Source organism: Podarcis cretensis (genome assembly GCF_951804945.1).
Source record: "Podarcis cretensis genome assembly, chromosome: 2".
In the NCBI taxonomy this organism is placed as follows: Eukaryota; Metazoa; Chordata; class Lepidosauria; order Squamata; family Lacertidae; genus Podarcis; species Podarcis cretensis.
In genome coordinates, this window is record NC_137171.1 from 51,534,003 (window position 1) to 51,606,091 (window position 72,089).

General features: G+C 41.8%; 1 long non-coding RNA gene across 1 annotated transcript; it reads right to left on the reverse strand.

Moving 5' to 3' along the window:
- Positions 1–22,175: 22,175 nt before the first annotated feature.
- On the reverse strand, positions 22,176–23,104 carry LOC307209661. Its single transcript, XR_013835705.1, has 2 exons — positions 23,047–23,104; positions 22,176–22,599 (listed from the first exon to the last, which is right to left on the reverse strand). It is a non-coding gene; the product is annotated as an uncharacterized lncRNA (long non-coding RNA).
- Between the last annotated feature and the right edge of the window lie 48,985 nt (positions 23,105–72,089).

Here is a 72,089-nt window from a genome sequence, read left to right on the forward strand (position 1 = left end):
AGGGGGCATGAAGCCCGCAACCCCACCTCCTCTCTAGTTTGGAAGTGGCTCTCTCAAACTTCTGTCTGGCTTGCTGTCTCCTCTGTTGTTGTGGTGCTTTGGGAGAAGAAGAGGGTGTCTGAGAGCCAGCCAGGAACCTAGGCAGCTGATTTGAGGACCTCGAGTCTTGAAGCAAATATATCTGGATCCATTAGCTCATTAAAGGCAATGGTGACGTGGAGATCTGCTGGAGGGTTCAGTTCTCCTCAATCCTCTTCTCAAGAGGTCTCAGGTTCAAAGTCTGGACAGGGCTGAACCCTGACCACACCGCATACAGCAAACATTAGAATGTCCCTGACTGTCTTTCAGCCTGATATGTAGAGACCAAGCCCTGTTAAATTTGCTTGTCTAATGATGTAAACAGAATCCCCTCAGCAATAAAGATAAAAGGCAAAAAGACTTTCTGGCTCAACCTAAAACACTATGCAGAATAAACAGAGTTATTCTGTATAGATAACTATATACTCTCCAGCTGACTTCTCAGCCATATCATGGTTTTTTTTTATTGTGGCTCTGCTTCACTGAAGTTTCTTTTGGGGATATTTTATGCAGCTGCATTGAGTATCCCAGCTGTCAGAGGTCAGGAGGCTTCTGTTATAAGGGATGGGAGAGAAATTTGTTTCATTCATATATGAACCCACTTAATTTACACAAATAGTGATTGAAACACAGCTATCTTCAGTGTTGTGATACAGTCCTCCAACCAAAATACATTTTTAAAAGGAAGTAAGGGGAAGGTGTACTCAAAAACACTTGTACCAGTGAAATTAATGCCAGAAAATGCATTACCTTACAAAAAACTGTTTGCAAAAATGCATATATCACACAAAATAATATGCAAAAAAAATGTGCATTAGATGAAATTGCACAAAAAGGTGCTTGAATTTGCATGTGGTCATCTTTTAAAAAGTAAAGCAAATTTCAAACAGATGTGGAAATGGGGAAAACTGAAGACTGGAAAAATGAAAAGCTGAAAGAAACTGAAATTGAAAGGTTTGTCCATTCCTAGTCACAAACAGCATCTCTGGTGCCCACTTTTAATGCCTTTAAAATTCATTATGTTTTATATATTGTCCAATATTGTTGGAAACCACTTTCAGAAATCTCTGTCCTCCCAACACATGATAAATAAGTGAAGTGAAAAATAAATAGATAAATAGATAAATGAATGTAGGTATATTGGGTGCCAGGTTAACACGTTTTTATTCTCTCAAGAATTCTACTAAGCTTCTGTTTTCTGCTCTGTTGTTTCAACCTTTTATTGATTTTTAATAGTTTTATTACATAATTTAGTGTTCACTTTGGATTTCATACTGCACTGTAAACTTCCCTGAAATAAATGTTTATGAAAGACAGTATATATTTCTCTCTCTCTCTCTCTCTCTCTCTCTCTCTCTCTCTCTCACACACACACACACACGCACACACACATCTTCAAATAAATAAATGACCCTGCCAAATTTAAGCACTTCACTCTGGATTTTGATGAGAAAAATTAGACTGAGGACTGAAAGCTTAATCAACTGACTGCTTTGTTGAAAGGATCTAGAGACCAGGGACGTACCTAGGGGTTGGTCAGGTTGGCCTCCACCAAGTATGCAGGTCAAGGGGCTGCAAAGATCATGCCTCTCCACTCTAGTTCAGAGTGGCTAGGAGCCCATCCATCTACCAGTGTACTCCCTGAGCAATCCTCTGTTGCCCTGGGCAGCCAATATCTTACTATGGACATGAGGGAGCCTCAGTAAGTGCTGGATACAAGGTGGAGACAAGCAAAGACAACATGTGTTTCACATTTAGGATCAGTACTATCCTGGATGCTGTTCCAGTGAAGGCTATGATTTTGCCACTCATGCATTTTCTTTGCTTCTAGGGGCTGGGAAATAGGGAAAACTTTCCGGCAACCTAGTAAGATTTGGCTTCAGCTGGCCTCAGAATGAGACTCTGAGTGGGTTGGACAAAGCAGCTTTATGGTCTAGAGTATCCCTGCTCCCCAGTTCCTCACTCAAGATTCCCTGGATTGAAGGAATTTCAAATTTTGTCAACATCATGAACCACAGTGGTTACAGAACCTCGAGGAGTCATGAATGCTCTAGCTCCCTTGTTGTGTTCACACAGGCAAGCCAACCATTTCAATCCTGAATTACATGGATAAATCTCCATATTGTTAACTGGGCTGTACATGCAGATACAGCGTTTACCAGGCAGCAGGCATTGACTGTGGTCATGGTACCTGGGAAAAGATTTTGTCCCTCATCATAGAAAGAGCAGTCCAATACTTTAGCCTGTGTGGTCTAGAGTGGTCATGTGTCCTAGGCCATGTTCACAGTGAGCTGTGCATTTAGAGCGCAGTGAAGTTGTGCATGTTTTTGGCACATTTCACAGCTCTTTCCTCCCCCCCCCCCATGTCAACATCAGGAAAACTTCATTAGTGTCAGATTTGTTTGTTTGTGTACACACCAGGAGATGCACTCCTTGGCTAGGGATGAATTAGGAACGATTTAAGGATCCTGATCGATGTGAAGCAGCTTTGAGAAACAGCACACCAAACAGAAGTATTTTATAAGAATACATAATATAAGGATACATATGCATTTTGGATAATGTTGTACGAAAACTCATTAAAAACCCAGTGCTGGAAATGCAGGGAGTGCACAACAAATAGGAGTGTGAACACAACCCTATCTTACACAGGAGAGAGCAGGGGCCATGAAGTAGCCCATCAACAGTCACACCATCCCTGCTATTTGTTGTTGTTGTTGTTTAGTCATTTAGTCGTGTCCGACTCTTCGTGACCCCATGGACCAGAGTACGCCAGGCACTTCTGTCTTCCACTGCCTCCCACAATTTGGTCAAACTCATGCTTGTAGCTTCGAGAAAACTATCCAACCATCTCGTCTTCTGTCGTCCCCTTCTCCTTGTGCCCTCCATCTTTCCCCACATCAGGGTCTTTTCCAGGGAGTCTTCTCTTCTCATGAGGTGGCCAAAGCATAGGAGCCTCAGCTTCAAGATCTGTCCTTCCAGTGAGCACTCACGGCTGATTTCCTTCAGAATGGATACGTTTGATCTTCTTGCAGTCCATGAGACTCTCAAGAGTCTCCTCCAGCACCATAATTCAAAAGCATAAATTCTTTGGTGATCAGCCTTCTTTATGGTCCAGCTCTCACTTCCATACATCACTACTGGGAAAACCATAGCTTTTACTATACGGACCTTTGTTGGCAAGGTGATGTCTCTACTTTTTACCCAATCTCTACACAATCTCTGCTATGGTGAGCAGTATTTTTATGCATAAGCAATTTTTATTCTGATCTGTGTCTTCTTTTGTCTCCCCCCCCCCATGCATATCTTTTTTTTAACTAACGCATAAGGAGCTACCCAAGTACAGTCTTGCCCACATTGAAGTTTCTCTACATTATCTACCCAATGTTGTTGTGGTTGTTGTGGTCGTTTTTTAAAAAAGTATCCTGCTCACATCTGAGAACTAGCATTGTTAGTTTCCCCTCCACTTCTCCAAGTTCTCTATCTATCTATAAAATTCTGGTCATAGAATTGCAGAGTTGGAAGGGACCACGAGGATCACTGAAATTCTTACCAACAGAACCATCCTGTTCCTTGTGATAATTGGCTTAATTGGCTGAGGTAGCCATGTACATTTTCCCAGCTCATTCCCTGTCTACAAGCTTCTATTGATGTCAGCCACAATGTCAAAGTGTTTCCAAGTTCCAGAGATGAAATACAATGGAAATCACACTATCTATGCAGTAAGCCAAACATAAAACAGAGAGTGTATTCATTCCAGGCAGCCCTCACTGGACTGTGAGCTGACAAGTGACTAACACTGTAATGATTCTTGAGCCAGTCTTATCAGCTGCTGGATCACAGTGATGAAGAGGAAATGGCTACGGCTTTCAAAGAGGTTTAATGAGCTGTGGGGCTTCTGTCAACTAAGGTGCATTCCAGGCACTGCAAGGAAACACCAGTTGTTCCTCTTACACACTGCTTCACTTCAGCCAGCAGTTGAGGTTATTGCTCTGACCACCGCAAATACAATGTAGCATGGGGGAGGGGGGGACTCATGTAGCCTCTTTTTCTGAGGGGACAGTAAAATATGTTAGGCTTTATTAACAGTAACCATTCTAAAAGGAGATTGTAAGAAAAACACTGGGGCCTAATTTGAATAATAGAGTGCCTGGTATCTGATGGGCAATCTCCTCCTTTATTTCCACACTGTGGCTGCAGACCAAATCACCTGTCAGGAGAGCTATGAGATTCAGGTGAGGGTCAAATGCCTTGTCAGTCCCAGCAGGTATATAACAGGAAGACCAGCCTGCCCAGCGTTACGGCTTCATTTTCCTAAGAAATAATGCTTATTCTACAAAATGTTTCCAATTTCAGTTATTGCAAAAGTTTTTGAGTGTTAATTTTATGCATTTTTTTAAAATCACAATGTATTTAACATCTTACGTCCTTTAGAGGAGAAATTGTGAACTGCAGATTTTTAAATTCCCGTCATCATCCTTGGCTTCCCTCAGTTTTGTTTATAACACTCTTCCATGTTCTTCTATTCGTGAGGGTGGGGGATAGGGAGGTGCCTCACAAGTGGAATAGCCTAGGGCCTCTCTTCATCTAAATCTGGCCCTGTGTATGAGGTGGCTGAGGCTTTCTTGCCACGCTTTTTGGAGCGGCTCTGGAGCAACATAACCATGTATTGTGTTGCATCACTCTGAAGACCTAGGATGTGTAGGCACCAGTAGAGGGAGTGGGTAGAGCCCAGAGAGGCTCACACCACTGTGAGGGATGTGAGCTCCTTTCTATTTTAAATTGTTGTTTTTTAAAAAAGGAAAGAAAAATGCAGAATGGTTGGGTGTGTGCATGCTGAAAGGCACCTGGTCCACCGTGACCCCCACCCCCCCAAAAAGCCTGGTAGAGCCTCTGGGAATCTTAAACACACTCACCTGGGATCAACTCACCCCACTGAACACAGTGTAACTTACTTCTGAGTAAACATATATAGACTGCATTGCTGAGATTCTCATTTCCAATTAGAGAATGCTTGTAAAGTGCTGGGCTTCACACCACATAGCATAGAAAGTGTAACTGAACACAGAAGAAGTTTTGGGTGGAAAGGAAACACAAATCAAGGGCAGGCTAGATGTTAGACTTTGCTGCTCACTCAACTCAAACAAAATAACTGCTGTGGAACAGCTGAGCAAACCTTATATAGCAAGCCTCATATGGTTCACAGCATTGTTTCTTGTTAATTGACATGGAATGTTGTGTCACGGAGGAGAATGTCCACACAAGTCTAAAACACGACCAAGAGCCGACTGCTACTCATCCGGTATTTTGTGAAGGTGGGTCCAAGTCAAATCATTTCATAAATGAATTTGACAGTTTATCTACCCAGAAGTATAACAGAGAAGAACAGAGCTGCAGAGGCAAAGTACACACACACACACACACACACACACACAGAGAGAGAGAGAGAGAGAGAGAGAGAGAGAGAGAGAGAGAGAGAGAGGCACATGCTGAAATACCATATTTTTCGCTCTACAAGACGCACCAGACCACAAGACGCACCTAGTTTTTGGAGGAGGAAAACAAGAAAAAAATATTCTGAATCTCAGAAGCCAGAACGGCAAGAGGGATCGCTGCGCAGTGAAAGCAGTAATCCCTCTTGCTGTTCTGGCTTCTGGGATAGCTGCGCAGCCTGCATTCGCTCCATAAGACGCACACACATTTCCCCTTACTTTTTAGGAGGAAAAAAGTGAGTCTTATAGAGCAAAAAATACGGTATCTCCCATTAAAACAGATAGCAGCTGTTAAACCATCTTAAGTGCTTCTGTGGGAGATTGATGCCCCAATGTCTTTGTTTTCCAAATAAAAGATACAAACTTTGGGAGATATCCAATTTAGAAGAACAAGTTTGCAAATGGATAAAATTGTGATTGGTGCCCATTTATCACTGAGTAAAACAAGATCTGTAAATAGACAGGTTTTCAATGGAAATTCCGTTACGATCCCGGGCTCAGTATATTACAAAAGCATATCTTTTCCAGCCATTGCAAACTTGGTGCCTTCCAAATGTTTTGAACTACAACTCCTATTAGCCCCAGTCAGCACTGCTGCCCTGGGACTGATAGGAGTTGTGGTCTAAAACACATGGAGGGCACAAGGTTGGCAAAAGCTTGTACATACTGCATAACTTTTCTTACCTGTCGTCTTTCTGTTTCCTTTCCTTTTGAGACAGATTATGATGTCAAAAAAGCCAACTGATTGAAAAGGTCATTTGACTACCCTACCCTACGACAACGACAACAACCTACCCTACCCCACCCCATTTTCTTGCTAATTCACTGTATTCTTTGCATTTCCAAGTGCTTTGACTTTAGCTATCAAGATGGGACAGTTCAGAGATTTCCAACAGTGCAAGAGTTCAAGGACCAGCAAGCACAGCAGTCTGACATTTATGGAGGCCTTTGCACTTTGGCAAACTCTTCTGCAGCCCTCTTCTGCTTTACAATGGAAAACACGGACTTTAGTCATGGGATAAAGCAACGCGCTAAGAGAGGGAGCCTGGTGCACGTGGGAAATCTATGCTATTTGAATGCTGGGCTGATTCTCCATAATTCCCAAGTCAGAGATAGAGCTTTTCTTTAGCTAGAGCGCTCTCTGGTGGGTGCCATTGCAGGCTGGTGCTCCTCTCCCCGCCCCCCCAACAGCTTTTGCTTGTCTTTACATACTTCTGAGAAGCCCAAAATGAATATTTCAAGTCAAAATGGAAGCTGGCCAGCATGTGTGAGTTTACACTGTTTTTTAGACTTAGCTCTTAGCCGCTCCTAGCCACGATTGGTCATGCTACAGGGTGGGGGCAATTTGTATTTCCTTTTCTTCAATCCTTCCTGTGTAGCGGTGGTGGGCTTTAAGCTTTCAAGCCAGGTCTCTACTGTTGCACACACACACGTTTGCACAATGGCACTTCAGAGCTGCCCTAGCCACCTGCCTGAATCTAAGAGAACAAGGGAGGCAGGGGCACATTGATTTGACCTGGATCAGAACCAGGGGCAACCCCCAAACCAGCTAGGGCAGGCATGGCCAAACTTGGCCCTCCAGCTGTTTTTGGACTACAATTCCCATCATCCCTGACTACTGGTCCTGTTAGCTAGGGATGATGGGAGTTGTAGTCCCAAAACAGCTGGAGGGCCAAGTTTGGTCATGCCTGAGCTAGGGAGACAGCTTGCTATAGTTTTTAGTTACAGATAGGTAGCCGTGTTGGTCTGCCATAGTCAAAACAAAATAAAAAATTTTCCTTCCAGTAGCACCTTAAAGACCAACTAAGTTAGTTCTTGGTATGAGCTTTCGTGTGCATGCACACTTCTTCAGATACATGCACACGAAAGTTCATACCAAGAACTAACTTAGTTGATCTTTAAGGTGCTACTGGAAGGAATTTTTTTAATTTTGTTTTGACTATGGCAGACCAACACGGCTACCTATCTGTAACTGGAACTATGGAAGGCACCACATTGAGCCGCATGAAATGGAAGTGCATCAACCGTATCTGAAGAAGTGTGCATGCACACGAAAGCTCATACCAAGAACTAACTTAGTTGGTCTTTAAGATGCTACTGGAAGGAAATTTTTTTATTTTGTTTTGACTATAGTTTTTAGCACCTCTGTGCAGTGGCGTAGCGTGGGGGGTGCAGGGGGGGCCGGCCGCACCGGGCGCAACATCTGGGGGTTAGGTTTAGGGGGCGCAAATCCACGGGTTAGGGGGCGCAAATCCACGGGTTAGGGGGTGCAAATTACTTGCCTTGCCCCGGGTGCTGACAACCCACGCTACGCCACTGCCTCTGTGAGCAGCTGTGAATGTGGCTGTTGTCAAACCAGCATCTGTTCAGCATTGTTGAAGAAAGAAGGTCTTCAGTTGGTGATGAAACCAAACTAGAGGTGGCATGTGGCTGATATGTCATGGGAGAGAGTTCAAAAGGGTAGGTCACATAACACAACATTTGACTGGCTCAAGGCAATTTCTCAGGTTTTGAATACTCAGGTTACTGCTCCTGGGAAATGTCATAATTTTCTCTCTGTGGTTTCCTTCCCTAATTCAAGAGGGTTCACAATGCTGCTGAATGTAAACACCATCAAGACACATAGCTAGCAAACTAGGCTCTTGCCAGATGGTGTCTGAAGACTTTTAAAGTTAACCGTTAACCTTTTAAATATAATTCTACAAAAGAATTTCCGTGTTTTTACCTGACTCATTATTAGAGTTTGTTTCTTCTTTCCTTCTGCCCGCCTTTCTTTTCAGGAACAGCTCTTTTGCCTTTAACAGCTGCCTCACAGATGGAAAACCAACAGGTGAGCCTTCTGCCTGTTCTGTAGCTGACAAGCCCACTCACAGTTCATTATGGGATTGGGGGGACCATGCTTATTTCATTAGTCTCTACTTCTGTTATATAACATGGAAAACCTTCATCCTCTAGATCAGAGCTTTCCAAAGTGTGTGTTGTGATATATTAATATGTTGGCTGCAGTGTGTACGTGTGTTGCGCAAACACTCCCTGCACTCCTCCTGGGGCTGGAAAGGGGTAAGTTTAACCTCTAGTTTGCTAATAAAACTGAATTACTGTGTCACAAAATGACGCATGTCTAAAAAGTGTGTCACCAACATGAAAAGTCTGGAAAGCTCTGCTCTAGATAATATGAGCCAATGAACAAAAATATCAACCAACAACACTAAAGGATAACTTATACAAACAAAAACAGAGTGTCACTGTCACATCACAGTTATTACAGAAGGGTGTAAAGCATTTGCTGGTAATCACATACATAGCTCCAAGGCAGACATAAACACAAACGCCAAATTTACTTAGTGAAACATAACTGCAGATTCATTTAGACATATTCAAATATTTAAGAAAAAGCAAGCTGCTGCTTTTTGCCTTTGACGGTCATGCAGGAGTGTGTCAGACCTGTTTAGTCTGGCAACTAAGTAAAGGTAAGGGGGGGATACATTCCGGACCAGGCCCCTCCTCTACTGTATTTCTTCTGATTAATGTTTGGTAGAGACGTCAGCCATCTTGCTCATCATTTCCATGTTCTCCCTCCAACTCCTTTGCTGTCACCTGCAGGGAGTCAAGATGTGGATGTGACAATGTGTCACATCACACACTTCTTTTATCAAAGCTTGCTTTGCATGAGGTGTACGATGCTGGTTGGCGGCACCTACACATCGCCTTCAATTTGTACTTAGTCCCCTGTTTCCCAATACTGGTTGCTCTGCTTCAGAATAAAAAAATGTAAACATGAAGTTTAACTAGATATGTAAAGCTTAATTAATCCACTTGCATGGAAAGGGTGGACATCAGGATAAACAAAGAGAGTTAGACCCATAAAAGACAAGGGATAGAAGCTGTGATCTATAAAGCTCTGTGAATGCAGTACAAAACAAACAACAGTTTGTTTGCACTTCTAGTTTGCAGTTGCACAAGCAGCTGTGCATTTGCATGCCTTAAAAATTAAATTAAGACCAGATTTAGGTCATGCACACACACCACCGCTCATTTAAAGCACATTTAAACACAAGGCTTCCCCCAAGGAATCCTGGGAACTGTAGTTTATTAAGGGTGCAGGGAATTGTATCTTTGGGTGATTATCTACAGTTTAAATGAAGAGTGTGCACACCTGATCAGAAGGTTCAGAGCACCCTGAGCAAATGAATTCCCTTCTAGTGGATCAGGACTCCTCAACAAGTGACCTGTCACACCAAGCCACAGACAGTCCACCAACCAAGTGCTTGACAACAGGGGCAATGTTATGAGAGTGGTCTATGGGCATGAACTGCAGGCCTTTGGTGCTGGGCCCTGGGATCTCCTGCGACTTGCCCTCTATTTTTAAACTTTTCAAAAAAGAAACCACAACCAGCCACCATCTTAATCTGCTCAGAGACCTAAATATGCATTTGTACATATAAATAAGCATATGCCATTGTACATTTGTATGTCTTTTGGGTACCTAAAAACACCCCTGCTTGGTGATCCACTTGTTTTTGCAGTTCCAGGCAGACAGGAGTACCAGGTACTTTATCAAGTCCTTGGTGAACCACAATACATGCCTCAAGTGGTGTGCTCAACTTGGCCAGTCACAAATTGGGCAGGTCTGCTGTAGATGTGCTAGCTGTAAACTGAGACTTCAATGCAAATATTTCATGAAACAGATTATTAAGTCATTATATCTGATGAAGAAAACAGCAGTGATTAAGAATTCTATATGAAGTTTTAAAGAATGAATGTCACTGAATGAGGCTTCTGTGCTGCCTAAACAAAGGCACAGTGTCTTAAATGATTTATGGTGGAGTAGCAATAAATATTTCTTCATTTCCATTTTATGCACCAAGAATAAACAATGGATCTGTTTATTTATTCCACCTAGTATGCGATCCAGGGACGTGGGTGGTGCTGTGGGTTAAAGCACAGAGCCTAGGACTTGCTGATCAGAAGTCGGTGGTTCGAATCGCCGCAACGGGGTGAGCTCCCGTTGCTCGGTCCCAGCTCCTGCCAACCTAGCAGTTCAAAAGCATGTCAAAGTGCTAGTAGATAAATAGGAACCGCTCCGGCGGGAAGGTAAACGGCGTTTCCGTGCGCTGCTCTGGTTCACCAGAAGCGGCTTAGTCATGCTGGCCACATGACCCGGAAGCTGTCTGTGGACAAACTCCAGCTCCCTCGGCCCATAGAGCGAGATGAGTGCCACAACCCCAGAGTCGGTCACGACTGGACCTAATGGTCAGGGGTACCTTTACCTTTAGTATGCGATCCAGGTTTTCCATGAGAGACAAGCCAGAAGGCTCCATTGTCAATGCTTTTCTCTGTTTCTATTTGGAATAGTAACACCAAACCAGGTTAACGGCTAGAAACTATTGTCGTTCCTTGATGACTGGAATTTGGAGGTACAGGTCCAAAACAGCTTTTTAAAAAGGAAATGCAGATTGCTTCATTAAAAAAGCAAAACTCTTTTTATATTTCCACATTGGGAATATCATGATATAGGAGGTTGACTGTTATGTTGAGTATCAAGCTCCAACCAGCACACTAAAGCAATATGTTTTACCTGTAGAATATTGGCCCTCCTTGTTTGCCATATCAGATAGTGCAGGAAGTTCAGGCCTTAGGCACTGTGCTTTCAGTTAGTTGGCTAGAGGGGTTTTTCTCTGTGAGTCTCTTGTCTTCCTATAGACATAAAAATGTAAGGATGTCATCGCGCAACCCCCACTGAAGCATTCATAGTGCAGCATCACAATCCTGGATTTGCATGAAGTCAGTGGGAGGAAACAAAAAATGTAAAAGTCAGGCTTTTAAATGGTGGCTTAAAGCAATAGCAGAAGTTTGAACAAAACAGAGGTTTGGATAAAAGAATCTGAGAGAGAAAAACTGGGGATTCTAAAAAATGGCAGAATCACGAATAGAATGAAGGCAGAGTTCATCATGCAGTACAAGATACCATTGCTATGACAGTGGCACTGCTTTCACTAACAGCTGGTATTAAAAATAATAACAAAATTATGTACCTTATCAGGTTAGGCAGAAATCAATTCCTAAACAATTCAACTAACAATTCCTAACCTACTCAACAATAAGTCCCATTTGAATCAATGGTGCTTAAAGGTAAAGGTAAAGGTACCCCTGCCCGTACGGGCCAGTCTTGACAGACTCTGGGGTTGTGCGCCCATCTCACTTAAGAGGCCAAGGGCCAGCGCTGTCCGGAGACACTTCCGGGTCACGTGGCCAGCGTGACATCGCTGCTCTGGCCAGAGCCAGAGCCGCACACGGAAACGCCGTTTACCTTCCCGCTGGTAAGCGGTCCCTATTTATCTACTTGCACCCAGAGGTGCTTTCGAATTGCTAGGTTGGCAGGCGCTGGGACCAAACAGCGGGAGCGCACCCCGCCGCAGGGATTCGAGCCGCCGACCTTTCGATCGGCAAGTCCTAGGCGCTGAGGCTTTAACCCACAGCGCCACCTGGTCCCTCAATGGTGCTTACTCTGAAGTAAATCAGGTTAGGATTCCACCCTTGCTGCTTTGTTGCTTTTTTACTTCCACCAAGTAAATATCACAGAAAAATTCAGCCATCTTTACTCTCCGATCCTCCCTGCCATTTTATTGTTGAATTTGGACACCAAATTGAGAAAACTTATTTAAAAATGTATGTGTAATTTAAAAGGGACGGGAGCAGAAATTGCTCTGTTGGTATTGTGCAAAGATGAGAACCAAGACACTGCAAGACAAACTACAAAACCCTAGGCGGTGCATGCAAGTGGGTACTTGGTGTTGGTGGGCCATGACTAATAGTGGCAGAACCAGTAGCAGAAGTCCATTGTGCTGGGCGTTCTTGCAATGCAGCTGGGCAAATCAAAGTCAATGACATCATTTCTCAAAATGCAAGAGCGGGCTGCAGTGACGCATATTTTATGAGCTGTGAATCAAAATGAACCGAGTTTATGCAAGGACACCACAAGGAAAAAAGAACCAACCAGTACATGACTGCAACCCTCCACTCTAGCCATAGGTGCTGGAAACTGGAACCTTCTGCATGCAAAGCAGATGTTCTGCTACTGAGCAATGGCCCTTCAGCACTACTGAGTGGAACCCTGGACTTCTGCCCTATAAGTCCCACCCTGATGGCACCTCAGTGCTTCAGAGGAGGAGTCAGGGGGAAGCAACAAACCAAATGCAAAGGGGATGGGCAGACATGACACTTGGGATTCACAACTGAGGAAGCAGGAGAGAAATTACAAGAATGGGTTTCATTTAACAATTAAAACTTTCTCTCAATTTCCAATTCAAATTTGCTACTCAATTTGAATATCCAACCATTTGAAGCACCTGACTGGTGTAAACTTGCAATCTAATCTCTTTTGCCTTTTGGCTGACTAGGAGTGGGGAAATTGACTCTCTTACCAGATGGGAGATTCTGTTATGACATTTCCCTCTCAAAAGCAGTGTGAGAGCAGATTACTCACAGCAAGGAGATTTATAAGCAAGAAGTGCCTATGGGCACATCATGTTTTGGAAATAAACATGTATTTATTATTACATACAGAACCTCTTAGAAGATGAGATCATCTTGTAAGTCTTTGTGGTGGTGTCAGAAGTACTCGGCTTCCTCCCAGTATCAGCAGAATTGGCCCGACATAAAAGCCAGAGATGGATGACTAGCTAGCACCACTTCAGGCTCTTCTCACCCACTCACAAGAGAGAATATTTCTGCTTATTAAATGATAAAGCAGCACCAGCAGCCAAGGGGAATTAGAATATCAAGCCACGGATCAGGAAAAACAAATACGTATTAGATGGTGCGATAAGAGCTGAATCAAGGACTTTTCTGTGCAAGGGCTGGTGATTATGTCAGCCCATGTTCAAGTGGATATTTAGAATTGCTTTGCATGTTGGGAAGTAAAGGCAAAAGAAAATGTGTGAATGACTCAAGGGAAAGAGGGAATTGTGAGTTATTCACACATCTGAATCTTACATATCTTGGCACGTAGCTGAGATATCTCCATCAGCAGTCTGGAACAAAGGGTGGAAAAGCAAATTCACTCCGGCATCCCACGTTAATGCTAATGTTAGTACTTGTCCAGAGTTTTCCTGAAAATCTTCTCCTTGGCCAGTTTGGCACAGGTTCTGTGACATTTTCTACTTTCTAGATATGTTTTACTAATAACCTGTCCTATGATTTATTCTGTGGTTTATCCTGCTTGATAGAGCTTGAGACTCTTAATCTCAGGGTTGTGGGTTCAAATGCCATGTTGGGCAAAAAGATTCCTGCATCGCAGGAGGTTGGACTAGATGACCCATGTGGTCCCTTCCAGCTCTACAGTTCTATGGTTCTTTTTGTCATCTGGGAAACCTCCAAGATCAGTCAGTTGTGTGCAGGGATGGAGAAGGAATCTGACTCAGTTTGCATTCCAAGGCAAACCTACTGAATTCAAACTTTCCAAATCCACACACAAATGGAAACACAGCCATCCTTTCGCACTTCTCCAAATGTGGCAGTTCAGTTCTCCAGCCAAGTAACGTGTACAAAAATGCATACAGTGGTAGCTCGAGTTAAAGACGCTCTAGGTTACAGACACTCCAGGTTACAGACTCCGCTCACCCAGAAATAGTACCTCGGGTTAAGAACTTTGCTTCAGGATGAGAACAGAAATTGTGCAGCAGTGGGAGGAGGCCCCATTAGCTAAAGTGGTGCTTCAGGTTAAGAACAGTTTCAGGTTAAGAACGGACCTCCAGAATGAATTAAGTTCTTAACCAGAGGTACCACTGTATTCTGGGGTAAAGTGTACATTAGAATGCATACATTAGTGAAAATAACATGCTAAGGTCCATTCTATTGGGGAAAACTGCTCTGCAAAGTGAAAGCATATATTATACAAAATTGCATAGAAGAACTGTGCATATTAGAAGAAATTGACACTAAAACGTTGGTGAATTTTCATGAGGGTTTTGTAAAAATAATAATGGTTGCAAGCTGGTGTGGAAATGTAGCAGACTGAGTTTAAGACTGAAAAACTGAACTGAAGACTGGAGAAAAATGAGAGAAACCGAAACTGACAGATTCACTCATCCCTCGTTGTGTGCAGCAAGGTTTTTCATGGAGATATGCCAGGTCCCGGAGTGTGGACAGCCAAAATCCTCGTTTGCAAAAGTCTACATTTGAGCACATTCATGGAAAGCCTCTGCCATCCTCCCTGATTGGAAGGAAAGAGAATCCCGTTTTTTCTCTCTTGCACGCACTCAGTGTACAAAGCACCAATTGAATATCAAAGTCAAAAAGCCAGGTCAAGATTAGTAGTCTCCCAGACCTTTGTCCCCTATAAGCTTTTCTTTGCTCAACTGGAACAGCCACCCAGATTCCGCCAAAACCAATATTTTGGAGGTCAGTCGAACAATACACACTTTCATTTTGCTCTGCCTTTGCTTGCTGTCTGCTGTGTTACTGTTTCATGCTCGAGCCTCCTTATCTGTCTCAGGGGTCTAAGATTTCTCAACAGTCTGTTTCACAAAGATTTTTCTCCTTCTAGTAATGAAGGAGAAAAAGGAGGAACAGCAGGCTTATAACAAGGATGGAAGGGTACAAGGAAGGACTATGTAGTTAGAAATGTACAACAGACAGCAGATCTACTCTGTCAGCTCAGCTAGAACCAGCTGCCATGTGGTTTCTTCCTTCCAAAAACTGTCTTTCACTCAGACAATTTACCTGGTGATGTGTATAACAATGATTAGGGTTCTCGACAGTCCATTTCATTCTGCCCCCTGGTTTTTACTCCCTCTCCAACATTTAGAAATATTTCCATGCCCACTGAGCCTGTTGAGTGCTCAGTGGTCTGTTTGGGTTTCCCCCTCCACATTTTAGCTTTTCCCCATATATTTTTTTTGGGGGGGGAGGCTGCAAATGGTTAGATGCACCGACTGTGCACAATCCCAGTGACATTAAATAATTGATTTCTTCCTTAATCTCTATGGGCAGCTCTCAATTCCATCCCTGGAGGACATTTAAAAATAACTTCTCAATGTGAATATTTACTCTTGCCATCTCATTTTTGACCACATCCAACTTACCCAGGTTCATGGTTTTTACATTCCAGGTTCCTATGCAATATTTTTCTTTACAGCATTGGACTTTCCTTTCGCTTCCAGGCATATCCGCAACTGAGCATCCTTTCGGCTTTGGCCCAGCCACTTCATCAGCTCTGAATCTACTTGTACTTGTCCTCCGCTCTTCCTCAGTAGCATGTTGGACGCCTTCCGACCTGAGGGGCTCATCTTCCAGCGTCATGACTTTTATATGCCTGTTGTCTTTGTCCATGGAGTTTTCTTGGGCGGGGTACTGGAGTAGCTTGCCGGTTCCTGCTCCAGGTGGATCAAGTTTGGTCAAAACTCTCCACTATGACCTGTTGATCTTGGGTGGCCCTGAACAGCATAGCTCATAGCTTCTTTGAGTTATTCAAGCCCCTTTGCCATGGTAAGGCAGTGATCCATGAAGGGGGATTGACCTATTAACCTTAAATTTTGGGGCAGCCACAGACGGAAATCAAGCTTGGTTCTTGTGCAAAAGCAGTGCTGACACCACCACCAAAACAGCCATCCAGGGGCCCAGCCTCTTCTGCAAGGAGCTGTGGCTCTGGCTACAAAAACCTGAGCACAGGAAGACTCAAATCAATATTGGACGGGGGGGGGGGGTGAAAGCAGCAGCAGCATTTAAGAGCTAGTGCCTACTTTTACTTATGTCCCTCTTCCTTTCTACTTTCCTTTCTCTTTTGTACTATGTATGCTATCCTCTTAAATTATAAGCCATCTAGACTATGTTACTGGCCTTTTCAAATGATGTTGAAGGTATATTGAGTTTTTGCCTTTATATCCCGGCTGAAAGTCTCTGGAGACTCATCCATTCTTCTGCTATGGACTTAAGATGCTTGTAACAGCTGCCATTTATTATGTCTTTCCTGTCCCTTGAAAGATGCCTGCCTGTTTGGGACTTAATCTTCCAATTACATGAGGCTTAGCCGAGATCCATTCTAGGGGATCCGAACATCTCTCCTTTAGATAAAATAAATAATGGAGGGAAATTACATTTCCACCACAGCACTGACATAGCAGTGTTTTTCGTCTGCAAAATTGCAATTCTTTTCTATCTAGCACTTCATTTGGAACTGTAAATGCTGTTTGGAAAAGCATTTACACAATTGGTAGGGAAACCTATTGGAAATCACTCACAGCATCTCTGCCTATGAGTGGTGTAAATCTTTCCCCAACACCTGCATGATTGTGTGGGCCTTTAATGCATGTAAAAATAGATATTGACTTTAAAAGCAGAGGGTCCAAGTTCTGTATCAAATGCATGAGATCATTTATCTAATTATGGTTTTAAATATTGTGAACACAAGCAAAACTACCTTGCTCACACCAGCTCCAGCCATTCCATGGACTTCCCCTTCCTCTTTTTTCACTCTTTGGTTTTTAGAAAGCTGTAAACTCTTTCACTTCCTTACTTCTGACAGCAAAGGAAGTTGACAAAATTATGCAAGGAAGAGTTTCCCACCTGCACCCTCTAAAATCAACATCCTAACATACTATCTCTTGTGTGTTGTCCTTTCTCCAAAGATCAGAAAGACTTGTTGTTTGTCTTTTACAAGCCTCTTGATGTCCACACTTTCTGGACTTAACCTATAAATAGCATTGGAATTGCTTCCTGCAGGCGTGACATTTATCTATCAGAGAAAGTGTATACAATTTCTATGCTGCACTTGGATTCTTAAATTAGCCCAGCCAAGAAAAAAAGTGCAAAGTTATATAACCAAAGAGGCAGTCGCTGTACTCCAGGGGGAGACACAAAAATGGGTGTTGTTGTATGATTTTATCAGTGTTGTACAAGATAAGAAGCATCAACCTGAATCAAGTAATTGTTTTCAGATCACTTCAAACCAGTGTTTCCAATCTCATTTCCTCCAGAGAAGTTAGTTGGTGTCTCCCAGGCATAGTTCACATAGAGAACAAATATAGGGAACAAAACCAAATACCATCCTTCAATTCAACATGCCAGCACTTCTCAAGAAAAAAAAAGGAGAGGGGAGTTGATGGCTGGGGCTGATGAGATTGTAGACCCAAACATCTGGAGGACAAGGCTGGTCACATTGGCCTCAAATGGAAGCTCCCCCACTTAGGAAATAGGGGAGGCAGACACAAAGGGTGGAATTCAACATCACACCATTTCCAACATTCTGTTGGTATCAGCGTTTCGGCTTGCTATATGGAACATTAGTTCTTCCCTCCCATGTCTGCTGCTCCTTGGTTTGCCCACCCCACCCTGAGCCAATTTCCAGTGTGTGCAGCGGGGACACGTGCAAAAGCCCTCTTGCACAATGCAAGCCCTGCCAATTTGCTACATGGGGGCTGGCAGGCAGATGTTGGGGGACAATATGCAGTCGACCTGGATCTAATGCATGCCAGTGGCTATTTTACTGATATTAGAAGAAATCATGTCTTAGGAGATGCGCCTCCAAAAGCTGGGTCAAAGCAAGCATCTGCTTAAAAAAAATGCACTGCTGGATTATTATTATTATTATTATTATTATTATTATTATTATTATCATCAAAAAAATATTGATTTTCCAAATTTATAACAAACATAAACAAAGAAACATAAATCCTAACTATAATAGTTCCGCTTTTGTTAACATTGTTAGGTGACTTCCTCGAATCCCCCTGGCTGAGTTTCAATGTATATCATTGTAACAGTTTTCAAAAATTAATTTCTCATAAAATTTACTTAGTCAATTAACATCTTTTCTTTTCTTTCTTTCTTAGCTTTAGACGTATTATTCTATAACATCACATATTTAAATCCTAAGCCAATCTGGTACTTGCAAGTATTTCTATTTAAGTTATCTTAGCATATTTAGCTAAATAGTCTTTAAATTTCATCCATTCCTCCTGGTACTCCTCCTCCTTCTGGTCGCGGACTCTTCCAGTCAGGTTGGCTAGCTCCCAAAAGTCCATCATCTTCATGTGCCATTCCTCCACTGTTGGTACTTCTTGTGTTTTCCAATTTTTAGCCAACAAAATCCTAGCAGCAGTTGTGGCATACAAAAACAATCTAACATCTTTCTTGGGCAATTCCAAACCTATTATTCCAAGAAGAAAGGCCTCTGGTTTCTTAATAAATGTATATTTCAATATTTTTTTCAAAGATTTATAAATCTTCTCCCAGGAGTCTTTCACCTTGGGGCAGGTCCACCACATATGATAAAAGGTACCTTCTTTTTCTTTACATTTCCAACGTAGATTATCACTCTTGTGATGCACTGCTAGATTAGACCAAATGCATATCTAGTCCAGCATCCTGGTCCTTGCAGTGACCAACCAGATGCCTCTAGAAGCCCATAGGCAGGGCATGAGAATAATCCTGGAGAGGGCATATAGCAGTCATGACTAGCAGCCATTGATAAAGCGATTGAGAGGCCAGAAGCTGGACAGGCCTGAGTAGACAATTCCCACTAGCACCATATATATTTCTTTCCTTTTCTTTTTTTCTTTCATGAAACCCCTCCCTTGGGAAATTGAGCCTTTAAGAAGAGTTTCCATCTAGCTTTGGTGGCTTTTTCTTTCCTATCTTATTCTATTTTAGTACCTGTTTTATGAGGGCTCCAAGAGAACCCATGGCTTTGCCTGCCTGTATACCCCCACACGCCTTTCATTCCAGAGAGTTCCATACCATACCAGGCTTCAGAAGGGCCGAGCAGCTTAGCTGTGCCTGTTTTACAGTGAACCTTTGAGGGAAAACATACCTCTTCCAAGATGAAGTGAGTGTGAGTAATAGCTGTGTTCTCCTCACCCTCTTCCTTGCTTGTTTCTCTTCTCGTCTGCCTAACTTGCAAAAAAGCTGTCACATTGGGTCAGGTATCACTGGTTATGGATCCATTCCTTAACCTATCTAATCTTCTGTCTACTTTACATCTTTCCTCCCTTTTCCTTATTTAGTGATGGTTGTAACTCTGTATCAGGTCTTCCACAGTGCTCCTCACATCCTAGCGGTGTAGCAATAAAATTATTAATGCATTTGCAAAGCAGGGCCCGGTATGGTTTCACATTGGATGGGGACTGTGTGTTGAGATTCCTGCATTTCAGGGGGTTGGGCTAGATGCTCCTCAGGATCCCTTCCAACTCTACAATTCCAAGACTCTACTATAGCCCAATCTTCCAAAACGCTCACCTCTAGTAGGCTTAAATGTCTGTGAAAATCAGGATATATGGCGAGTTCCCTTAAAAAAACTTTTCTGTCTGGATTGTCACTCTTTGAAATATGGCAACCCTACTATTGTGCTATGGGACGCAGGTGGCGCTGTGGGTTAAAGCCTCAGCGCCTAGGGCTTGCCGATCGAAAGGTCGGCGGTTCGAATCCCTGCGGCGGGGTGCGCTCCCGCTGCTCGGTCCCAGCGCTTGCCAACCTAGCAGTTCGAAAGCACCTCCGGGTGCAAGTAGATAAATAGGGACCGCTTACCAGCGGGAAGGTAAACGGCGTTTCCGTGTGCGGCTCTGGCTCTGGCTCTGGCTCTGGCCAGAGCAGCGATGTCACGCTGGCCACGTGACCCGGAAGTGTCTCCGGACAGCGCTGGCCCCTGGCCTCTTAAGTGAGATGGGCGCACAACCCCAGAGTCTGTCAAGACTGGCCCGTACGGGCAGGGGTACCTTTACCTTTACCTTTTACTATTGTGCTAACCCAATCATTATCCATTTTTTTTTAGCTATGTGCCTTTGCCACAGTGTATTTGGGTGCCCTATTTTCTGATTATTCTCTCCTTATTTATTCCTCCTTTTGGGAATCTTAATTCCTTTGTGGCATCCAGGGACTCTGGATGAGAGAAAACTTTAGGGTTTATGTGTGTAGTTCTATGCAAATGTAAAGAAGGATGTGTGGTAACAGCACAATTACAAGGCAGTAACTGGGGATGCCTCTGAGAGGAGAGCACCATAGTTACTTCTGTCATTTTCCCACAATTCATTGCATTTCTTCACTTTTACAATCTGTTCCTGGACTGTAGCAGTTCAAATTGAATATAGAGGGATCATGTGCTGGAATAAAAAAAAACCACCTGTAGTTATCTTCATCTATCCTGATACAGAGACAGCGTAGTAGCATTCTCCTTGCTTTATCAAAGGAGTGGTGTCTGAAGTGTCATCAGCACAGTCCTATTTTCATAGTCCAAGTAGTATGCAGCTGAAACTTGGTTAAAACCACTGTGATTGCGCCAGTTTCTCCACAACGGGACAACATGTCAGTTTCCAAGATGATATTTTATTCAAACAGCGGGGGGGGGGGGGGGAGAAGAAACAACAACTAAACACTGAGTCTCTTGCACCATCTCCAAATGAGTGGGTAGTGAGTTTAGTGCATCTATTCAAGCCAGCAGAAAAATGACAGTAGCTTATGGGTGGACTGGTCATTAACTGGGACCAGGATAGAGTCCATTGACTCCATTGGGCTACCATTAGATAGAAAGATAATCTTCTCACATTGCAGATTAAACGACCTGCAGAAACTTCTCCCTCCATCCCTCATACTTCCCCAAGCACTTTTCATTACCAGTTTGCCCTAGAGGGCTACTCCTATCATGGTTGCTGGGCACAGAGGCAAGAATGGCCTTATTCGTCTTCCTACCCGGGCTTCTTCCATAAGCATCCTTGAGACAGGCTTTCCTATATCTGTCATTCATATAGACATATTCACCACATGGAGAAATGTTAACTTTGGGCCCAGCTAAAGAGCCCACCTAACCATTCTATGGTTAGGGATTCATGGGTGGGGTTTTGTATAGCAATGGTTTTAATAGAGCATAGAGAGAGAAGCAGCTATTAATCTAGACTAAAAATGTGTGATTCTGCACATAAGCGATGAATTCACTTCAAATTCCTGCCCTGTTAGGTGTGCCACATCGCTCAGAGGAGACATTTCAAACCTAAGGGTTAGATCCAATCTCTCAATTGAACCCGTATCCAAAGATTTGCTAGATCATTCCAGAAAGAAATCAGGTTGGTTTTTCTAGATACCTATGAAATTCCAGGTTTCCATGTTATAACTGCTCAGGGTAATACATGAACTCTGGCAGAGAAATGCTATATGCCCAGTTTAATTGCTTTAAATCTCTTGTCTCTCAAGTGGCATCTCTCCCAGGAAAGTAACAGATCTCCTTTTCTTCCCAGGGAAGCACAAACAACATCCATTCAGCCAGTTTACCGGGTGCCAGTGCTCTTTCTATCCTGTGTCTGTCTGGCAGCTGGCTTTTGTGCCAGTGCTCAAAAGGCAAAGGGGTGGAGAAGCCTGGCAGCTATTCCATTGGGGAGTGAAATCCCTTTCAGCAAAAGTTTAATAGAAGCTTGATTAAAAGAAACACATATGGCAGCATGCCAGGCTTTTGGTGGCATATAGATCCTGGACAAGACAAGCAGTTTCAGGCTTGGCAAACCCCACACATAAACAGAATCTTGGCTTAGAAGCATTGCCCATCAATGTCCACAAGCCAGCAGAATAATAAATTGGAAATCAGGAGAAAAAAACATAACTCAGTCCATTTATACTTTTCAAATTTATACATTTTCATTAGTTTTACAATCAATTTAACCTTTCAAAATTTGACTTCCTTCACCCTCTTTCTGCAGTTCCTTAAATTCGTTTTATAATATCTTCTGCATATCCAAATTCATTTAACTTGCTCATTTAATTATCTACTGTAAATATATACTCTTATAAATCTGTAGGTTATTACAATAATCCTGCTAATGTTTTTATCTGTTTACAATTTATCTGTAAATATTCAGTAAACCATTTCCATTGTTTTATAAAAAGTATGTTGTCTTGATTTCTTATTCTTCCTGTAAGTTTCACCATTTCTGCATATTCCATAAGTTTTTTTATCCGTTTTTCATTTACTCAGTCCACCCTAGTTCCTTTTGTTGCTAAGGTGCATCTGATCTTCTTTCTGCAACAACTGTGTGTTGGGCATGGTTGCCTGCAGAGAAATTCAAATGTGAGAACACCTATTTACCTATTTATTCAAGGAAACTGAATGCTGGGAGATTCAGGACTCTGAGGGAGCAGTACTTCTTCACACAGTACCTAGTTATATAAATTCCCTACCACAAGATGCAGTGAGGACCACTAACTTAGATGGCTTTTAAATGTATTTTTAATATTTTATGTAAACTGCTTAGAAGCCTTAGAGGCTTTAATGATCAAATACTATATACTGTATTTTTCCACCTAAAAGTAGCCCCCATATATAAGATGCCCCCTATTTTGGGGGACTCCAATTTAAGAAAATGGGGGGAGATCTAGCCATGTATAAGATGCCCCCAAATTTTGGACATTATTTTTTAGGGGGAAAACCTAGTCTTATACAAGGAAAAATACGGTAAATCCTGTTGAATAAACAAGGCCACCAATGGCTGCAACTCACAATGGTTATGTTGTGCCTCCACTTTCTTCATTGTATGCCTCTGAGAACCAGTGAGTAGGAATCCAAAGTGAGGAGGCACAATTGCACTCAGGTTCTTTATATAGACCAGAGTTCTTGACCAAAGCATGTCCATTGTCACACCATAACTGGAACAGAATGCTGGGCTGTGGGACTTCTATTCCTTTTGTCCCATCTGAATCAGTTTCAAAGGTACTTAATCCATATCTATCTTGTATAAATCTTGCCATTTCTTATGAAACACTGCATTTTTATGTGTTTTACCCCAAATCAGCTTTGATTTAAATGGAGAAATGAACAATCTTGCTGTGTTTTAAGTCTGAGATATTCTAAAGGCAAAAACTGAGTCATTGTGAAGGGGGTTAATTCTGGATTTTTTTATAAAAGCATAAATGTATGTGGTTTGAGAAATGATTTTGAGATTCAGAAGGGTTAGGCTGAGTGGCAAAATTAAATCACATTTAATAATAAAAGGGCAACATCTTTTCTTAGAATATTATAAATTAACATAATTGCATTTAGTTAAAATGAAAGAATATGAAAAAGATCAAACACATATAACCTTTATTTTGCTAAGGATGGTACTTAATTATTTTATAACAGCTAGTTCCATTACACACATAGGTGCTAAAGTCTCAAAATGTTAGAGTGAACTGAAGTTCTGGAACAGGCTTGTCTAGGTGATGCAGACTACACATTTTTATGAGCAAAACTAACGTCACATCTTTGCTCATGGAAAGCCCTGGCTGTAATAAATATGTAGCAGTAATAACCCCAAATACCTTATGTTTGAGCTTTGGCTCCAGTTCCTGGTTTCCCTGAAGCATTAAAAAAAGACATAGAAGCATGAACCAACGTCCCGTTTCATAGTCACACCCTCCCCTCTTCCTTTCTTGGTATAATTTCAGCAAGGTTCTTGAGTATGTTAACAGCCCATGCTACATCTCTGACATATTTTTATGTCAGGCTCTCCATCAATATGTTGCTGTGGAATTGTGTGTGACAGAATGCTCCAATAAGAACTTGGGGGATTGTACGTATGCAATCTTTGTGATTTACTAATAGAATAGGGAGCTGGATATTTATGCATGTCTCAACATAGGCCACTAGGTTATAAAGAGTTCAAGGAAAATTCCAAAGTGCTGAATGGAACCACTGAAGTTTTGCATGACACAATTGCAACATTATGGAATTAAGATCCTGACTGTCCTAGGATTATCAGTGATCTTTTTCCTTTATGCTTGTCAACTTGCTTTGTTTTCCCATGGGGCTTCTGTTTTTGAAGGCCTAGAGTTCCACATGGTGCTTCCATCTCCAAATCATGGAGAATGGCGGGAAAGGTTGAGTCTTCCTGTTTGTGAGAAAAGAAAAGTGCTTAACTTCCAGTTCTTACCCCACCTTCCCATTTAGTGCAATTAATAGCCATAATTGTTTTTCCAGGCAACAATGTAAAGACACCATTTTCCCTCTCACTGATGATATGAAACAAGGGAGCTATTCGCCGGGATACAGTGTGTGAGGAAATACTTGGACTGAATCCACAGTTTAGCACATAAATTCTCCTTCCTGCTCTGTCACATTCTCTATGTTGACAGAGATCCATTTTTGGTGTGAATTGCAATAAAGATTCATTTATAAGCTTTGCTCTGATCCTGCTCAGAAAACAGAAACAAATGTGCATTTGAAACGTGCACCCTCTAAGAGGAATAATTTGCAGCAAGGAGATGGAAATTGGCCGGGTAGTATCCCATGGTTTGTGGGAGGATACTCACTGTGTGAGGAAACTTTGCAATGGGTCTTCCCTGAAAGCTAGAAGCAGCAGGAATCAGAATAACTTCAATGGCTTCTAGAAGTTGCTTTCCATCTTTAAAAGGGCCATTGGACTATATATATACATACCCGCATGCAACAGGCACTGGATTGTACTGAGGTATGCTGGATTGTACTGAGGTATGATTTTTGGCTTATTTTTACAGTGCTCATCTTGTAAGTGAAGTGGGCAACATATGTCCTGATGAATGAGCAGTTTGGGGGGTATTTTGTCTATTGCTCATACACAAACACTGTTTTTTAATGTTGGTTGCATTATTTATTTGCATGTTATGGCTTTGTAACTCAATGAATTAATAATAACAATTTAATTTTGTTTTTAAAACAGAGATATTTAAAAAGCTGACTTGAATTTCAAGACCAGCTCATATATTATTTCAGGGCGGGATTTAGGTTTGATGAGGCCTTAAGCTACTGAAGGTAATGGGGCCCTTTATATGTCCAGCTGTCCTTTGTCAACAACAAATTGTTGCTGTTTTTTGTGTTGAATATGTGCTATATGGTAATTTATGGACCTAATATGTATCTCCCTTCATGGATCACTGCCTTGCCGTGGCGAAGGGGCTTGAATAACTCAGAGAAGCTATGAACTATGCCGAGCAGGGCCACCCAAGATGAACAGGTCATAGTGGAAAGTTTTGACCAAACGTCATCCACCTGGAGGAGGAACCAGCAAGCCACTCCAGTATCCCTGCCAAGAAAACTCCATGGACAAAGACAACAAGCATATAAAAGTTATGACACTGGAAGATGAGCCCCTCAGGTCGGAAGGTGTCCAACATGCTACTGAGGAAGAGCGGAGGACAAGTACAAGTAGATCCAGAGCTGATGAAGCGTCTGGGCCAAAGCCGAAAGGACACTCAGTTGCGGATATGCATGGAAGCGAAAGGAAAGTCCAATGCTGTAAAGAAAAATATTGCATAGGAACCTGGAATGTAAGAACCATGAACCTGGGTAAGTTGGATGTGGTCAAAAATGAGGTGGCAAGAGTAAATATTGACATCCTGGGCATCAGTGAACTAAAATGGATGGGAATGGGCGAATTCAGTTCGGATGACTATCATATCTACTACTGTGGGCAAGAAACCCGTAAAAGAAATGGAGTGGCCCTCATAGTCAACAAAAGAGTGGCGAAAGCTGTACTGGGATGCAATCTCAAAAATGATAGAATGATCTCGATACGAATCCAAGGCAGACCTTTTAACATCACAGTAATCCAAGTTTATGCACCAACTACTGGTGCTGAAGAAACTGAAATTGACCATTTCTATGAAGACTTACAAGACCTTATAGAAGTGACACCAAAGAAGGATGTTCTCATTATAGGGGATTGGAATGCTAAAGTAGGGAATCAAGAGATAAAAGGAACAACTGGCAAGTTTGGCCTTGGAGATCAAAACGAAGCAGGGCAAAGGCTAATAGAGTTCTGTCAAGAGAGCAAGCTGGTCATCACAAACACGCTTTTCCAACAACACAAGAGACGACTCTACACATGGACATCACCAGATGGGCAACATCGAAATCAGATTGATTATATTCTCTGCAGCCAAAGATGGAGAAGCTCTATACAGTCAGCAAAAACAGACCTGGAGCTGACTGTGGCTCAGATCATCAGCTTCTTATAGCAAAATTCAAGCTTAAACTGAAGAAAGTAGGAAAAACCACTGGGCCGGTAAGATACAATCTAAACCAAATCCCTTATGAATACACAGTGGAAGTGAGGAACAGGTTTAAGGATTTAGATTTGCTGGACAGAGTGCCTGAAGAACTATGGGTGGAGGCTCGTAACATTATACAGGAGGCAGCAACTAAAACCATCCCAATGAAAAAAAAATGCAAGAAAGCAAAGTGGCTGTCCAACGAGGCCTTACAAATAGCGGGGGAGAGAAGGCAAGCAAAATGTGAGGGAGATAGTGAAAGATACAGGAAATTGAATGCAGATTTCCAAAAAATAGCAAGGAGAGACAAGAAGGCCTTCTTAAACGAGCAATGCAAAGAAATAGAGGAAAACAACAGAATGGGAAGAACCAGAGATCTGTTCAAGAAAATTGGAAATATGAAAGGAACATTTCGTACAAAGATTACCATAATAAAGGACAAAAGTGGTAAGGACCTAACAGAAGCAGAAGACATCAAGAAAAGGTGGCAAGAATACACAGAGGAATTATACCAGAAAGATATGGATGTCTCGTATACCCCCAGGTAGTGTGGTTGCTGACCTTGAGCCAGACATCCTGGAGAGTGAAGTCAAATGGGCTTTAGAAAGCACTGCAAATAACAAGGCCAGTGGAAGTGATGGTATTCCAGCTGAACTATTTAAAATTTTAAAAGATGATGCTGTTACACTCAATATGCCAGCAAGTTTGGAAAACTCAGCAGTGGCCAGATGACTGGAGAAGATCAGTCTACACCCCAATCCCAAAGAAGGGCAGTGCCAAAGAATGCTCCAACTACCGCACAATTGCACTCATTTCACACGCTAGCAAGGTTATGTTTAAAATTCTACAAGGAAGGCTCAAGCAGTATGTGGACCGAGAACTCCCAGAAGTGCAAGCTGGATTTCGAAGAGGCAGAGGAACCAGAGACCAAATTGCAAACATGCGTTGGATTATGGAGAAAGCTAGAGAGTTCCAGAAATACATCTACTTCTGCTTCATTGACTATGCAAAAGCCTTTGACTGTGTCGACCACAGCAAACTATGGCAAGTTCTTAAAGAAATGGGAGTGCCTGATCACCTCATCTGTCTCCTGAGAAATCTCTATGTGGGACAAGAAGCTACAGTTAGAACTGGATATGGAACAACTGATTGGTTCAAAATTGGGAAAGGAGTACGACAAGGCTGTATATTGTCTCCCTGTTTATTTAACTTATATGCAGAATTCATCATGCGAAAGGCTGGGCTGGATGAATCCCAAGCCGGAATTAAGATTGCCGGAAGAAATATCAACAACCTCAGATATGCAGATGACACAACCTTGATGGCAGAAAGTGAGGAGGAATTAAAGAACCTTTTATTGAGGGTGAAAGAGGAGAGCGCAAAATATGGTCTGAAGCTCAACATCAAAAAAACAAAGATCATGGCACTGGTCCCATCACCTCCTGGCAAATAGAAGGGAAAGAAATGGAGGCAGTGAGAGATTTTACTTTCTTGGGGTCCATGATCACTGCAGATGGTGACAGTAGTCACGAAATTAAAAGACGCCTGCTTCTTGGGAGAAAAGCAATGACAAACCTAGACAGCATCTTAAAAAGTAGAGACATCACCTTGCCAACAAAAGTCCGTATAGTAAAAGCTATGGTTTTCCCAGTAGTGATGTATGGAAGTGAGAGCTGGACCATAAAGAAGGCTGATCGCCGAAGAATTGATGCTTTTGAATTATGGTGCTGGAGAAGACTCCTGAGAGTCCCATGGACTGCAAGAAGATCAAGAAAATCAGCCCTGAGTGCTCACTGGAAGGACAGATCGTGAAGCTGAGGCTCCAGTACTTTGGCCACCTCATGAGAAGAGAAGACTCCCTGGAAAAGACCCTGATGTTGGGAAAAATGGAGGGCACAAGGAGAAGGGGACGACAGAGGATGAGATGGTTGGATGGTGTTCTTGATGCTACCAGCATGAGTTTGATCAAACTGCAGGAGGCAGTGGAGGACAGAAGTGCCTGGCGTGCTCTGGTCCATGGGGTCATGAAGAGTTGGACACGACTAAACGACTAAACAAACAAACAAACAAAAATATGTATCTAAAGCCATTTGCCACTGTTGCTGTATGTTAGTTTTGTATTATTTGTTTTTCATCTTATATTTTGGAAATGTACATCCAGGTTTTTTCCTTTTAATTTTTTTGGGGGGCCCCAAGAGAATGGGGCCCTAAGCTATAGCTTGTTTAGCTTATACTTAAATCCGGCACTGTATTATCTTCTTGATTCAAAATGGCATTCAGCGTCCAAACAGTAACAAAATCCACTACACCCACCTTGGGAATCTTTGTGCCAAGTTTTGTGAGGAGATGTAGCTAAACCTACACCAATTTCCTACAGGACTAGGGAAGGAATGAAAAAAAATATGACTCAGTGACTGCTATTCTATACCAATATAGCAGTAAGCCTATATTGTACATGACAATCTGAACATTGGTTTCACACCTTTCCTCACACAGAAATGTTTTCATATAGGAAATATGTATCATTTGAAGCAGCCTATATGTGTTTGTGTATGTGTGGTTTTTTTGTTAGGAGGGAAAAAGAGACAACCGCCTTGTTGGCTAAGAGATCTCAAGTGGTGCTTTGAACATTCAAAATGCTTCCAAATGCCTTCTGACTCCCAGGGTGAAAGATAGCTTAATACAATTATCTATAGTTCCACTCCAGCTATTCTTAGAAGATGCCAATCCAGTTACACTTCTAATTTATTTAGTAAGACCTGAGGTGAATCACAATCGCTCATGGCCCCAGGTCACAGCTCATCCTAAAGTTTTTTTTCTTTTGTTTTCAGCAGAGACACTGAAAATATTGTTTACTTTTCTCTCTCCTGCCCCCCCCACCCAATCTGCATTTGCCCTGAAGACATTTGTGGATAAGTAACATTCTTCTTGTTGCAAAGGTTGGCAGCAAACAAATCCTTCTTCTTATTATCATGCAATGGATTTTGTGTTAGGACTGAATGAGTTGCACAAAGTTCTTATGGTAAACTGTACTAAAAAGAACCTTAAGTTGAGAAAAAAGGCCTGCAAATGAAGACAGAAACTGAAGGACATAATGGCTGTGTGTAAGTGCTTATCCAACCCTGCTGGTGAGACAGAATGAGGAGCACAGCCAGGACTGGCCCAAGAGGACATTTTGCTGCCTGACTCCAAGGACAAAATGATGCCCTCTCTCCCCAGTTCCATGTTACAGTTAGATTTGCATCTTCCCATGATAGCTAGACTGTACAATGACACATTAACTCGTAATTTTTTACTTCACATAATGGTTGCACCCGACTTTTTTGCAAGAAAAAATGTCATAACATCTAAACTATGGCTTAGTGTTACATTCAAGCATGACCAGTACATAGCAACAAGCTTGGATTTTCCTGAGAGCAGTGGTTCCCAACCTTTTTTGGCCATGCCCCACCTAAACATCTCTAGTGTAGTGGTTAAGAGTGGTGGACTTGTAATCTGGTGAACCGGGTTCGCTTCCCCGCTCCTCCACATGCAGCTGTTGGGTGACCTTGGGCTTGGGCTAGTCACACTTCTCTGAAGTCTCTCAGCCTCACTCACCTCACAGAGTGTTTGTTGTGGGGGAGGAAGGGAAAGGAGATTGTTAGCCGCTTTGAGACTCCTTAAAGGATAAAAAGCAAGATATCAAATCCAAACTCTTCTTCAAACTCTTCTTGAGCAGTGTTGTGTAGGGAGCATTGTGAGAAATTAAAATGGTGGTTGACCAATACCCACCTGCTGTAGATCATAGAACTACTCCTTGATACAACCAGCTGGTAAGCCAATCAGGTGCAGATGCTTTGCTGGAAGCACCTGACAGGGTAGACTTTGGTCTTTCAACTTTCAGCGGAACCCTGTGCGAGCCCAAAATTCACCCCACCCTCCACTCACCTTCCATTATGCTCAATTCATTGTGTCATAGTTGTGGTGCCCTATGGCGCCCCTAAGCTCATCTCCCAGTACAGTGAAACTGGTTGCACTGCTCTAAATCTGTCTCTGCCCTGAGACCTAGTGCATGCCCTACATTCATGGCAAAAGCAAGCTTTATCTTGGTTTGTAGCTTAGGTTTTAGCCATTATGCTGCACACTTGTTCAAACCTCTGTTAACTGCCCATGCCACAATTTTTATGGCTTTCATTAGATCCTATGCTGAGTCCAAATCTCCTTGTCTAATTCGTGTTTTATTACTCCCAGAGTTTTATTTTAATGATTCCTTTGAAAATCTTAAACATTCATATTTATGGGATAGAAAAAGACTGGCCTGCCTGAATTAACAATAACTCTGAGAGCAGGATGGTACCAGTCAATGAATCAGAGTGATAAGCGGAAAGGCGGCATGTTGTTAATCACAAAAAGAAAACAAATGGCACTTTTCATGTTAGCTGATCCCTGGAATGCTCTGAAATGTCCTCAGAACTATATTCCACTTAACAATGAATGGAAAAAACACCACCATTTTTAAAATGTTTGGTTAGTCCCATTGAAAATATGCCAAGACATACATCAGAGGCAGAGGAACTTGATTTTTTATTATTATTGCAATATAAAAGATGTAGGCAAAGACATGAGAGATTTGAAAATATAGAAGGCTGACCTGCCTGGTCCTAACTAAGCCCAGCTGAGTCAATCCTTTGTTTGGACAATATCTGTCACTTTTAAAAGTAACATAAATACAAGAGGCACTGATGCCAGGTCTTGAAATTTGATTAACTGATTTGGGGGGAGGGCAGTTGATGGGTGCCTCAGTGCTCAGTTATTTCAGAAGTGGACTTCACGTCTATCTCCAACACAGTCATAAACCGAGCCAATCTCAGTATTTATGTCTTTGATGATCAGTAAATGTCCACGAAAATTAATTTGAAAAAAGGTAATCAATTTATATCTTAATAGCTGTCATAGATGGAAGGCCAATTGTGTCCAATAGGACTTAAAGGTAAAGTAAAGGGACCCCTGACCATTAGGTCCAGTCGTGGCCGACTCTGGGGTTGCAGAACTCATCTCGCTTTATTGGCCGAGGGAGCCGGCGTACAGCTTCCGGGTCATGTGGCCAGCATGACTAAGCTGCTTCTGGCGAACCAGAGCAGCACACGGAAACGCCGTTTACCTTCCTGCCGGAGCGGTACCTATTTATCTACTTGCACTTTGATGTGCTTTCGAACTGCTAGGTTGGCAGGAGCAGGGACCGAGCAACAGGAGCTCACCCCGTTGGGGGGATTCGAACCGCCGAGCTTCTGATCGGCAAGTCCTAGACACTCCAAGGCAAATGTGCATAGGATTTCAGTCTTAGGAAACCAGGCAGTAGCTGTTTAATGAATTTAATACTGTGACAGCAAAATATTCAAGGGAAATATAATTAAATTAAGCCTTTTGTTTCAATTGCTTGTTCAGCTTTAGCACAGTTTGTGGCAGCACATTTTGAATAGTATTAATTCCTGTGCTTTGTATGTATTGTATAATCCTCTATTATTGACAATTGATTTGCACTGGTGTGGGTTTATTGTACTGTCAATTGTCAAAACACACACACACACACCGCCAGGTTGCTCTTTCAAAATAGGATCCCTGTGGATTTAAAGGTAAAGGTAAAGGTACCCCTGCCCGTACGGGCCAGTCTTGACAGACTCTGGGGTTGTGCGCCCATCTCACTTAAGAGGCCAGGGGCCAGCGCTGTCCGGAGACACTTCCGGGTCACGTGGCCAGCGTGACATCGCTGCTCTGGCGAGCCAGAGCCGCACACGGAAACGCCGTTTACCTTCCCGCTGGTAAGCGGTCCCTATTTATCTACTTGCACCCAGAGGTGCTTTCGAACTGCTAGGTTGGCAGGCGCTGGGACCGAGCAGCGGGAGCGCACCCCGCCGCAGGGATTCGAGCCGCCGACCTTTCGATCGGCAAGCCCTAGGCGCTGAGGCTTTAACCCACAGCGCCACCTGCGTCCCAAAAAATAGGATCCCTGTGGATTTAGTAGGAATTTTTTCGGTGGTGTAACTGCATAAGTTGATTCACAAGACATTAGCTTGGACTGTTAATAATCAGTGGCTCATGAAATGGAAAAAGTCCTGAACACCCTGCTAAATTAGTGTCCTTACTTCACATTCAGTCCATGCAAAGTTGCTAAAACACACATACATTGGCCTGCGATACACGGCTACAGTGGTACCTGGGGTTAAGAACTTAATTCGTTCTGGAGGTTTTGATTTTCTTTGAAATGTGATGTCTTCTGTGGGAAGCATTTAATGGGTGACATTCATTTTTTATCACGTTGAGTTAGCAGAAGTTAGATACTTAATGCTGTTTAAACTTTAGCATTGGGTCTATGAAAGAAGAAAAAGAGAACCTGAAAGAGTACATATGGAGGCTGAGGTGCATATAACAATGTTAGGAGATTGTATTTCTGTCAGTCTCCAAATCTGGATTCCCCGCATTTTGTTGCACACTTCCCTTCATTTGACATCTTTCCACACATGATTGTAAATGTCAAACTAACATATTTTAAAGTTATTCCCTCTCCCAAAATAGTATACATTAAAAAATGTAAGCCCTGTGAATATGATGAATTGATGCTTGAAAATACATTTATCATACAGAAACATTTATCAGGGAGGTGAAATCTGAAGCAGCCCCCCTGTTGCATGAGCACTATAGCGTCATGGTTTCCAACGTGGAGCACACCCCCCACAGGGGGGCAATTAGATTTTTAAGGGGGGCAATTCAAGAATGAGTTATTAACAGTTAATGGCCTTTTAGGCTTCCTCTACTTGAATAGGAGTTCACTTTTTGAATAATAAGAATAATATGTCACTGCAGGTAGGCACCAGGATTTTAGAAGAAGAAGAAGAGGAGGAGGAGGAGGAGGAGGAGGAGTTTGGACTTGATATCCCACCTTTCACTCCCCTTAAGGAGTCTCAAAGCGGCTAACATTCTCCTTTCCCTTCCTCCCACACAACAAAGACTCTGTGAGGTGAGTGAGGCTGAGAGACTTCAGAGAAGTGTGACTAGCCCAAGGTCACCCAGCAGCTGCATGTGGAGGAGCGGGGAATCAAACCCAGTTCACTAGATTACGAGTCTACTGCTCTTAACCACTACACCACACTGGCTCTCAAGGGCATTTGAATGGTGGGAAGCTCATAGGCTCAGCCACCCAATGGAAGGGGGAGGAGTGTCCCAAAACAGTATGTTGTTATGACTGTTGTTGATATGAAATTACATCTGTAATTCTTTATTTGGGTCTAGGAATGTATTGGACACAATCATTTTAGGTATAATTTTGTATGTACTTGGCCTCTCCAATATGGTGTCATCCAAAGGATGTCATACCACATACCAACTGTGATGTAGCCACACATAGGCATCATGGCCACAGCTTGGCTAGCTGGGGAAAGCATTTCATTCCCCCTGTGTCCGCATCTTGTAAATTGTGCATTGAGAAAATGCAACCCCACTGAAACAGACCTTTAAAAAGGATGCCTGGATCCCATTAGAAAGCATGTGTGTGTTGTACTACACATTTAATATTTGGAGAGACCTTAAAAACTCCCTGGTAGGTAGCCCAGCAATATGGACATGCTGATATTTTCTTTCAACTAAAAGTATCATCAACTGAAAGCAAAATGCAGCAATAAAAAAGTTTGAATTTTCATTTGTTTCCTTCTGCCCACTGAGTATGATCTGCACTTCACAGAGAACAACGATCAATATTTGAAACTATTGTCTAAACAACAGGAACAGATAAGTCAATTGGCAAAGCCTTAGCAAATTGCTGTCGGTTCTCTGGCTGTCAGACAGAGAAAGAAAGGTATTCTTAGTGTGATGGTGTTCAGGGGAAAGTTATTTTTAGCTCACTTTGGAACAGGTGATTGGAAGCACAGACAAAATAATTTTGGATAGAATACAGTTCTCAGGTTCAGTTGAGCTGTGTTGACACAAGTACCACCTGTGAGGGCCCTTTGCATCTCATTTCTCTGCTTCCCAAGATTGCCATATGTGGCTACACTGCTTACATGATTGGAAATCGAACACAGGCCTGTTTACAGCATTAAGATTTACATGTTATCTCCTGGAGTGTTATATTCTGAGATCATAGCCTTCCATCAGTGTTCTAGCTGGAGCTCTTTGCTGATTCACATGACATGGTTTATGGGCTGGTTCTGATTGCCTCGAACCTCCAGTGATGGGTGTGCCTGTGGGTGCAGACCATGGAGAAAGAGGAGACTGAGGTCTCACAGGCTCATTGACAGACACCTTCTTGTTGGCAGCAGTTTAGGAGAATACTGAGAGCAAAGTGCACCTTACCACCAGGCATGTGTATATGGTTGTGCCAGGTCAGTTGTGGCGAGATGGCTATGTTTGTTTGTTTCTAAAATGCTTAGGGTGGTTAAATTAGGATTGCAAGAATCTCCAAAATAATGTCTCCAAATGATGTGCATGGGCAGTACAATGGACAAGTGCCATTTACATGTAAGTAACTGTAATGTGATGCACATCGGGACTGACCAGGAATGAGACTTTTCTCTGTACAAGCAGAGGAAGTGGTCCCCCACCTCTTTAGAATAATTTCTGTCTCGTGTGCAGGTCTATACAGATTTAACTGATTCATGGGTTAACTGGTTAATTGACTAGAACCACATATATTGAAACCATCTGTCAGCAGAGTTGGATTTAGGGAAGCACTACATGTTCAGTCGCACTGGGCACAGAGCCTCAGTTGTGCTGCAGGAGACACCACAACTATGTTTTAGAATGGAGTGTGGAGAGGTAGTGGGTGCTGAATTTTGGTGTCTCACAGGGTGCTGCCGAAATGTGAGACCTCAAGGTCTGCCACTGCTGTCAGGGATGCTTCAGCAGCGATTCCTGCATTCCAGGGGGATGGAATAGATTATTCTTTCGGCTCTTTCCAGCTCTACAGTTCAATGATTCTAAGAACTAATCCATAGAATTGCATATGCCTAGGATTGCACTTCCAAATGAGCCACTGTAGGTGCCATCCAGTACATGTCTACTCAGAAGTAAGCCCCACTAAGTTCAATGGGACTTTCTGTAGATAACCATGTATACAGTTGCAACTTGTGTGGCCTTTTTACTTTTTACTTTATTTAGACATTTTCAGCCTACAGTCCAGTGCAACTTAGAATGCAAAACACAGCTTATGGGATCCAACTTTCCTAGTATCTGACTTAATATACATTTTACAGACTTCATCATTTCAGTCCAGTGTATTTTATTAGAAGGCAATGTTTTTAATGAGCCTATTAAAGATTCACTAGCTGGCAAAAAATCCTGAGTGTTTCCACACTTCGATAGCAAGGGGCTCTTGGCCTTGTGCCCACCAACACGCTAGGTGTGAATTATTTACAGGATAATCTTTATTGGTCTCTGGTATTAGAAACAGTAAATCGCCACTGTGAGCTGATTAACAACCAGAGGAGAGCCAAGGCATTAAATCAATTTTTAAAGTCATTTATCATGTTTATGTATGTACACACACACACACACACACACACACACACACACACAATGGTGCAGAGCATAGACCAGTTGGGGCTTAGTACATCTAATTTAAAGCCCAAGAAATGTGAATGAAATGCTCTAAATCAGGTTTTGGGAACCTGTGGCCCTCCATATGATACTGGATTGCAATTCCCATCATCCTTGGCCATTGGCCACATTGGCTGGGGCAAATGACAGTTGGAGTCCAACAACATCCAGAGGACCACAGGTTCCATATTATCTTCTCTAAATGCTGGTACCAGCCAAAGCATTGATTCGCAAAGACTTATACAACCACTTTACCATTGAGGACTCAAAGAGGCTCTTTTCTATCTATAAAAATTAGCCCCACTTGTAATCTGTGGGACTTCATAAATGTGAATTTACTTGATTTGCACTTTCCACAATAATTCACAATCCAAAACACAGGCATCATTCAAAATTCACAGATCCCTTAATTTTGCACTGTAGTTCTCCTGCCAAGTAAAGTGTACAAAAATACACTGGGGTAAAATGTGCCAAAATACGGCTATACAAAAGTGCATAGTATTAGGCAAAATAATCATAGCTGTCAATGTTTCCCTTTTTTAAAGGGAAATTCCCTTATTCCAAATAGGATTTTCCTTAAAAAAAGGGGAAAGTTGACAGCTATGAAAATAATATAAAAAGATGTGTATATTAGGGGAAAATTCATACTGAATGCTAATGAATTTTCATGAGCTTTTTTATTTTTAAAATATCACAAATTGATGTAGCAATAGTACTGGCTAGAAGTGAGCTAGCTCACACCCCAAACCTTAGTCCATTGACTTGGAAGTAGGTTCAATTTAAGTTCAATGGTATTAACTTCTGAGTGAGCACATTCAGCTTGGAAATCTCAAAATGACCCCCCATCATTATCAATTTTCAAATATTTTGCTAACTGACAGTCAACCGGTTTGAGTCTATTTTTAAAATTAAAAATGTCAGTACCCTTTTCCAAACACTGTACATGCTCAAATCACAGGAAAATCATCCTTTCCATACTGTGCTCAAGCATTTCCTTCTTCCGTCTTCTCGCATTACAGAAACTGCACTTGTCATGAGTCATGGAATCTTTATAGCAGCAGGAATGAAATACCTTCTTCTGATAAGAGAGCACAGCCTGTGACTAAGGCATTTGGCTCTGGCATGGCTCTTTAGCTGTGTGCCTGGCCCATTTCTACGAACGTTCCCTGTCCACACTTCCAGCTACTGGAAGCATGAAGTCACTTCGCAGAGACTGACAAAACACCAAGCACAATTAAGACGTGTTTGGCGTAGTGTTCATTGTAAGGGAAACTGGCACAATGTTCTCTTGAAGCTCTCCACTTATAATAAAATGGGAGTTCAAAAGCATTCATTCCTCAGTAGCGGGGCACTTAGTGCCATGAGTAAATTAGATGTTGCTGCTTCTGAGCAAACCAATTAAACATTCTGCTATTTTAAGGTTGGGGGTGTGTTTTCTTCTTTAGAACATAAGGAACTTGGACTAAAATAATCATGGAGGGGACATTGGACTATTGTTGTTTTTAAAATGACAGTGAGCTGGTTGGTTAGCTGCAACACAATTATTTGGATCTAATTCTGTTATATAGGAGAAGGAGAATGCTAAGCATAAGCTGTGACTGGCTACTTGGGAGAACGATACAAGCAGCTGAGATATTCTCTAGGATCAGTGCAGTACCAGTTATCTATAGTATATGATGCAGATTCTTATTGTCACTTCCGTATAACCTGGTTATTAAGCATTCAGCCTGATTTTTTTTTTTGCACAAAGTTTGTGGGGAGGTTAGATGATGCTGCCAGTTTATTGAGCATTCCCTCTGGTTTGTTTTTACAGATGTTATACAACATCACATCAAACCCCCTACATTTCAAGAAGTCTGGGAGGTGTGTTTTTTGGGGGGGTAGGTTTCTTCAGCTTTAATTGCCAGCATTTGATTGAACGCCACCCCAAAATAGTGACAGTCTGGAAGTGCCCTGTATCACCGAATGGGTGGATAGCAGGGGTGCCAACTTGAATAAAATATTGGGGGCCTCAGGGAAGCCTCACCTGCATAATTGATTACATGATATTGCACGCACACACACCATTTGAATGGCAATGCCCATCAACATTGGGGGGCTTGGCCACCTCAAATATTTTATTGGGGGGCAAAGGGACCTTGGCCCCTAGGAGTTGGCTCCTGTGGAGGATAGGATTAGCTGGAGATATGCATTGTTGCCTCACCTCCCCTGACACCAGTTCCTTTTTATATTAATCATTATTCTACATGGCCAAATAAGTTACACCAGAAAGACAACTTTTGGCAACTAATCAGCCAAAAGATTGCTCTGGGCTGCCTTTTTCACACTTTAAGCAGAAGTGAGTTCAGGCAATACAATATAGGCCATAGTCAGACAGACAGACAGATAGATTAGATAGATATTACTAGATTTTTAGACAAAAGTCTGAGAGAGGAATATGCTTACAATGCATTAGCCACCTTGATCAAATAAAGCATATATTGAAAAATGTGCCTTTAGAACAGACAGATCCTTGAGATGTTGCACAAGTTTTGTAGGAAGTTGTTGTTTTTTTCTATTTCGAAATGTAATCTATTGTTGTGTTATGTATAATGTAATCTCTTGCTGTGGTGGAACATTGCAACAGGAATTTGCTTTCATAACTAGGGCTATATTTACCTGCCAGGATATCCTGATTATATTTTGTGTCATTTCAATTTACGTTTTCTGAATTGCGGCTTGCTTATTTATTAGAAGCCCTTCTGCTAAATGGCATTCAAGGTGGCTAAACAATCATTCAGCCAAGAGCAACAGAAAACAGCTGGGAAAGGATAGAGCTCCTTTGCCCAGTGCCATGTGCATCTTCCTATGTTGCTTTCTCCATTGTGTATTTATTTTTCCTCCTCTGCCCAGCCCCAGACAAACATGTCAGTGTGTGTGTGTGTGTGTGTGTGTGTGTGTGTGTGTGTATGTATATATGTATATATATATATAGTATGAGCTATAATGACAGAACATTATGACCAAGACTGTTTGTAGTTTGTGATACAACGCAGAATGTGAGTGCCTTGGCCCAAGAATTTGGATTCCTGTAGTACAAAACACACACCCACAGCTCTGATTGTGAGCAAGCAACAAACTTGCTAATTGATTATTGAAGGGCATGGTCACTTCTGCTCACCTGTGACAACCACAATGACCGTAAAACATTAAAGATAGAGTTAAAACAATTGATTTGACAAATGGTTAACCACTCAGCTGGATTATGAAACATAAATAACCTTAGTACTGGTCTGAATTCACTCTAATGTAAGCTCTGACCTATCACTCCATATTTACTTCTTAATATTGAAGCTCCCATAAAAAAACCTCTGTACTTAGTCACGGTTACAGTTATGGGGATTTTTATTCTCTTTTTATTGATCTGTGCATCCTATTGACTTTTTGCAGCTGTATTTTCAAAAAAAACAATAAACATATATACTGAATAAAAGCCAATAAACCAATAAACTAAATGAACAAAAACATATATTAAAACAAATGAACTTAAAAAGTATGACAGCTCAGATTCTGAGACTGCATTGCAGCTGTGGACCTGAGTCCTTAGGGAGAGTGTGACCCTGTCCAGCACAGACTGAACTGCTATTTCTGGGTCACAGCCACATGTAAAGGCCCTCTTATACCACTTAAACAGTCATGGCTTCCTCCAAAGAATACCGAGAACTGTAGTTCATTGTTTATTGAGAGTTGTTAGGAGATCCTTAACAAACTACAGATCCCAGGATTTGTTGAGGAAAAGCCATAAAATGGTGTAAGACTGCTTTGATTGTATGGAGCGAATGTGACTCAGGTTCAGAAAAACTACCAGTCTACACAAGTTCTTTCTGGGGTCTGGATTAATTTCTGATTTGTTCACCCTCTATCAGTTAATCTAGCCTCCCAATAATTCAATAGAAAGGGGAGATAAAGGTTTTCTACTCTGGACAGTTACCTCCAGTAGTTTCATGTAGAAGTTTGATAGGATGGTGGGCAAAATGGACCCTTGTGTCACCACGCAGGCCAAAGGCCATGGAGTGGCATTATTTATTCAGGATCATTTATTCCCCATTTTAAGTGGTATGTGTGGGCTATTTCACAAATTACACAGAAGCCTGATATTCCAGAAAGTATCTACTCCCCAAAGAGTTGCAGTCAAACATGATTTGCATGCATATTTGCAACTGCATTTGACATGTTCATGCTTTACACTTGTTGGTGTATACAAAAAGCAGTTCAAAGATGCACCTACCACATGTAATGTGTCAAAGGACTCTGAGTTTCTGCATTCCCATTGCTGTTAACAGGAGCAGTTACTGAAGAGTACAAGAGCAGGACTAATATCTCCAAATGGGGAGAAACATGTAGTGGGGACATCCTAGGGAGTCTGAGGTCTATCCATGTTGTGCCGCAGATAGTTTGAAGGCATGCATCTCCCTTCACACTTGCACACATTTGCACAAGATGTCATGCTAACATAAAGCATGAAAACTGAGCAATTGAACGTAAGAAAACAATTTATGGGGCTTGGCATGGCAAATCCCAGTATATAACTGGGGCGGGGGAGAGGAGACCCTGCTTGCTTGTAAAGGCTGGATTGGCACTAACAAAATGAAGTCAGAGCATTCCCTTGACATGCCATTTGAGCAGAACTGTGTGACAAAAAAATTTCAATGCACACTGCCACAAAGAATGGGGATGTGCCGGATCTTTCATTCCTTGTTCAACAGGTCTCTAACGCTTGCAGGCAGTTACTTGATGTTTACAGGGTACAAGCCATCACTCCAGAGCCTGAACCGTATCTACAATATGTCAATCCTGGCAGCAATAAGAAAGGATGAGAAAGAGAGAGAAAACACAGAGGCGATGGGAGTCAATTTAATGTACCCTGCATGCCACTTTTCCAAGAACTCGGCGATGTTTGAAGAGCTAAGGGCATAATGAGCATGGTCTGTTGGTTTTAGCATCAATTGTATACTCATTATTTACATAGCCAGACAGAGCCAAGGAGCTGGAGAGTCACACTAAGTAGAAGCCTGCCTCTATTGTCCTTTATTTAGATGATACTTAGAGAATGGAGTCTCATTCTTAATTATCTGCTGTTGCAGAAGCTCCACAAGGTGCACGGCCATGTGACTACAAAGGCCAAATATTTGTAGTAAGCAAGTTCCTTTTGTCACTTTAAAGGAAGTGCTGGTATGGATGCAACATTGCAAGAGAGGTGAAGAGGAATGGGGAAGTGTTCCCAGCTGATTCACTCTAAGATATAAAATAATCATTTCTTGCTGCCTGTAGGCAGTGACACTTGCAAGATTAATCATCGTGTCCCATCCATCACAAGGGCTATTTGTTTTGGAAGAAGCTGAAAGCAGGATTTCTTTGCTGGGATCAAATATTGTTTCCCACTAATAATGCTGCACATGATAGTATTCCATGGGCCAAAGAGAGTTAGTTTCAAGCAATATATTGAGTCAAACCCGCATAATTGGATGGTTGGGCTAAAGAACATCAGGTTCTCTGATAAGACTTGAATAGAAAGCAAAGGATGCAATAAGGGATTCTACAAAGGAGGACCTGGCAATGTGCGATATGTGTGTTTGCAGAAAAATTGCTGTGGACTTGTGATATATCATAGAGCAGCCACCTTGGAGAATGTCCATTCTCTTCTCTGATGAACACTAGGGGGAATGTTGGCTAGCAGTGATGAGATTGTTGAGATCATTTATATAACCCAGCTTCATAGACCTGAGAATAGACAAGTCAGCTTATAGTTCTGTACACTAGATATTAGGTTTTTGTTTGCTCAACTGGAATGAGAATTTTTTTGCATCTTGAAGATAATGATATCCCATGCTCATGGTGACAGTAATATTTAAAAGAAGCTGAACTTTCTTTTTTCACCAGAAAACTTATATTTTGCAGTGAAAACTGTATGTTTACTAAAACTAAAAGATAAATGATATTCATGTACTTGAGCTGAATGAATTATGATAGTTCTAAATTTGATGGTTTTCTGAGGATGGATAGACTAGCCCAAGGGTGGGAAATTTCTAGTCTGTGGGCCAGACTCACCTCACCAGGCATCCCCATTTGGCCTGCATGGCCATTTCAGGGAAAACACACACACACACACACACACACACAACCTGTACCTGACATGATACATAGTGTCAGGTATGTGGCAGGACTTCAAAGGAACAATTGGGAGCATAAAGACTGCAGTCAAGTCACACTTCCTCTTGGGAGTAGGAATGGAGAAGAAATTTGTTTGGTTCACATTTTCACATTCTGAACTAATACACAAACCAAAATGTGGCTGTTCTTCAAAACTTGCACTTCTCCAAATTTTGAGGATAGTGTGCATAAATATATATATGGAAGTGACATTTTTAAAATGCATGAATGACATGCAAACACGTGTATATTATGCAAAACTGCATGCAAAAAATGTGCATGTTAAGAGCAATGTGGATGAAAATTTTCATTCAGACTTTTTTTTCAATTCACAAACTGATGTGGTAATGGAATGAGCGGAGCTGAAGATTGGAAAAGTAAGAAACAGAGAGACTGAAGCTGACTGATTTGTACATCCCTAGTTGTAAGAGGATCTCATTGAACTGTGTAGGATTTGGAGATAACCATACATAGGACTGTGCTGCAAATCAATGAAGGATTTTGTTTTACAGTTATATGATCAATGCACACATCATAGCAAATGAACTCCACACAGTTGCATCAGCATAGTGCCCCTCACCTGCCAGCAGAATGTGAAGAACTCTGAGAGGGCCCAGCGCCTTCCTTTTAATCACAGCCCCTAAGCACTTCCCCTTTCCTTCCTGAATCCTTGTGTTCTTGAACAACTGATTCACTTCCTCTACTTATTCCATAGTATCTCCTTCCACTAGCAGAGCTGAAGCCATCCTCTCCTAGGATGCCCATTGTACATGGGAGGTGGCTGGTAGTGATTGTGGTCCTTCCGTTTGTGATCCTTTTGCACACTGGGTGTAATGACACAGTCATACACTATCCCAGCATCATCCAGATTCCTGCATCGCAACTAGCATTAATATGACAGCCATCTGGACATTCAGGCTGTTTAGTCAATATGTGTGGAGGAAAAATTCTGCATAGGGTTGAAAATTCTGCATAGGGTTATAATAATGACATAGCTCTCATCTGAAGAATGACACTGTAGAGACAGCTGGAATAGTCACAGGATCTGCTCAAATAAGTCAGAATTCTTTTCCTTTCATTTGTCAGTTTGATGCAGTGTCAAATGCCTGAACACTGGAAGGGGAAGAAGCTTTCAAATTATGGGCAAAGTTTTAAAAGTGACAGTCCAGGAAATGAAGTATGCTCAGTGACTATAGCTGGTCCATGGAGGGCAGTCACAGTCAAGTGTGGGATTTATGTATAAGCTAAACAAGTTATAGTTTAGGGCCCCACTCTCTTGGGGGCCCCCCCAAAAAATTACAGTAGTACCTCGGGTTACAGACGCCTCAGATTACAGGCGCTTCATGTTACAGACTCCGCTAACCCAGAAATAGTACCTCAGGTTAAGGACTTTGCTTCAGGATGAGAACAGAAATCGTGCAGTGGTGGCGCAGCGGCAGTGGGAGGGAGGCCCCATTAGCTAAAGCAGTACCTCAGGTTAAGACCAGTTTCAGGTAAAGAATGGACCTCCAGAACGAATTATGTTCTTAACCCAAGGTACCACTGTAAAGGGGGGCAACTGGATGTACATTTCCAAAATATAAGATAAAAAACGAATAAAATAAAGCCTACATACAGCAAATGGCTTTAGATACCTATTAGGTCCATAAATTACCATATAGCAAAAAATATGTTGACGACATATGACAATATGTGGTTGACAAAGGACAGCTGGACATATAAAGGGCCCCATTACCTTCAGTAGCTTAGGGCCTCATCAAACCTAAATCTGGCCCTGGTTACAGTTAGCAAAATGGTTCAGTTGGGCTTGGAGTCTAAATTGCCTGCAGCCAAACTGAGCATTTCTGTTTTTCAGAGGCGTATTCTTGAGTTGGGGGGGCGGCAGTGGCGAGGTAATCCTTTTGAATATCCTCATGTCTGCTTCTAAAAACAAAAGTTCATTTCACGCAGAGGGAAGAGACACATCCTCAGAGGATGTTTGCTTTTAAGACCATTTTTCAAAATCTCAATGTTTTTCAGCACTCTGTCTGGATATGTACAGAATGCCAGAATTTTTGAAAGTAATAACAACATGTAATGTCAACCATGTAAAAACAAACAAACAAACAAACAGTTATTTCAGCTTTAGGAGTCATAGGACCAAAGGAAAATGTAAGGAATCAGGATGTTCCACAATTGGAACCCGTAGGCCCACAGAAAAGTACCTTTGGGAAACAAAAGACATCACTCACACACTTGCACTATCTATTAAAATAGTCATTGCTGGAGATAGGAAACAGGGCTAAATGAACACAGTACAGTGGTGCCTCGCAAGACGAAAAGAATCCGTTCCGCAAGTCTCTTCGTCTAGCGGTTTTTTCGTCTTGCAAAGCAAGCCCATTGACGGCGTAGCGTGTTTAGCGGTTTAGCGGCTTTTAGCGGATTATTGGCTTAGCGGATAAGCGGCTTAGCGGCTTAGAAAAGGGGGGGGGAGGGGGGAAAAACCCGCAGGAACTCGCAAGTCATTTTCGTCTTGCGAAGCAAGCCCATAGGAAATTCGTTTTGCGAAGCACGTCCAAAACAGAAAACTCTTTCGTCTAGCGAGTTTTCCGTCTTGCGAGGCATTCGTCTTGCGGGGCACCACTGTAGAACATTTCATAACTATATACAAAGGAAAAGTGTGTATAGTCCTTGTTAGAAAAAGCTACAATCAATTCAGGGCCCATGGGTTTCAGGTGTGACAGCTGTCCTCTCTCACACTTTTTTTACCATTTCTTGGCCCCCTTTCAGAAACTACCTAAATAAACTCTTTACTCAGCCTTCATAGCTTCATCTTCTTTTAAGCTGCTAAACTCCACAGAATAATTTCAACAAATGCTGATGTGGATTTGTTTTAACCTGAATTTTCCTTTAAAATAAAATAAAAATGCAATTTCCTCTAAACAAGAGAAGTAAGTTTGTAGAGAGGCCTAAGACTGGTTCACACAGGGACTCTAGTGAGGGATAGAAGAAGGCAAGAAGGCTTTGACCTGTCATTATCGCAATCAGTGTTATATCTATTCTACCGCAGTTCAGTTTCTGCCAAATACTATGTTAGCCATTTTGTCATCTACTACCGTACTTTTCCATCTGTAAGATGCCCCAAAGTATAAGATGCCCCCTATTTTGGGGGACTAAAATTTAAGAAGATGGGGGGAGATGGCACAGAGTTGTTGAGCTTTTATCGCTCACCCACACGCATTGCAAAACCTGCCTCTCATCTGTCCCATCACCAGCAGAAGCTGCAAATCACCCACCCAACTGCCGGAGCATCATCCAATCAACACCACCCATAGATGCAGCAACCAATAACACGCACAATAGCTGCTGACAGCCACAGCATCAGCCAATCAAACGTCCACCCTATGCACTACCCATGTATAAGACAACCCCCAGTGCTGTTTGTGCAATAACTTAAAAGAATAGCACCCATGATGTGGCATAGAAACAAAGTCTTGGCTTACCCATCACACCACAGTGCTGTTTAATCTAAATTGAATCCTAGAATGCTCCAGTTTCATACTTGTGAGTGGAGTAGGGGCAGCTTTTAGCCCTCGTGAGAATAGGATACTGGGCTAGGTGGTCTATTAGCCTGATCTTAACCTTCTCACAAATGTAGGTGCACAAGCCCCACCACATGGTGGAGGTACAGGTGCCAGAAAACCAAGTTTAATTCAAGCACCCTACCACCTGGCGAACATACATAACATGGCTTTGTGCAAACCAGTACAGTGGTACCTCAGGTTAAGTACTTAATTTGTTCTGGAGGTCCGTTCTTAACCTGAAACTGTTCTTAACCTGAGGTACCACTTTAGCTAATGGGGCCTCATCCTGAAGCAAAGTTCTTAACCCGAAGTACTATTTCTGGGTTACTCGGAGTCTGTAACCTGAAGCATATGTAACCTGAAGTGTATGTAACCTGAGGTACCACTGTATTTAGTTATAGTAGGGGATTTTTATGTTGTTGTTTTTTAAGGAAATCATTTATATACAGCTACAGGCTGAATCAATTCCAAAAATCCATATGAGGGCAATACCATTATCAGGTCATTGCAAAAGACCATGCAAGCTTTGAAGTTCCCCAGAACTCTTTGTCAGACTAGATGATGAATAATGGGGTTGAGGATGGAAGCAGAGAGAGAGAGAGAGAAAATGGAAAAACATCTGCTGGTAAATCATGGGCAAATCTAGTTACTCCCACATTCCTAGATCTGCATAAACGTCGTGCAAAAGTTATAAAGCACTCACTATTAGGGAGGGAAGCAGCTCAGTTCTCCATAAGGCACAACAGATAAATTGGTTGCAGCTTGTCGTCTTATCCAAGCTGCCTCCTGGTAGATAGCTCTGGATGAGTGGCTGCCTCTGCTTCCCCCAGGTGCCTCCCCTTTCCCTTTCCGTTGACTGATGCATGAATATTCCACCACTGAAGGTTTTCTGGGCTGACAGGCTCCAGCACCTCATTAGCTAATGGCTGGTTGCCTATGTAACTTGTTTAGCTATGCACAGCAACAAAGAAGGAGGGGAACTGGTTGCCAACTCTTGGGGGAAAGTACTGAAGAATAAGAGAAAGGATGCCTTCATTAAGGCTTAATGCAAGGGTTTTCTTCACTCCCTTCTACATTTTTCCTTTCTAGGAGCCAAGAAGTTCGCCCAGCCATACTCGAGGACATTGCTAGGTACCTAAAGGACTCGCAGCACAGGCCCCTGGCACAAATCTGCAAGAGAAAAAAAAGTTGCATATGCTAATTGATTTGTAAAGCTGGCATACTTCTGGGCAAGTTAAGTGGGAAAGGTGGTTGGCATGTCACCAGCATTGCACTTTGCAGTGGGCCCAGCTATCCTATAAGCAGAGTTTTAAAAATAATAGAGACGGAAAGGTATAGTCAATCTGGAGTTTGATGCAAAAGATCTCGGGCTTGACCTGCCTAGACCACTCTCTAACAATGTCTCTGCCCTAATCCCAGTTTGGTGCAGCAACACACAGCCAGTCACTGTCCAATTCCACAGGCCAGTCAGAAACCCCGTCCAAGGGCTCTCAGCTGCAGATTAATATTGCATTGCTTCTTCCGAGGTGCTAGAGGCTTCTGGTTGGAGACTGGAACCCCTATAAACCCTTTGTAAATGCCCTTGGGCTGTTCATCTGATGAGGAGCTGTCCTCACTCAAACCCAGACCAGGCATGACACACATTGCATCAATCCTGATTTAAAGTACTATTTTCACCGACTATCTACGTAGCCATGGTCAAGAAATACAGCTACTTTCAGCTGCTCCCTTCCTCTTTCTCATATCCTGGGAGTTCTGCCCACATTTCTAACCATCCTGTACATCTTTAAATCGTTAATTATACACAAACACAGATATCCACACACACATATATATCCTTCAAAAGCAGCATGAGGAAGATAAAAGGAATACTCTGAACTAGAGCAGGGAAAGGACAGACAACCTTCCAAAAGCAAACTTCCATAAACTAGCCTTCAAAATCAGCTTGTTCGTTGCAATGGATAAATAATAGTTTGCGGATCCTAGCCCACAAAGAACACTATTTTTATGTCTTTTTGGTTATCAGGTAGCCTTCTCTATAAATATATTTTCCCACAGTTTTGGAATCTGTTCTTAGACCAGAGGGCAAAACGCTATTTCCATGTGTTTTTGTTTTTCACACTGCATGCCAACACTGGAAATATTAAGTCAACTGCTAGGTGTGTGTCTCTTTAATGAATGTTTCACAAACATCTAGATGCCTACAAGTAGTCACTGTTGTTTTTCTGTCTGGGCAGAATGACTCAGCTGGGCAGGGACAGAGCTATCTTTAACACTGTTAAATCCACTGTCACTATGGAATGAAACATAAGCAGATGACCAGGTAAGGTGAGGTCAGACAATGTCATTCACTACACCTTATTATATCACTGGCCTTTTGTGCACATTCTTTTGGCCTGTTTCTCTTCTGGAATGCTGAAGTTCAGATAACCTTGGTGTTGGCATTTCCACCAATTCCTAGTGATTCAGGCCCAGCTCTCCCATGCACCAGGTTTGGTCCTCAGTGTGATGCTGAACTGCAGGTCCCATCATCCCTGACGACTGGCTGTGCTTGCTAGGGCTGGTGGAAGTTGTTGTTCAGCAACATCTCGAGGGCATTTTGCATTAGGCAGAGTGAGGTGCCTCAGGTAGCAAAATGTCTTCAGCCAGCCCCTTTGAATGTATATCTTGTTGCTTGGTGCAAGAGTAAAGCCCAAGAAGTTAAAAGGCAGCACTATAGCAAGCACTTAATATTTATTGCTGTGGTAATTCCTATAATTTACAGAACCTGTCTCCTCTCAGCCACAGTAATTCACTAAAGAAAATAACCATCTTGTTTCCATAAAATCTTCCTCAAAGTTTCAATTCATTGGTTGAAAATTTAAAGGGCTTCAGTCAGCATTCTCTCCAAGGGCATTTGAGCCAGCAGATGGGTGAGTTTTAGCGCTACACAACAGAGGAAGCCAACACAACCAGGGCACCAGCAGAAACTTGTTGTGCAAGAGATTGTGCAATCTACTGTGCAACCTGTTTGTGCATTCTCTTTTGCAACAATGTTCCACTGGTGCAAAACAAGTACAACATTAAAGGACTTTAACTTACCACTACACTGGATACAATCCAAAGTTCCAAAATATCCCCTTCACACAAAGATGGACAAATTCCAGAATCAAAGCAATAAGTTAGGAGAAACAGACCTTTTACTCTTTCATTTGATGTGTTGTATCATTCTGGGCATGCATGTGTCATTGCTGAACTTTCCAAATGATGCATATTCATGAGATCTGGCAACCCAAATATCTCTGAACAGAGAAGAGTTATGTTTTAGAGAACGCCAGTTAACCTCTTATCAAGCACGCCTGAACATATCTTCTGTCAAGCAGAGTCAAATAAATTAAGGAGGCTGAAGTCCAGTCCAACAGAATGTCCAGGTGGGATGTCTCAGTCAAATAGATGTTGGGGCTGTGACTGTGTTATCGTGCATGGCATTTCTGAAACATGGAGGCAGATGTAGGGGAAGCAGAGTCCATGGGTGGGAAGGAGGAGTATACCCCTCCTACTAATGGGGTTCTGTTATTCCAAGGCCTTCTGCTTTCTCCATACAAGACAGTGAAGTGGCTTTTGTTCTTTTTTAAAAAAAAATTGTTGATTTTCCAAAAATTTTAAACAAACAAACATAAATCTTAACTGTACTTAATCCAATCTTAGAAACATTGTTAAGTGACTTCCTCGAATCCCCTTGACTGAGTTTCAGTGTATATCATTGTAACAGTTTTCCAAAACGAATTTTCTCATAAAATTAACTTAATCACTTAAGATCTTTCTTTCTTTTCATTTTAACTTTAAACATATTATTTTCTAACATCACATATTTAAATCCTAAGCCTATCTGATATTTGCAAGTTTTTCTATTTAAATTATCTTAACATATTTAACTAAATAGTCTTTGAATTTCATCCTTTCCTCCTGGTACTCCTCCTCCTTCTGGTCGCGGATTCTTCCGGTCAGGTCAGCTAGCTCCGAAAAGCCCATCATCTTCATCTGCCATTCCTCCACTGTTGGCACTTCTTGTGTTTTCCAATTCTTAGCTAACAAAATTCTAGCTGCAGTTGTGGCATACAAAAACAATCTAACATATTTCTTGGGCAATTCCAATCCTGTTATTCCAAGAAGAAAGGCCTCTGGTTTCTTAATAAATGTATATTTCAACATTTTTTTCAATTCATTATAAATCTTCTCCCAGAAGTCTTTTACTGGCATTTGTTCTTTGTTTAAACCAGGGGTGGGAAACTTCAATCCCAGGTGCCAATGTGGTCCTCCAGACATCTCTACCCTTGGGTCACCCCTTCGCCTCAGGCCACAACCACCCCATCCCGGCTCCAAAACATCCTTGAGTGTTTTGCCTGACTGAAATGTATGCTTGAATTCGGATAATGCCTCTTTCTTGTGTGGCTGGAGAGATGTGGATGCATGTAAAAACCACTAACATTTACATGGCTGAAATGTAGTCTGCTGTGCAAAGGTAGGAGTCCCATCTGTTAGTGCACCCATTTGTTCCTCTGGCTTCATGAAGTTTTGCCTCTGAGCCCTGATTCTCCCAGAAGGTTACCCATGAGAGAATGCAGACCTTGGGCTGAAAGTTTTTTCCTCAGCCCTGGTATAGACAGAACCAGTGGCTGAATCCCCAATCCCGCAACTCCCTCCAATTTTAGCCAAATACCCACCTACCCCATAGCCTTCTGTTGAAGGTCCCTCACAGAAGCTAAGTGAGTTGCCCCCTCTGCACTCTTTGAAATTGGAGAATAGAGATCCTGAAATCAAAATACTCATTGATTGGGGAGTCCCAGTTGTTAGCACCATGCATATTCTATTACCACATCTATAGTCAGAGTGAAAAGCCAGCTTGGACTCATTTAGACAGCTTTTCCATATCACAGGGGCAAAACTAGGCTTTATTTCACTTACAGTACACCCTTGTGCAAATTAATTGAAACATACAATGTAGTTTATTGTACAAAGCTCACATATACTTACATTAGCAACGGATATGACCTCCACTATTTTTAAGCAGCATTTGAACACAGTTTGGCATGGAGTCTATTAGTTTCGAACATGGGTCCCTGTACCACACTTGAATCAGCGCCTGAATGAGCTTCTCCATAGTCTTACACAGTCTACAGCATGGAGGCAACTTTTGCATATAGACCACAAATTCTCAATGGGATATATCTGGGGAATTCCCTGGCCAATCAAGTACCTGTATTTGCTGCTCTGTCATGAATTTCTTCACCACTTTTGATGTGTGACAGGGGCTAGGTCCTGCTGCAATATCCCAGTACCGTCACGATACCTCTTTTCCAGCTCTGGAATAACTCTCTTTTGTAGAACCTAGTATATTGTGGCAAGCGCATCATTCCTTTTATTGGCTGCAGGCATCCAACACCATAATGATCAACTGACTTTGCGTGTTTGTTTCGAGCACAGGATTATGAGTAAGATAGAAAACATGCTTTGTTTCAATTAATTTGCACAAGGGTGTAGGTCAAAGACCCAGTTTGGCACCCCCAACACGCATTTGTGTATACACACACACACACACACACACACACACACACACACACACACAGGCTGGGAGCCTCAATAGCGTCCCACTGGAGGCTTCACCAAGGGCAAAAAGAAACATGGCTCCCCCTACAGCAACTATGTATTTAAGGACATTGGCCTATTATTTAGTTGCACTAAGTACCTCGGCTTGCCAATAAACACAGTGATAGTTGTATCTCCAAGAATATGTTCAAAGGGGAGCGCCAGGTGACACAGCGTCACAGCCTCCGTGACAAAGCATGCAGGGAATTAATTGCACATGCTGGGCATCTATGTGCCTTCATGGGGAACAAGTACTTCACACACCAATTTACATTAGGAATGAGGTGCCAAAGGATGAAGAGGCACAAGAGACATAAACCCTTTCTCATTAACAACAGCACAACGCTTTCCACTTTTGATAAAGTCTTCGCAGACAACTTCAAATATTTCTATGGCCCTCTGGATGATAGGAATGTTTTAAAAAAACAAATCAGGGTTTTTATGCCAGAGAGGAGCTTGTTACAGCTAAACTCCACATCCAAAGCCATCTACCTACCACCAACTGCCCTCTGATACATATTCTGATTCACTGTTATATTGTAACATTATGATTTTATTAATGTGTTTTCATTTATGTTACTTATAAACTGCATTTGAAGGATTTGCATCCTGAGAGGCAGGATATCAATGATTGTAAATGATGATTGTGATTATGGTAATAATAGTAAACAAAATACTTGCTATCTCCTTTTTCTCTTTTGATAAGCTTCCGGACGACCTTCATTTGCATTCCATCTTTCTACCTTCCCTCCTTTCCTTTCCCTTGTACTTCTCAGTGGTTTTAAGGCAGCCTTAAGGCAGTGCATCAGCCAGCATTGAGTCCCACAGAGCCACTGGATACATCTTCTCCTTGGAAGCTACACTTACCTCACTGCTGATCTCATAAAACTGTGAGAAATATGACTTCACAATGACGAACTAGGACAAGACATTCCTGTCCCTTGAAGCAGAATGTCTGTCTTTCTCCTTCTGATTTCTCAAGTGCCAGAAAGCTCTGTGTCTTAGTGCATGTTCTATAATTCAAAATAACAAATTGGTATGTTGCTATTGGGCTTAAAATGCTTTACGATTGCTTAGTGCTTTGTTGTTTAGCATGAGGCAGAGGTGTCTCTTTCTTTCTTTCTTTCTTTCTTTCTTTCTTTCTTTCTTTCTCTCTCTCCCTCTCTCCCTCCCTCCCTCCCTCTCTCTCTCTCTCTCTCTCTTTCTTTTTAGCTAACATCAAACAAGCAGCCAGAAACTTCATTTCAGATGGAAATCTCAGTAAAGGCTCAGAAGGGGAAAGCAAATACAGTAAGAATGCAGCATTTTGTGGTTTACATTTTTTCCTCTAGAGGGTATACATCAGATTCACATGCCCACACATCTCCTGTCAAATCAGCTTTGCACGTAATTTCTGTGACTTTTGGTGCCAACTGAACACAACACTGGTCCGACACTTTTAAAAAAATATAATCAAAATTCCCCAGCCATTGAAGTGACCCTTCTAAAATTTTGCAGGTTAGTTTTCTAAGTGCACTTCCAAGATTTATACAATTTTCATACTATTGGAAATTGTATAAATCATACAATCTTTTCTTTCTTCCATTTAAGTCTTTTCTTTCTTCCATTTAAGATTTAAAATCAATCTTAAAAGCACCTAGCACAAAATAACCTGTATCTATCATTCTAAAGTTTGTCAGCTTTCTGACTAAGGGTCACCTCTGTTTTCATAAAAAATCAACTGTAAAAAAAGGGGGAATATTAAGTGAATTTTTTTACCTCCTAAAATCTGAAAATATTGTCCTTGCATGAACACCCATTCACCTCCTCTGAATGGGCTACCATGCCTGTAAATTTCACCCAGTTTGCCAAAATTTAAAGGAAGTTGTAGACTATTCCATTTTTTTAAAAAAAAACAGTATGTCCAAAACAAAACCCTGGACCTATTTGTCTGGAATCTACCATGTTTTGTCCACTAAGGAGTAGCTACTTTGTCTGCAAATTTCATCTAATTTTGCCCAAAAAAAGTAGCTTTAAAACAACAACTGCAACCCCATAGCAGTGATTATGGAGACATGAAGCTTTGGTTTCCTAAATCAGGATTTGGATTTGGACCTAAGGTGAATTGGGCAGTCTCCACATCAGTCCAAGCTGAATCAGACAGTGGTTTTTGAAAGAATGAAAGAACGAAAGAACGAAAGAACGAAAGAACGAAAGAACGAAAGAACGAAAGAACAAAAGAGCGAAAGAACGAAAGAAAGAAAGAAAGAAAGAAAGAAAGAAAGAAAGAAATTTGGCAGGTTTTTAAAGTGATTAATCAGGATCCAAACTGAATCATGTGGTCAGTTCAAACTCCTAATTTGAACCCCTGTATGTATGTGTATATGAATAAATAGTAGGAGTCTTAACTTACATGGCTGAGGTTTAGATCAGCCTCTTCCTGCCACACCACGGCCAGAGATTTTATCAAATCTCCTCAACAGAATATTATCACTGTGCCTGAAAGATGCACATTGTGATGCCATGTTCCTTCTCCACAAAGCCATTGTTATGAGTTTTCTACCATATTTTTCTGAATAGGAATCTATCTCACTGTGGGTTTCCTTAAGGCAGAGGTGGAAAATGTTTTTCTTTTCAGTGATTCACCGGGGGGCGGGAGAATCAATCAGGATGCCCCCATGGTTATTTTTTTTCCCCTGTGGATCAATGGCCTATAGGATGCCTTTGAAAGAGCAGATTGGATTGGCTGGTGGGAAGGAGGCTGCCTGAGGAGAGCTTTGGAGATACATATCATGCCAGCTGACAGCCAGTCTAATCCACTGTTTGGAGAAATAGGGGTGAACTTAATGCTCTTATTGATCTGCTTGAGAATCCTGGAGCACAGATTATCTTCTCCAGTCAATACTGAACACTGAGAATAAAGATAGACTCAGCTGATGCTGCAGCAAATGTAAGTAGTAACATCCAAGTCTATATCCAAAGAACTGCTCTTATTCTTTCGATATCCTAAGTACTATTGCTTTTCTGCCTCATGTTTAGCAAAAAAGACCTCTCACATGTTTTGCTCTCCCAGCTCTCCCACCATTCAGCAAATCTTCTCTTACATTGGAATGGAGGACCTCCAGTTCATGGGTCAAATTTGGCCTAGAAAGCCACCACACCCAAACCACACCCACCTGCCGTACTCCTGACATCAAATTTGAGGTGGGTAAAGATGTGACTGGATTGGCTGTGTGAACAAGTTCCACATGGGAACCTCAGTCACACAGCCTATTTCTGCGAAGGTAGGCTTGAAGTCCCCACCCTTGTAGACTGACTCCGCCAACCCTAATCTGCTCTTATCCGAAAGGACTTTGTCCATGCTTTCTGGGCTACAGGAAAATCATCTGCTGTCTAAACGCCCCACTAAATGCCACTTTGCTTTCATCATCTTATCCAGAACAGAAAGCATAAACAGATTGGTTGTAATCTTGTTACTTTACTCTTGCTCTTTATTAGCCAAAATCAGGCCAACATCCTTTTGAAGCCTGTCCAAAATGGATTGTATCTCTGCCTAGTGGGAAGGACCATTAACAATGTCATCCCTTGCTTATAAATGTGCTGGGGAAAGTTTATTCACTGGCAGGCTGCGTTATTGGCAAGAAGGCAGCAGTTAGCATTAGGGAAACAGCAAAGAAAGGTCAGACATTAAGAAAAATACACACTAAACTCTGGATAGTCCTTTTGTGCATTCTAGGGAACATAGGCATGATGAGAACAATGCCACCCCTCCTACCTCCTGAACATAAGCTGTCTATTAAAGTACAATTAGCCTTCATCCAATGTGTGGGGAGCAGGAATAATACATAGGGTTGCCATACATCCTCTTTTTCTAGGACACGTCCTCTTTTTCAGTAGTAAAATTTCTGTGCGGGTGGATTTCTTGAATTTGCCAAAATGTCCAGGGGGGTTTCTTTGGTACCGAATTTTCCCCTCCCTGGTGCCCTCCCATGTCACTCCAGTGTGAAGTGAAGGAACTGCAGAGGAAGGTGCAGAGTATTTCTTTGCATTGTAAGACTGTCTATTTTGTAACTGTCAGAAATATACCATAAAAGTGATGCCGGCATATGTCTGATCAGTGGGGAATACTAGACAGGGTTAGTTGTTTGGGGAGAAGAGTGTTTCTTGGTTCCATCTCTCCCATGGAATGCTTTTAACTTTGCTTGACAGTTCTGTTAAACTAAACATATTTGTTATATTTTACTTTGTTAATTCACTCTTTTTACTGGGGGCATAATATGGACAATAATTGGTGGACCTGTTTATCAGATGGGTGTCAGGAATATTAAGAAGCTACCAAGAGCTGGACTCAATAACAGTCAGATCCCTTCCGTCCCAACAAGTCCCTTCCCCTGGCAGCAGTATTGAATTCTTGGGTTTTTAAAGATGGGAAAGGGAGGGGGGTATTTCCAAGGGGTAATAAAGTGGAGAAAACAAATGTTGAAAAAGTGTATATGATGAGAACTTTGTGTCTTCAAAAGCACTGATGCTTCTTTGCCAAAAGCTTATGTCAAATATATAACAGGGGCTGTTCTTCACAGTTTAAGCAGCTTTTAATGTTAAATGAAAGTTTTCCCTTAGTAATAAAATGCCACCAGTGCAAATAGAAATGAAAGGAAGAGTTGTGGCCTCCTGAAGAAGCTCCTTTATTATGAAAATTGTGAAGAGTAAAATGAAAAATATTTTTGATCTAAGAAACAGAGATAGCAGTCCCTGCTCAGCTGGAAGTTGCAGGGGGTGATAGAGAAGTCATGCTGGCCCAATGAAACCTACCTTGTAGGACTTGGTATGTTCTGGGTTATGACTTCCTGTGATGTTACTGTTCACTATTCTTTCATTTTATGAATGCATGCTTACATGTACAAAATTTAACAAAAAGGGAGGGATCCACCCTAACTGCTCTTAAGTTTTAGAACACTAATGGTTGGTTTGGATTGTCACTTTCTTTTGAAAAGAATTCGCATTACACTCTTTATTGCAATGTCATACTGAATTGATATTTATTTTGCTGTTGTATCGTGAGGTGCTATGTGAGAAAGTGGTGTACAAATGGAAATAATAATAATAAACATTAAAAAGAAATTCAAAACTGATGTGATTGTATGTGGTGAGTTTAGTGTCACATCCAGTCAGGCCCCAAATTATTGAAAAATTATTCAGCACAGCTATTTGACGGAATATGATAGAGCACTATTGCCTGGACACCTCTACCACTTCAGCTTAGCCCTTAGAGGACCATGATGGAGGTGCTCCTACATATGCATTCTAGTTATACAACAGGTTGCATAGTGATGCAGTGGTGCAAAGCTGCAACATGGAACTCCGTAACAAAAGAGACCCGCTGATCCTTCATGAAATAAGAGTGATTTGTCAGCATGGAATGAACCAGACCACATTAGTGGTGATGCTTCAACAATTTCGGCTGGCATCCTGTTATACAACCATTTTCACTGCAATGTCTTGGGGATGCCAAGGGCTTTGGTTGTATCAACACAGGGCATGAACTCCAGCTTCGTAGATAGAAAGACATGCTGACTATTTAGTCCAGATTAGTGTTTGCATCCAAATGTGGGGCTGATCTGAAACCGTTCATTCTGAACATTTTTATAGCACAGAAGGATTGGTTTTTCATACCAGAGGTACAAGCTTCCAAGTAAACAAATTGCATCAGTGGAAAAGGCACTCTCCCATCTAGTGCCCAAGCACACATACCAGCTTAAGACTCTTGCACAGGGAGTCATGGATAAGTTCTGGCTTTTCCTAAAGAACAGCGGACCTTTAAACTCTTCCACAGTGGTTAGCACGCCAAGACAGACTGAACTGTCACAACTACAAAGCCTGTCTCAGAAGCCATAAGGCAAATTCTCAGTTTAATTGGGAAAGATTTAATGAGTAGATTGGGAAAGATTTAATGAGTGAAAGGGAAACTCATATTTGCATGCGTTGAAGAAGGAATCTTGAGTCCCAGCTGTGGGTTTTCTCAAAAAAATGAGCTGTTGAGAAATAAGCCAGGATTGTTGAGGGAGTGGCCATCCCTTTATATGCTGTGGTATAGTGCAGAATATTGTGAGTCAGGCGAAAGAGATGCTGTAGACATAGTTTGGTGCTCAAACGGCTTTAAAGGCAGTAACGTCCTTGCCAAAGGAATCTAATGTGGAAGGAGAATGTGAGATGACTTCCTCGTCATTACTCTTCCGTCTCCAGTGGCTTGAGAGCTTTGACGGGATGTTTTCCCCCAAAGAATATCTTGGTTTGGCACGGGGGGGGGGGGAATATACTTTACTTATTCACATGCCACCCCACTTTCCAAGTGGTGTGAGATTCCAGGGGTCTTGGTCCTTACTCACAGTTTAAGATTCCTTCAAAAATTGGGCACAGTGGAGGCTGTGGTGTCTTTATGATATATGGTTTATTTACACATATATACAACCTGAGTCTACAGTGGAGGGATTTCCAGCATTCACATCTCAAGATGATTCTTTGCTCCTCACTTAGGAGCAGTAGGCTAAGGGCTACAAACAGAGGAACCATCCATGCTGCCTGGCCCTTTGTTACAGCTTGATCCAGCCAGCCCCTAAGAGTTCTGCTAGCCCCACTTTCCCCTTGCTTTCCAAACCTCTTGTAAAATGCCACAATTTTACATCAGCCTACATCATCCAAACTGAAACCCTAAACCTTTTTTTTCCCCTGCCCACTAGCACACACACCTGGAGAAGCAGCTCCTCCCCTTCTTGCCTTGCAATCTTGCCCTCTGCTGGTTTCTTTGCTGAAACCAGAGTTTGTCCCCTGCTGATGGCCCATCTTAGTGGTTATGCCAAGTTGGCCTGGGTTGTTAGCATAAACTAAATCCAGTGAGTTTTAGCGTTTGGCACATAAAAATCAAACCTTGATTACTTCTAACTTTTACTACGTCCAGGAATTATGGTGTGAATTGGAGTCACAGGTTTGCCACCCATACCATATACTAGGGATGCATATCAGCTTTGTGTACATGAGCAAATAACAAGGAAAACTGGAGTGATAAGGGTGTCTGGATGGTGGCAGAAATGGTTCAAAAGGAACTGATGCCAGCAAAAGCAAGCTCCTCCCGCTTTCTAGGTATTTTGCTTTCTCTCCACCCGCACAAAATCAGTGAAATACCCCTGGATTCTTGCCACCTGCAGGTGGGTTGACAAAAAAGAGGGAGAGAGCATATTTGCCCTATCATTCCTCATATTCCTGTGGCATTGCCTCCTATATCGTTATGTACAATATACAAAGGAGTAAAAGAACTGGTATTGAGATGACTGCCTTAAGAAGGTCAGAAGCACCGTATTCAGGGTTAAAATACTCTCTGCAGTTCAGGCTCACTTTTTAAAAATTAAAAAAACCTGTCAAAGAAGAGGGATGAGAGACCACTGCAAGTTAATGCATGCATTCAGATTTCTTCTCCTGATAATTCCTGTTCACCTCGAGTTTGCCTCGGCCATTAGAATGATGGGAGGGTTATGAATAAGCAAAGCTATGGAAAGAATCTCTATCTGGCATTTTGGGGTGGATTTTTATAAGGCTCTGGTTACACAGAACAGAACTTCAGATGTCACTATTTATTACTTTAGCACTGGGGGGGCGGAGCAGGGGATCTTCATCACAGCATCCTGTATACAAAGTCAGTGTGCCAAATTCTACTGAACAAGGAACTGCAGAAAACTGATTCCACTCCCTCACCCCTGCCTGTCTAAAGAAGGAATAGAAATAATGGTAATTCATTTTTCCTTTATAAAAATGTGCAAAGTACTGGAAGACACAAGACTTGCCCACACTGGAAGAGTGGCAGACGCAATTGATAGACTATATAGAACTGGCTGAAATGACGGGCAGAATCCGAGACTTGGGAGAAGAAACAATGGAAGAGGACTGGAAGAAGTTTAAGAACTATCTACAAGAATATTATAAGTTGTATGAATGTTATTTGCACGATTTAGAAAATATCAGCTCCAGCGAATAGGCTTTGTAAAATAGAAAACTAAGTTATAAGTAAGAAAAGGTCAAAATTTAAGGCAATATTTTGTTTAATTTTAAGGTATGAGCAATTGGTAAAAATTATTTTAAATTTAGAAGTATAATGTTTGGAAAGTACAAAATAAGGTATGAAATAAGGTAATAATTTGCTGACATTCTGATTATAAATAATGCAGGGTAGGGAGATGTGAGGAAGTCCAGTTAGTTATTTGTTTTTTATTCTTTATTCTTTCTTTCTTTCTTTCTATATGGTTTTTTGGTGTATTTGTTTTGGCTTTTTGGTGTAGGGATCTTGTATTATGTATTTTGAAAATTTAATAAAATATTTATTAAAAAAAAAAATGTGCATTGTCATTTTAATCAGTTTTCTTTTTAACAAAAATACTATTTAACCATTTGCATTTTGTTTTCCACTGCTATGTTATCATGAATCCAATAAATGATTATGATGATGGGGATGATATAGGACAGGATATGGGAAACATTTGGCCCTCCAGATGCTGCTGAACTAGAATTGACATCAGCTCCAGCAACCATAGCCAATGGGATTTGCAGTTCCACAACATCTGGAGGGTCAAAGTTCCCCCACACCTGCAATAGGACCTATGCAGCCCAATTCTTAATTACCTAAATGTGACTTAATCTTATCAGAATTATTTTCATGAGTTGGGTCCTCGTTGCTACCGAGCACTTACACATTGGTATTCAAATGGGAGATTCAGTGAGGGAAAATTACAGGAATACAGGACGTTCTATGTATTTCATTCATTTTCTTTCCTGAAAGTTGCAATTTCAATAAAGGCAATAAAGTCAAAGCCTACTTAGCTTTAAACAGTGAGCTCTCAATATTACCTTCAGTGTCATACACAAATAGAAGGGAAATACAAACATAGGGATGTGAAATATGGCCACCCTCACAAAACAATTCTGCATGGTGTTAGAGATGGCTGAGAGAAAGTATAAACATGTCTTAAGGGAATATTCATAAATGTTTGTTGTTTCCTCATAACTGTCACAGGCATGAGCATATAAGGACACTCCTGTGTCATTTGAAACTGAAGAGCTAGTATCCATTTCTTGATGCTCATCTTTTGATCCAAAAGAGATATTCATCAAGGGGAGATGGGGTAAAAAGTGAAGCACTCTTTTGTCAGAAGGGAGGTTCTTTGCTTTTCTCCAATTAGTGTTACCTCAAACTGTTCTTGCTTAACCTATGTTCACACCATTTTAGGGCACTTAAGTCTGAATCACATATGACCCAAATAGTTATGTAGGAAAGAAACAAGTGCACCCATGCACACACTGTCATGTTTGAAAACAGCATGAGGGTTATACATACTTGGAAGTCATTTTCAAGTGAGAGTCACTGTCCAGTGGCCAACCTTGTCACCCTGCAAAAGTTGCTGTACTACAACTACCATAATCCCTGATTATTGGTCATGCTGTCTGGGGCTGATGGGAGTCTGATGACATCAGCAAGGCCACGGGTTAGCCAACCATGTGATAAATGTTGTGTCTCAAGAAACAGCTGCATCCCATGTCTTTGCTGTGCTCTGGAAGTTATCTTGTTATATGAGGAGGACATCCTAAGAAATGAAACTGAGGGAACAGGGTAGTCCCTTTGATGCCACATGGCATCCTGTCAAACCATTCCACTCTGCTGGCTCCTCATCAAGTTCAACAAGCAAGCCAAAGAAGGGCAAGGGTGAGCTGCATTGGTCCAGAAAGTATCTTTTACAGATATACAGCCACCCAAATGGTGGACCTGAACATACAAGCTGGGCTGCTCCTTCATTAAAGGCTTTTGGTCCTGAATTGTGTAAGTGCATATGGAATTATTGTTCTTAGACTGATTGACTAGTTTCACTTTTTCTAACATTTTCATTGTCTCCCTGTTTTTATTTGTGTCACTTACAGGCATTTCCATGTGCTGCTTGGGCTACAGCTTTCATATATGCATTTTGATGGTCTGTGTTTTTTTTAGGGTTGCCTTTTAATCAGTTGCTTTGTTCACAAACATATTTGTCATCCACATGACAGAAAACTTGCATGATGGTGCAAGCTTTTCTTCATCTTCCTGAAGTCACCATGATGACTTCTGAGAGTGAATGTCTTGACTCCTATCCATTACTTCTATCCATTACACAGCTTTGTGTAGTTGCTTTCTCTCTCTGTTCTTTTCCAAAGGGAGCATTTCAACAATCATTTTGAAGGCAGTTTAGGCATGTTACAGCAGCCCAAGGCACCTGAAGATTAGGAACTAGGGAATACTTATATTCACAAACTTCCTTCCCCTTGTTTTAGAAACAAACTTTTATTCTGCTATAAATCAGCATTGCTGGTTAGTTTTAAAAAAACAAACCTATAAGGTTCTGTGTTAAAAATCAAAAGAAAGAAAAATAGTTCCTATTACATCCTCTGCCCCACTCTAACTCTCTCAAATTTCAGTTGTGTAAGTATTCCATGTATAAGCAGTTCTTAAATAGTTCCAGGGACAGCGTGCCCGGAGTCTGATTTCCTTGGGATGACACAGCACTTAGTGGTGTCTTTCTACTATTGTTTCATTTACAAATATAAAAGTATATTAAAGATGAGAAGGCAAAAGCAGACAGTCCTCCTACAAGGTGGTAGATCCACAATCTCTCATTAGTTGGAAGCGGGGAAAGAAATTCTACCTTCATAAGCAACTGTCAGCCCTCTGTCTCTCAGTCTCTCAGATTCTCCGTCTGTTCCAAACAGCAAAGACTATTTGCACTCCTTAATGAGTATTTTTTTTCTCATTTTGATCCCTCAGATTTGCACAAAACCAGAAAACTGCAGAAGTAAATGGCACTGGCTTTATATGTCTTTTCTTTTTATCTTTAGATTTACACAAGGCCAGAAAACTATAAGAGCAAATTTACAATTGCCTGCGCGCTTTTGCATGCTTATTTGGTTGCCATATTTCAAACAGTGAAAATCCGGCCAGAAAAGTCGCTCTCTCTTTTTTGGCAAAAGTTGTTGAGTTGTTGTTTTTTTCAGTTTTGCCCAAATTTGTTGGGCTGTTTTTATGGGAAAACGGCAAAAACGGCACTGCCAACATGGGCTGCCATATGTCCACATTTTCCTGGACACTTTCCCAATTTCTGCCCAGACACTGCTGCTGACTGCAGTATCCTGGATGTGTCCAGGAAAATATTGGCCAGGGAGATTTTTTGTGTTAAGTGTGTGCACAGATACCTGCAAGGATGCCCTGTCAAGTATTTAAGTGGTATAATAGAGTCAACAAATTAGAAGGTGGAGACAAACACAAAAGCAGGTGCCTAATGGTATGAAATGTAAAGACAAAATTGCTCCTCATATACAGATTCAAATACAGCTGTACCTTAGTTTTCAAACAGCTTAGTTCTGGAACGTTTTGGCTTCCAAATGCCACAAACCCGGAAGTGAATTTTCCGGTTTGCGAACTATTTTTGGAAACCAAACATCTGATGGGGCTTCCATGGCTTCCAAATAGCTGCAGGAGCTTCCTGCAGCCAATCAGAAGCTGTGCTTTGGTTTCCAAATGTTTTGGAAGTCGAACGGACTTCCCAAATAGATTCCATTCGACTTCCAAGGTACAACTGTACATGCGGGTGTGGACTATGCTGGTCTAATTCAAATAGGGGAAAAGTGGATTAACAACTAAATAATGCTCAGATATGGACAAGACCTAAATTAAAAAGCAGGCGTATCCGTGTCTCTTGTAACATCTAATTCCTCCTTCAGTTTAACAACATTCTAATTTTCAGAGACTTTGAATATTCCTTGTTTCATGTCCCATTGATTTACATTGTCTCACTTCACTAGTTTACCAAAAACACTGTGTAATGTTACAGGACTTGACTATGAAAAAAGACTAACCAACAGAATTGGAACTTTCAGATTCTTCCAGCTACAAAAATATTAGTAATATTAATTCTTCAAAGTTCGCAGAGTATTTGCCCAACTGAATTTTCTGAATCAGATCCAGAATGAGCCAGATTTGGAAGAGATGTCTTTCTTTATGCAGAGTATCCTGTTTTGCTTATGAGTTTCTCTTTAGTTTCATTCAGCATTAACCCTGATTAATCTGGATGCTACATGACACCAACCAGATCCCAGCTTCAGGATCCAATGTGGGCTTCAATTCTGACAGGTTGTTTTGACCCGCAAAACAAACTAACTGCCGTATGAATCCTGGAGAGATGCCATACAAACATGTCAGAGACTTCTATTGTTTATACCTGGCAAAACTTGTGAGTTTCTCCTTGAGGTTCATTCTTTAGTAATTACAGCTGAATTCTTCTAGGTGGGGTTTTGCATTCCAAATGCGTGAGCCATCCAGGCTCCCATTTCCCCCAGACGCTGAGAAGATCTGAGGAGCGTTAGGGCCTTTTCCAACTTCTCTCCCTGGAAGCAGAAGTTTGCCGAATGCTTCAGGAGCGTGTGAGCCAATGCTTTCTTTAGAACACATGGAAACATTTCGTCAGAGTGCATCCGATGTGTAATCTCAGTCCTCCTCACACCAGTTATTGGCCATCAAAGGACCGCTGCCTGTAGCTTTGTTTCTTTTGGCTGGCTTTCCGCATTCCAGAGAAGCATCGCCTCAACTCCAAGCCAACACAGCAGCTACATCAGTTCAGCTCTACAGCAGCAGTGGGTTTGGGGATGGCCATTGCAACTTTAGTAAATCACTGTGTGCAATGGCAGAATTACACATTGTGGAAGATGTACAACTGCTGTTGAAAACAGGGCCTCTGCGCCACTCCCCAAGTCCCATAGTGAATGTGTGCTGTCATGTCATCAGACTCAGAGCTTCCTCTCTTAAGTGTCAATGTGATTCTATTCCTGCAATTGGCTACTATGTGAATCACAGTAAATTTAAAGTAAATACCAAGTTTGCGGAACCCTGACTGAAATCAGCAGTAGTGGCTGGTGTGGTGCAGAAGACCTGGGGAGCCAGCTTCCTGAAACCAACATTGTCTCAGCATACCTGGATGGCACTTCGGGTGGGGGCAAGGCAAAATAACACAATAAAATATAATTATTATTTTCGTAAACCACTTTGAGGTTTTGTTACAATCAAGCGATGTAGAAGTTTTGTTAAATAAGGAATATAAAAGAACAGGTTATACACACAATCATGATATACAAAAAATTGTTATTGCTGCATTTCTTTATTCCTTTCATTATCTTGTTGCATTTGTGTGTGTGTTCTGTCTGCATTTTAACTCTATTTCTAAATCACATAACATTTCCCCCTCATTTCTACCTGTTAATGCCTGCAGGTCAAATTGCTTTTAAAAAAAAATAGGAGCAGCAGGTGGTCGAAAATGTTGGTAACCCTACTACCAGTGGGGTTGACTGGTGCAGACACAAGTAGAGTTTACATTACCGCAGTTTTCAAAGTTTCAGTGGAAGCTGCCTGAGTCTGCAGTTTAAGAATGCTATTCCTCAGCCCTTAATCCTGAAATTCATCCTCCAGCCAATACTCTAATAGATGGCTTTGGAAGAGTACCAATCCTTCATTTAGCAGAGCAAAGGGCTGCCAATCCTCCACAACTGAAGGGAAATTCCCTTGTTCTCTGTTTATAAGGAAGGTTTAAATCTCTCAATTTTGTATCCGGGACTGACCTGGCATTTGGATTCTGGATTTGCTCAGCAATATATCTTGATTTAATTCAATAAGCAGCTGAAATACTAATTAGCAAGATATAAAAAGCCAACATCAATCTCACCAGCTTTGTAAACACTGGCAAACCTTGCTGTATTTGTGCTGAAGCAGATTAATCAAGCCATTAATCAATGGAACACACACTCTAGTCCTGATTACAAATCTCAAGCCACTTACTCCGGGGTGGTCCCACTGAAAAAGGGAAGCTTGGATACAAATGGTTAGAGGATTGGGCACACTCTCACACTGCAACTGCTCCCGGACCTGCCAATGGTTTTGCTTAGGCCACATGCTGTTTAGCCCAGATGCCAATTTCCAGATGAACCCGGCTATGTGAGTTTCATCACGTAGTGTGTGCTTGGCCACAGCATAAAATACAGAACGCCAGGCAAGTCCTGAACACAGTGGATTCTGAGAATTCTGGCACTGTCTTTACCAGAGCAAGGGCTTCCCAATTATAAAAGGCTTGTTGACACATCTTGAAAGGCTTGTTGCTAAAAGAAGGGACTAAGAAGTCACAGGATCACATTAAAAGAATCAACCCTATCTGGAAAGCGCAAAAAATGTCCTCATTGTGCTTTGCAAAGCAGGAACTAAGAGTACACCATGCCCTGCTAATATGACCATGCTATCTGGGCCAGATGAACAGGGCGGCCAAGTGTCCTATTTTACAAAGGACAGCTGTCTATCAAAGGACTGTCGCTCACTTATTTGAAGGCTGTCCAGTCCAAGCCTGCTTTAAATATAAAGAATCGGAAGATAGGTGACAAATGCCTTAAAGCATCCAGGCAATGGACCAAGAAGACACACAGGTCAACTGGCCTTAGTAGTCCCCATTGTGGCAAGATACATTGTATTGCTGTTCAAATTATACTAATTGTTTCTAAATCTGAATCTATACATATAAATTAGCATGTGCAAATGTCATGCAAACCAGTGTCCTTGTTTTTTTGTTATCCATAAGTGGCCACTCTTGAGGGAAGAAGCAGAATGAGATGTTTGTGCTGGGCTATGGAGATGATGATGATGAACTTACAGGTCTCTAGTGAGAGAGTATTTAAGGACTGGGGCAGAACTATTTACACTGAAATACAGTTGAAGAAGGATATTGACAAGCTGGAACATATCCTGAGGAGGGTGACCAAGATGGTGAAGCATTTGGAAATCAAGTTGAAGAAAGTGGGTATGTTTGGTCTGGAGAAGAGAAGCCATCTTCAAATATCTAAAAGGCTGTCACATGGAAGAAGGAGCAAGCTTGCTTTCTGCTGCTCCAGAGAGTAGGACCCAAACCAATAGATTCAAATTACAAGAAAGGATATTCCAACAAACATTAGGAAGAACTTTATGACAGAGCTGCTCAAGAGTGGAACAGACTACCTCAGAAAGTGTTGGGCTCTCCTTCATTAGGTGTTTTTAAACATAGTTTGGATGGCAACCCTTCGGGGATCCTGTAGCTGTGATTTCCTGCACTGCACTGCACTTCAGGGGATTGGAACTCCCTAACTTAATGTATTTTAATCTCCTGTTGGAAGCCGCCCAGAGTGGCTTGGGAAACCCAGCCAAATGGGTTTTATGGGTGGGATATAAGTAAAGAATTATTATTATTATTATTATTATTATTATTATTATTATTATTATTTATTAACTGTAATTTTTGCTATGCCAGACTCAAAATGTAAGAAATAGAGTCTCACTGCTGCTACATATTTTCCCTCAAGCACTGATTGATGCCCAATATACTTCAAAAGAAAAAATAGTACCTAGAGCTAGACATATCTTTATGGTTGATAATACCTGGTCTTAAATCAAATGTCTGAAATGGCATAAAAATAGATGTCATTAGAGACACATGATAGAAAGTCAGGTATCACTACTGATAGCCAGTGTGCTGTAGCAGCTAGAAGACTGGGCTCAAACTGAGTACACTTAAAGTCAAATGTCCACTGAGCCACAATGCTTACTGGGAGAGTGAGGGCCAGTCACTATTTCTTATTCTAACCCACCTCACAAGTTTATTGTAAGGATAAAATTGGGCAGGGAGATTATGAATGACACCTTGGCGAAGAGGTGAGATTTAAATGTAATAAATAAGCATGGGTGGAGGGGAAAATGTATACATTTTGTATTATTTATTTACACATTATTATCCTCCCAGTGTGTGATGTTGTTCTTTCTTGGATCTTGGTCAAGTTATCATAGCCTGACAAAAGAGTTTTGATATATCCCAATTATGTAAAAGATAGTAGTGGAAGCTTTGGGCTCTCTCACCAGACATCAGTGATCCAAATTATGAAAACAGATAGTTTGATGCTAAGCTCAAGATGGCATTCCGTGGTGCAAATCTGTAAAACGAGCAAATCACCCTATCATCAAATATCTCAGGCTTGAGATTGGCTCACACTGTGGATTTTGATGAATGGTAGTACCCCATTTTCCACTTCATGCCACTTGCTATTAAAAAGTTCAGCCTACTGAGCAGGAGTCAAGTTCACTTTAAATCCTGCTTCATCTTCATCTCGTGTGATAGTGGCCTTTTCCGCTAGTGCAACTACCTTGCTATTTGCTTCTGGCAGCAGCCAAGCTAGTGCTTTATAGTAACAATGGAGCATTAAGATCCACAGCACCTTGTCAAATCTTATCAGAGCCACTGACAATACAGAACCGTTTCCCGCTAAGGAAGAAGGCCTATAGATGCTGTTCCAAAGAGCATGATGTTGCCACACTTGTTCTACCCCCAGTCCTAATTCATAGTGCCTTCTTATTTACAATAAAAAACCATTCAGGTTTTAATACACAATTACACAGCTATCATCAACGGTAATATTAGGTTAGTATGGTTTTAAAGGAGAAATGAAAATACTTTTTTCTGAAAGTGGAACCCAATGCATTTAGCAGGCATATCCATCAGCCATGAATACCCCTTATAACAGGGTGTTTCAGGGTAGTCTTTCATGTTACTGTCAGGTCATACTGCTAAGATGGTGTACCACGATGGTTTGGGGAGTGCCCTACCCAAAATGTTCAGGGTGATCACGAGATGGAGAATCAATAAGATATTCCAATTAGGGAACGCTGTAGAAATTGGTAGCTTCAACTACCCTCACACAGACATGGGGCAGAAATTAAATTCAGCTTCCATTTAAAGGCAAATTTACCTAATCTTCATTTTCCGAAACAGTACATGAACTGAAACACAGTGATTCTTTGAAATTCACACTTCTCTAAATTTTGCAGTACAGTCCTCCAGCCAAATAATGTGAAGGAAAATGCATGTATTTTTGAAAATGACATACAAATATGCATTAGGGGAAATTACTTTGCAAAAGTCCATTCGCCCCCCTTTTGGGCAGGCAGCTTTGTGAGTGAGCCCCGGGCCTCCCTGGAAAACCAGCCTATCAGAGGCTGGATCACATCCCTGCCACCAAATGTACCAATGGGGGCAGGAGTTAATGGGCATTCCCCTGGGCACAAGACCAACCAACTAGCTGTGGCCCTTGGCACCACGCCCAGGGGAAGTTTAAATGCCCAGCTAGTGGGGCCGTTCAGCCTTTCTCTCGCCACACCAGTCCCCTCCCAACACTGACTTCACCCTTAGAAATACTCCCAGTGGACAGGCGGGAGTGACATGCACAGTTGCTTACCACAATGCCAAATCTCACATCTGTAACCAATAAAGTTGTAGCTTTATTTGATTCCAAACCAATATCCTGTGTTGTGTCTAGTTATTTGCACCTTAGGGAACAGGGTGGTCATGGGGCCTCGATACGCAAATGTGTATATTGGGCAGAACTACATGCAAAGAAATGTGATTATTGGGAGAAATTAACACTAAAATGCTGGTGAATTTTCATGAGGACTCTTCTTTTTAAAAATTCACAAACTGGTATGGAAATGTGAAGAACTGAACTTAAGATTGGAAAATGATCAAAAACAAAATTGACAAATTTGTCCGTCCCTACTCTTATTGTATCTTATAGGTGCTCAGCCAACAGATCTTCAGTCCTTAATCATTTCAGGGGGGAAATCAGGCAGACTAAATGTTCTACAGGGAGATTATATATGAACACATACCTGCAAGTCACACTGTTTACTGTGAACGAACAAATTTGCAAATTACCAAGTAAATAAAAGGGAAAGGAAAGGGCTCAGGCAGTGCATCATAAAATGAATTGTGTTCAGTCCTTCTGAACAATTTTTCTCAGATGTGCTGATTTATGAACATGCTTCATAATGTGGCAAATATTTTGTCAAATGCAGGAATGCTTTTAAATCAACTTAACCTCACAGAAATATTTCATGCAAGGCAATATTTGTTGGAGACAATCATGTACTCTCTCACACACACACCAGTCATATAAATGCATGCTGACAGAAGTCTATGGAATAATAACGCAACTATTACTAAAATCTCACATATAAACTGTCTTCTGCCAGATGTGCCATAAACACAATATAACCTGTTTACTCCTCTTTCAAACATTTTGCCTGCCAAACATGTTTTGTTAGTTTGACTCAGGCTTTACTAATTGATTAACAGCTTGTTTTCTGCTTTATTCAGCTTCTTTTTTGTCATTGGCTAAACACAATACCTATAGCATGCTCTTTCAGCACACACAGCAATGTGAGCAACCCAGATCCTAAAGGATTTTGCATTGGAAAGAAAATGATTGTTTTCTTAATGGTCACTGAAAACTAACGGAGATGATGTTGGGTTAAAATCACAGCCTCTCCATTTTAAGGGAGGAACTTTTCTCGCCTCATCAGCCACAGTCTTCGCCCAAAAGGGTAAAAGCAGAGATTATTTTTTTAGTTCCTGACCCAAATTTTCACACAATGCGTTCGCACAGACCACTATGGGTGCTATTTAAATGATTAATAGCAATAGTACCAATATTGCAGTCCTTTTTAGAGGGGGAAGTTGGGAGGTAGCTCTAACCTAACTATACAGGCTGTTTCATGAATGACCGCTCCCCGCTTAAAACGGGGGGCGACCTTTGCATGGACGCGCGCAGCCCTGGATCTGGAGCAGCCCCATCAGCATAGGCTTGGCTTTGCCTTCCCTCAGGTGGGATACCTGGAGGTCTCCGCCTACCTCAGTCAGTTGTCCAATCCCACCTGGGGGAAGCGTTGCCAAGGAGACCAGGCCAGGTAGGGGAGGGATTACCTGCCCACACAATAGAGGGAGGATCTTACCTGGGAATCCTCACTTGGCTCCAGAGCTTCTCCCACCCTACCCACCCCCAGTTAATGTCTTCTTTTGCAGGTTAACTTTTCTTCATAGGTTTTACAGGTAACTTGTCTTCACAGGTATGCGGGCGCTGCTACGTTAAGGTCGCTGTTAAAGGGCCAGAAAGGAATTGCCCTGCATTGGCAGGTTTCGCCTTTCCCATAGCAAAACGTCACAACTTTGGCGGTATCAGGCCTTGGGCAGAATCCTTTAGTCCATCTTCCTCTTTATGGCGGCGATACCAGGGTTCCCCGTTAAAGGGGTTTCTGAAGGGAGGCTTTGACCGTACGCTGAAAGGTCGTCATTGCTCTCCCCTGCGGCGGCGGCGTAACGGGGGCGGCTATCTCTGCTTGAACATATGTTCTCCAGAGCCGGCCCATCCCCCACACACACTGGATAACCCTGAAGCTCCCTAGGTCCCCAGCTGAGGATGGGGGAGGAAGAACGCCCAATGCCTGAGCTAAGGTCTACCCACATTTGATATTTAATAAAGTTGTGGCCAATTTAATCCCATAGCATGTTGTCTTGAGTCGTTATTCCACATGACGGGGAGGACCACTCGGGATCTGGGGACTCTGCCTGTCCACGCAATGACAGTCAATACAACTTTCAGACTGCACCGCATATGAAAATGATAAATGTGTCTATACAAAACCGAGCAGAGATATTTTTAAATCAAACTTATCTTCTAGCCTCTGTCAAATTACAGACATGGGAAATGCAAACTCATTGAACCACCACTTTTGAAAAGTATAAAAATCCACTGGAATGAGCATGGCAATTTTAGCACCATTGCTACTGGAAAATGTAATTTACAAAATATGTAGGTAGGCTTGAAATAAGCTATATTTAACTAGGATATTAGGAAGGTATGTCAAATGAGAAAGAATCAAGAGGTTCTTTGAATAAAGATTCAGTCTTTCCTAAAGAGCTGGTGAAACTAAGGAATGCTAAAATGGAAGTGAGAGGTCTTAGCTGAGTGGTAGAGCCCCTCCTCTATACAGGGCGGGATTTAGGTTTGATGAGGCCCTAAGCTACTGAAGGTAATGGTGCCCTTTATATAGCAGGTGGAGCCCATTACTTACATCACAGGAGCCTACACAACACATAACACTGTTGCTGTATGTAGGTTTTATTTTATTTGTTTTTTATCTTATATTTTGGAAATGTACATCCAGGGTTTTTTCCTTTAAATTTTTTTGGGGGCCCCCAAGAAAGTGGGGCCCTAAACTATAGCTTGTTTAGCTTGTACGCACATCCTCTATATAAGGAACATGGACTGAGTTGTGATAGGTTCACTTTCCTGATATATCACTTCTCATTTCAAAAACCCTGCCCTTTTAAGAAGGGTAGCCTAAAGGCCGCTGCACCTGTGGAGCTTATGCTACTTTCCCATTCTTATGGAATAGGTCCGACTTTTATAATCTGAGAAAAGATGGAAGAACTGCAGAAAATATACCCAATACCAATACCTGGATGACAGCATCATGTAGCTGCCCCATAAAAAGTGTGGAAACGAAGCATCGCAATTCCACACTAACTGCCTAGTGTGGAAGCCCTCTAAGACTGCAATCCTAAACCCACTAACAAGAAAGCAAGTACCATTGAAGTTAGTGGAATTTACTTTGTAAAATAACTTTTAACCTTAAAAATATTGTTAAATCTTGAATTAA